General features: G+C 38.2%; 2 protein-coding genes across 4 annotated transcripts; both read right to left on the bottom strand.

Annotated features, from left to right (window-relative positions):
- Positions 1–899: 899 nt before the first annotated feature.
- On the bottom strand, positions 900–8635 carry TBR1 (T-box brain transcription factor 1). 2 transcript variants are annotated; one of them, XM_051787666.1, is made up of 7 exons: positions 7817–8635; positions 7277–7431; positions 6811–6932; positions 6303–6461; positions 5394–5455; positions 3209–3326; positions 900–3103 (listed from the first exon to the last, which is right to left on the bottom strand). In XM_051787666.1, exons 1-7 carry the CDS (start codon positions 8506–8508, stop codon positions 2483–2485), a joined length of 1929 nt encoding a protein of 642 aa, XP_051643626.1. In that variant the 5' UTR covers positions 8509–8635; the 3' UTR covers positions 900–2482. The 2 variants fall into 2 exon arrangements, with proteins under 2 accessions (XP_051643626.1, XP_051643625.1); XM_051787665.1 differs by having other exon boundaries at positions 900–3326.
- A 4110-nt stretch (positions 8636–12745) lies between these two features.
- On the bottom strand, positions 12746–59323 carry PSMD14 (proteasome 26S subunit, non-ATPase 14). 2 transcript variants are annotated; one of them, XM_051787677.1, is made up of 13 exons: positions 59195–59323; positions 55965–56015; positions 54268–54354; positions 51335–51386; positions 36693–36764; positions 36241–36360; positions 35070–35140; positions 33965–34115; positions 22072–22179; positions 18853–18927; positions 16383–16508; positions 15341–15403; positions 12746–13166 (listed from the first exon to the last, which is right to left on the bottom strand). In XM_051787677.1, exons 4-13 carry the CDS (start codon positions 51380–51382, stop codon positions 13068–13070), a joined length of 933 nt encoding a protein of 310 aa, XP_051643637.1. In that variant the 5' UTR covers positions 51383–51386; positions 54268–54354; positions 55965–56015; positions 59195–59323; the 3' UTR covers positions 12746–13067. The 2 variants fall into 2 exon arrangements, with proteins under 2 accessions (XP_051643637.1, XP_051643638.1); XM_051787678.1 differs by lacking the exon at positions 59195–59323 and adding an exon at positions 58342–58365.
- Positions 59324–72089: the final 12766 nt, after the last annotated feature.

Below are 72089 nucleotides of genomic sequence, written 5' to 3'. Positions count from 1 at the left end.
TCCCGGGGCAGCACCGTGAGCCCGACGGCACTGCGGGGCAGGCGCCGCCGCCCCAGGTTGGTGGCCGCGGGGCCCCAAGGGGGCGATGTGGGCGGTGGAGGCGCTGGGGGCGCAGGGACTCCGCACCTCGGGGGGCGGAGGAGGGGAAATGCAATTGGGCTGCTCAGGTGCCCCCCGTCAATACTGCGACAGGACAAAATACCCCTGACAACTCCGCACCTGCGCTTACCCACCGCGGAGTCAAGAGTAAACCCGGCTTGTTATCTCCACCCCCCGAGGACTCGGCCCCCGCGGGTAGCGGGCTGGCGCCTCTCCTAAAGCCCACAGGTGGGTGACTCTCAAGGGGGCAGCGTCCCGGGGCGGCTAGCACGTGGTGCTGCAGGAGTGGGGGCTCAGCTCCCGCGCAGCGGGGCAGGCTGCTCCCCCGAAAGGGCGCCCGCCTTGGGGGCACCGCGGGGCTCCGCCAGCGCAGCTCTCGCCCCAGGGAGGTGAGGGCAGGCTGCGGGCGGGCAGTGCTGCGTCCCTCGCCTCTGCTCCGCCAGCAAAGGCACCCCACGCCCCGCACCAGGCACCTCTCCCGCCTGCAAAGTGCTGTAAGGGTTTTTAAGCGTCAAACACGGGGATAGTTACAAACCTCTCAAACCTGAGGGGGTTTAATCTCCCTCTTTCTCCGACTACAAACCTCCACGCTTGGCCACGTCGTGTAAGCACTCTCCGCTACGCTCTTCCCCCCCACCAAAAAAAATGACAAACGCGGGGCAAGCCGACCACCTTGGTCAGGGAGGGCAGCGGCAGGACTCCTGCCCCAGAGCCTCGCGGAGAGTTCCGCCAGCCTCTTCTCCTTAGCCGCACCCGATCTCCTGCTTGCAAAACGGCGAAGTGCTTTTTCCAACACGACGTTAATGTTTTGCCAGGTTTATTTTATTTGTTATACACAGACGATACAAACGGGCAAAAACCGAAACATTTCTCAATGGAGCATGTACTGGTATAAATTATTCAGTTCCACAGACGTAACAGAACAAATATAAAAATCACAACATTCGATTTACAGAAGAGTCAAAAATATACACACGTTTATGACCCTGAATTTCTATTAGGAAATTTCCCCATCGAGTGTAATCTAGACTGAATATTTAGCCTGATGCATATTTCAGTTTGTAATTGGTGTTTTTTCCATATAAAAATGTGTTAATTGTATAGATTTGCTACTCAAAATTCGAAGACTTATTCTGCTTCACCGGGGGGAGTCCTGGAGGGATATTATTTCTCCTTCAATAATGTAATAAGAGGTTTACAGGAAAGATCACTCTTACTTTCGATGTGCATTTGATTCCCCAGGAAGTCAGATCTCGGTCAGCTACTTTATGAAAAAGTCAATTCCAAAACTAAATGCAGTAAAATATACAACTCACAACTCATCTTCACTGGACTACACTATGGTTACCAACAATTCAGTCGTCTATATCTTTTTTCTTCTTTTTTCTTTTTTTTTTCCTTTTTTTCTTTTTTTTTCTTTTTTTCCTTTTTTTTTTTTTTTTTAGATTATTCATTACAAAGATTTACAGCAATATAAAGAAAGAGGGGGAAACTGCAAAGAAATTTGAAAATAGTTTGTCAGCATATTTGGCACCTGCGGGGACCAGTAATGGATTTGGCACTTGGGGGCGGGGGGGGGGGGAATACCACAGAAAATAATATTGCTGATCTCGAGCTATTCCTTTTAGAGAAAAATAAGAGGCAGTTAATTTTGCTTTTGGAAGGCGTCATGCTACTTTAATCGACTTTCCTACGAGATGTATTTCTGTTCTTTTGAAGGGGAAACTGAGCTATTCCTTAGCTGTGTTAGCCCAGGGCACCGCGTAATTATTTCATGCGAGGAATTGGAGAGAAAGTGAGAAACCCATTACTCGCTGCTACAGCTATGGACCACTTATATTTCCAGAGGCATTTAGGAAGAGTGTGTACCTGGGGAGGGGCACGAGGAAGAGGGAGCAAAGTGCGGGCAAGGGGGTAAAGAAATTTAAACAGGATTTAAGTTTTGTGACTTAACAATGAAAACAAAACAAAAAATCCAAACAAATAATAAGTAAACAGAACCAAAGAAAAGTAGTCTGTTACAATAAATTAAATACTATGTACAGGCATTTCACAGGCTCTTTTCCCCACTATTACTGTTTCCCCTGGAATCCATCCGTGGTAAAAGGAAGGAAGCGCTGTACGGTTTGAGAGTCTAAGCATCCTACTGATCAGTGGGTTTCGGATCGGCAGTGCCCCCCACGCCCCCGGGGCGCCGCCGGGCCGGGCCGGGCCGGGCGGGGAGCGGGGCGGGGGGGGCGGCGGCGGCCGCGGCTCAGCCTGCCTGCCTGCCTCCCTGCCGGGCCGGGCCGGGCCGGGGCACGGATGGGGCATCAGGGGCGGGGGTCAGTGCGCTAACGCGGAGGAGTTATTGTGCAAAAGGACGGCGGGCCGGCGGCCGCGCCTAGCTGTGCGAGTAGAAGCCGTAGTAGCCGATGTCCTTGGCGCAGGTCTTTTCGCAGTCCCGCTGGGTAAGCACCTCGCTCTTCAGGGGCGAGGAGCTCTCGGACACCGGGGTGTCCGAAGGGGAGATCCGCCTCCTTTTGGCCTGCTCGTAAATCCCAGAATCAGAGGAGTCGATGGATTTAATGGACGACGGCGTCTCGATCCAGCTGGAGTCGGACAAATCTTTGGGCTTGGAGTCCTCGGCGCCCGGCAAAGGGGACCGCTCGGGGGCCAGGCTCTCCGCCTCCTCCCCCAGGTAGGGATTGCCGGCGGCCATGCGCGCCGCCGCCGCGCTGTTGGGCCAGCAGGAGAGCACGGAGCCCGACTTGCTGCAGTACTGCGGGGGGCTGCGGGCCCCCCAGCCCGAGGGGTCGGCATAGTAGCCCAGCGGCCGCCCGGCGCAGCCGGCCGCCTGCAACGGCAGCGCCTTGACTCCTGCGGCCGCGTAGGACAGCAGCGTGGCCGCGTTGCCGGCGAAGTCGGTGGCCGTGTCGTAGGCGGAGGCGGCGAAGTCGAGGCGGTTGTTGGCGGGGGCGACGAACCAGCGCTGCGGCGAGGGGGCCCCCGGGTCCTCGGCTTGCTGTGGGGAGAGCAGCCCGTTGGTGTGGGGCACGCTGCGGTCGGCGCCGGGCCCCGGGCCGGCTCCTGCCCCGGGGTGGAAGCGGGACTTGGCGTAGTTACTCACGAACTGGTCCTGGAGGAAGGAGCCGGCCATGGCGTAGCGGGCCCCGGGCACGATCTGCGAGCGGGGCGAGTCGTTGGGGGAAGGCGTCAGCCGGTCCATGTCGCAGCCCGTGTAGATCCTGCCCAAGAGAAGGGGAGAGAGCTGGGTGTCCGCCGCAGCCCGGCGCCCTCCTCGGCGCGGCACCCGGCCGGCCGCAGCCCTCGGGGGACGGACGGGAAGGGACGGCGCCGTCCCAGCGCGCTCCTGCCCGACCCGGGAGCCTGCGCTCCTCTCCGGGCTTTGCCTCTGGCACCAGTAGCGCCAATGGCCTTTAACGGGGAAGAGGAAAGAAAGACGGGGGGAAGCACGAAGAGCAAATCATTCGTAACCTGTTGGCCATTTCTTGACGGGGCCGAGATCCCTCTCTCGGGTCCGAACCCGTATCCCAACGGCGTGAAATCCCGCGCGGTGACACATTGACCGGTCCCGCCACATGCGCAACAGGCAGCCCGGTCATTTGCCGCGAACAGCATGAGTGGCAGACTACGGAATTCTATCGGCTGTTTAACACTTATTATTGGGAGTCGCAGACGAACCATCAACATTTTACCCAGTTTAAATTAAGCTAATCTTTAAACACCTACTGTAGGAAATGTAAAGCCAGACACTTCCAGTGTTCCCTGCATGGCCTATATATAATTCTCCCATGCTGGGCTGCAATTTGCGATTATAAAAACTTTAATGGATGAATAACTACTATCTGTATTTACTTCAGGCTAAAACTGTGCTTTAATTAACCCTCCACGCCTCCTGGAATTTCTTATCCAAAATAAACTTGGCCCTTAAACAAATTCAACGTGCTAGACAACATTGAAGCTTCCCCCTCCCCCCGTCTCCTTTCAAGTGACGCCCTATAAAGTTTTTTTCCTATTAAAAAGAGAAAAGCACTTGTGGCTGGGGGCGAAGGCCGCGCAGCCTTTCCAAAGGCTGCACATACTCCTCGCAGAGGTCCCGGAGAGCGGGCAGGCCCGGCTGCCGCCTCCGTGGCACCAGGGACAGGCCGGCTCCCCTCCACAGCCGCCGCGACCCCCGCCCGTGGAAGACAGCGGCCGCACCACAAGCTGTCCCCTGAGGAGAGTTACAGCTCGGCCTCGGGCCCCTCTCTCACTAGTTCAGCCCTCGGCGTTGTTTCCACGCTTGTCCTGAAATCCTGCTGCTGGTGGGTGCTAGACTACGGTCCAGCAGAGAGAGGTTGAAGAAGGCGCTGAAGACACGCGCTGAGGCGCTCCAAGGGAGGCCGCTTCCCGCCGCAGTTTAGAAAGGAAAAAGGCTTCCCTTCTCAAAGCCGGGGTCCTGTCCCGCAGACCTGGAGCTTGCAGCGGGGCAGGTCAGTTCCAAAACCGCCCGCCCCCTCGGGCGTGTGAGCCGCCCTGTGCCCTCCACCTCCCGCTTACCCCGAGGCAGGGGAAGCCTTCCGACAGGCCTGCTAGGCCGGGATATCCCCATTCGAGACCCGAGGGCCGAGAAAGGCGGCGGCGGGGGTCGGGGGTTGACGCCCTCCCGGAGCCTCACTCGGAGAGGCACCAGCCGCATCTGCCGCAGAGGGCATGGCTGGTGGGTCAAACCGTGGGAACGCCTCAGGGGCGGACGGGCAGAAGCAGTACAGGGACAAAAAACGATTAAAACTTCTGAGGCTTTAGCTCCACCCAGAAGGGAGATGAGGGCGAAAAAAAAAATCCAACCCCGGAGAAGAACAAAACGACATGAAGACATTTCCCTCTGGACACCGGCTCTGCGGCCCCCGGGATGATGCAGACCCGGCGGGTTGCCGGGGACTGAGCCCGTGATGCTCGGGTGCTTTTTTCGGAGCCCTTGTGCGCAAGTGAAACGGAAACTTGGAAAGAGGCGCCAAGATACGTGCCAGGAAAAACCAACAACAAAACCGCCGCAAGTGCCAAAGCGAGATGCGGACTCAGGTGCGGGCAGCGCGGCCCCAGGCGTGGAGGCGGCCGCAGGGCTGAGTGGGGCCCCGCCGCAGGGACAGCCCCTGCGCGGGAGCGGGCGGGTGCCTTGCTCCCGGAGGGCTCTGGAAAAGCCTGACATTACACATCTCGGTGTGAAATTAAACCAGCCTGCATCCTAAAGCTTCCCCCTTTGACATGTGTGAGCAGCCGGTAGAAGGGTAATAAAAATCAGGTTTACTTACGTGTCATAATTGTCTCGGAATCCTTTTGCGAAAGGGTTGTGATCTATTTTCAGCTGTGTGATCTAGAGAAAGAGAGGAACAGAACTGACGTTGTGAAAGCCTGAAAAATATACCCCGCTGCAGCCAACACGTTTTTAAAGGACTAAGGTTTACTCTAATCAATCAAATTGCTTTTAAACCGTGAAAAATAAAGATCTGGCGTGCTTATAGACATCACAGTCTAATTTTAAGATTTGCCTTATTGTAAAAAGTACGATAAAATTTAGTATTTAACCCCACGTTTTAAGACGTGTCAGAATTCCTACTGCAGGCGTATGAAGATATTGAAATCCAGAAATGAGGCAAAACGTACGACAGAACGGTATCTAAGAGTTTGCATTTGCACGGAGAAAAATAATTAAGGCGCGAATGTGGACTGAACATATGCCATTTGAAAAGGGGGCACCAGTCTGTAGCAAAGACAGACCACTCCGAAACACATCCAAGGCATTAACGAGCTTTTAATTTGAGGAAGTTTCTCTGTCACCCCCGGCGCAATCAATGAGGATGTTAATTGATCCTTGCAGACTTAAAGCTTAAGCTAACAGCTTAACAGCTAACTGAGCTGTTTCCGACTGGGAGATAAACGCGAAGCAGCGCCCAGCCCCGGGCGGAGGGGCAGGATCGCGCCCGGCCTGGAGGGGAGGGCGATGCCGCTGCGGGAGGGGGCTCCCGGGTTGAAGACGGCGCGAGCGGCTATGGCCGTGCTTGGAACTGGTCAGGGCGGAATGGCACAAAGGGAGAGACAGGGAGGCTCATCTCGCGGCGCCGGAGACCCGGGGAGAGCGCGCAGCCTCCGGGCCGGCCCTGGCGGGGTGTCCTGCGGGGAGCGCGGCGACCGCGAGCGGAATAAACCAGGGAGCTCTTTACATCGGTGTTTTGGTAGGCGGTGACTGCTATGAACTGGGTCTCAGGGAAGGTGAAGGTCTGCACTCTGCCCGGCTGGTTGGTATCCTCTGTCCCATCTTCGTTCACCTCCACCACATGCAAGCGGGGCTGGTACTTGTGGAGGGACTGCAAAACCACCATCTGTCAGGCATGGCAAAAGGAGGGATGGGGCCGCGGGAAAAAAAAAAAAAAAAAGGGAAGAAGAAATTAGAGAGAGAACGACGAGGAGACCGATGTCCGCTGGCCGCCGCCTCCCTGGGACGGCTGCGGGCTCCTCCGGCCGCACCGGGCAGCGGTGCCACCTTGGGCAACGCGCTCGGGGGCGTCGAGGCCCATGGCAAAAAGACGGGAGGACTTTCTCACCACCCCCCCTCTTTTATTTTCACCTAACGACACAATCTAAAAAAATACACGTCCTTTCCGAAACGGCAGGATTTTGCCTGAAGCAATAAAAATAATTCTAGCAGAGCGCCTGCGTTCCCCCACTGACCTGTCCGTTGTTGTTTGATGCTCCTTTATTGTTTGTAAGTTTTAGTTTCCCAAAGGAGATTTCCTGGCGCATCCAGTGGGCTCCCGTGTTGGGGGAGTCGGGGTGCATGTAAACCCGGTTTCCTAAGCAAAACAGCCAAAAACACAACCACATCACAGTTCTCGCGTATACCTCGGGTTCTGCCCCTGAGCACACGAGGGCGAAGGACCCCGTTAGGTTACCAATATTTTACTGCCAAAACTGCCTTCATTTTAACCGAAAAGGATTAAAACAGCTCTTTCCGAACACATTTTACTTTCTCCTCCACCCTCCGTATTAAAAAAAAAAAAAAAAAAAAAAAAAAGAAAGAAAAAGGCGTCGTTGGTTCATTCGCGTTTAAGAATTCGCCAGAGCCAGTTCACGAAGGCATTAATTAATCATTCTCACCTACTATGTGTCGGAAAAAGTGTTAATTGGAGAAACTTGCCTTGTACATTGGTGTCCGCCTTGCCGCAAGGAACCCATTTGCCTCCCTGAAATCTCCAGTGGTTGGGATCCGCCAAAATTACATCCACAAAAATATTGTAGTGAGCCGTGGGGTCGAGACCAGAAATATTAAAGCTTAGGAAAGGGAACATGCGCCTATAAGAAAAAAAAAAAAAGGAAAAGAAAAACGAAAGGGAAGAAGGAAAGCAAACCAGCGACAGGCACACGCGAAGAAACCAGCCGTTGTGCTTTATCCTCACGACTGCCGGTATTGACCGGAAAATAAAAATCAAAAGAAATCCCCTCCCCGGAGAGTCGAGCTTTCCGCGGGGAAGGGATGAGGGCAGCGGGCGCGGGAACTTGGAGGGAGGCAAGGAAGGGTGCCCCGGTGGGGACCGGCACTGACGCTCCCGACGACCAGGGCAGGGACCCCGGTGACGGGCGGACGGCTCCGCCGGGGCGGCGGAGGCTCCGGGCGGCTCCCGCTGCGGAGCCCGCGGCTCAGCCCCGACACCCAGCGAGGGTCCGCGCGGTGGCTTACCTTCCCTGCTTCGTGATGATCATCTCCGTCTGGTGCCGGTGAAATTTCAGCCAGAGTGGCCTGTTGCACAGGTAGACCTGAGCCTTGCCAGGAACCAGCCCCGGCTGGGTGGAGGAGAACTGGTAGAAAGGTGCCCCTTGGTAGGAATGGCCATACTGCTGGGGGTACGGGTAGCCCGCCGTGGGGTAGCCTTGCGGAGAAGAGTTGGACAGGAGGCTGTTATAAGCTCCGTTGGTGATCACAGGATGGTGAGCCATGTAGCGGCTGGGGCTGGCGATGGAGAAGGCTGGGTGAGCAGGTCCATGCTGGCTGGGATAAGGGAACATGGTACTAGGAGCAGAGGCAGCAGACTGGGGCTGGCTGGACTGAGAGAGCAGATAGCGATCTGCAGCAGATCCATCGAAACTGTGACGAAGCTCAGAGACCCCGTCCAAGACGGGAGAGAGTTTATTTCTCTGGACGTCCCCTGGTGTGTCCTTGGAGTCAGGAAAATTGTCTGTATCTGACTGATTCGTCATCCCCCTGGTAATTTTTTTCAAAGGTGAACTTCTCTCCAGGTTGTCAGTGGTCGAGATAATGGGATGATCATGCAAGGCAAGCTCAGATCCGCCTGCATGTGGGTAACTGCTGCTCACATTGAGAAATTTCTTGGAGAGCATGATAGAGGGAGAAAGACAATGCTCCAGCTGCATAGCTCTAGCACCACAGTAATAACCCTTCAGTCCCTGGATCTGAAAGGGCTCCTTAGCATCAGAAGCTAGACATCCTGGGACCCTCACTAGGCAGAAAGCACTTCATCCACCAAATGCTTCCCAAACGTTTGATTTACTTTTTTTTTTTTTTTTTTTTTTTTTTTTTTCCTTCCTCCCTTCCCAGGGAGAAGAGATTGGCCAATTGACACTATGCAGCAATCAGGAAAGACTCACTTTTGATCTTGCTGCTTGTGGAGAGGATGAAACGGCTTCTGCCATTGGTTAACCGCTGACAGTAATTTAATTAGATAGACATTAATTAGGATAATCACCTGGCTCCTGGTCGCGATGATCATGGCAAATTGAAGGAGATGATTTTATTGTGAGATAGAAGGAAGGGAAAGGGGGAAGGGAAGAGTGTGTTTGCTGTGAGAGCTCATTATTATGTGACCTTTCCAGCTTTTTTTTTTTTTTGACTACGGCTGGAAAATAAATCCAAACCCTACGATTCCCCAAATTTTGCGCGCGTGTCCTCTACCTTTGTGCGTCAGGATGGAGAGCGGGTCCTGGGGGCTTCGGGGACCGGTTACGGAGGGGAGCGCCGGGCTGGGCAGACGCTGCCCTCAGCTCACTCCCGCGGTTTGTCCCCAGCGGGGCGCAGCCCCTCTCCCCCACCTCTTCTGAGCGACCCTCGGCACAACGCCCCCACCCTTCCCACCCGTGCCTGCTTTGCGGGGGAAAATACACCCTCCATCCCCGCTGACGGCGGCCGCGTATCATCTCTTTTAACTTCTGAAATAATCATAAGCCCCGCAGCCGAAGTGCCCTAATGTATTTGCTGCGATGTTTACGGGTTCTTTAGTAAATAAATATTTTATCTGGGAGCCGTAATGCCGGAGATTATCAGCAAAACAGCGTGGAAGGCGCCCACCTCCCATCCTGCTCCGGATTTCTTTCCACCCGGTGCCCGCTTTCCCCTCCGTGCTCGGTCCCGCGGACAGCCCTCGATTTTTGGTAGCACCCTTGCCATGAGCCGCGGCCCCGGCCCGGCTCGGTCGGCAGGTTCGGGCGTAGCGGAGAAGCCCAAACCACGGGGGTGCTGTGGAAGGGGCCGCCGGCACCCTCTGCCCAGGGGTGTCTCGGCAGAGCCGCGGTCGCGGCCGAGCCCGGGGGAGCGCGGCGGCCGCGGCCCCGGTGACACCCGGGCGGGGTGGGCGAGGCCCGCGCACCCTCGGGGGGCTGCGGAGACCCCCAATTAGCGAAGGGACCGGCCCGTGGGTCCCGCGGTGTTCCCGGTAGAGCCTCGGGCTACTGAAAGCGGGACCATCCAAGGCGTGAAGATTGCGCCTGAGCTCAGGGGACCCGCTCGCCACCCCTCCTCTGCCAAGCACCAGTCTCAATTTCCCTTCCTAGAGAAGCTTGAGAGTTTTTAAAAGCACAAGTTTTGTTTTTTCTTGTTTTGTTGATTTTTTTTTTTTTTGGGGGGGGGTGTTGGATTTTGGGTTTTATTTTTACCCAGGGAGGAGCTCTCCTTTCCTCTTCCATTTTTCTCAGTATTGTCCCCTTAGCGGTTTGGACTTCAGGTATTTTACAGACCACATCTCTTCCCAAGTGACATCAGCAGCCGGCTTCAAATTCAACTGACAACTAATGCGGTCTGAACCATCACATAATAAGACCAAACAATCGTACAATTGCCTGAAGCCAGGCTGAAACTTTTGCAAACTCAAATCCAGAGAAGACTAGAACCAGGATGACTTGTCAGAATGTGTATTTCAATGCTCTCATCTCATGGTCATTTACTTTGCTTAACCGTGAGCTACTTCAGTTATTTAGTGTTTCATAAATGCCAACATACACACTCTCTCTGCAAGGAAATGATTCTAATAAGATAAATTATGAAGCAAAACGCAAGCAGTTCACTGTTCCAGTCACAGTCGGGTGGTACAGTGCATGCAACTTTCCATACACTACCTTCTCCTTTCAGTGCTAAGAAAATAGTTTTATTATTATCAGTTCTAACTAATGTTTCTGACACTTGTTTCACCATCATGCTCACCCTTCCCTTTCCCTGCTTGAACCAACAGAAAGGTAATGGACTTATACAGGCAGGAGATGGATCAAAACGCAGATAAACCCTCGGAAACGCTGCCCTGAATTACAGAGCTACACCCATATAGATGCAGAGCTGCAATGAATTCAGTGGTATGCTGCCAATCACATGGAAGTGCTAATATATGCCAAAAATCTTCAGAGCACAACTCCTAAACTGGTATAATAGGGGGATATGCAATGGCAGGTGGTGTTACAGAATCGTCATAGAATGTAGAGAGGTTTGCTAATACAATATGCCTGTCCTTCGCGTTGACAGGTGACAAGGGGTCAAGCTGCTAATGAAGGTCTGGTCCATTGCGGCTGGAGGCTCAGAAGGAGGCTGCTTGAAAACCTCTTTCTTCCTCCAAGATGGTATATGGGCTGCTGCTTTTCAGGTTACCGCATACACACACCCTTCCAAATCCTTTGTGTAGCTCTAAAGCACTGGACAAATATAAGGAAAGATGCCCCAAAAAACTACCTTTTTATTATTCATGAAACATCTTGGTAAATGGAAAATTGTGCCTCCAAGTCAAACTGAGGAGCGAACAGAAAGCAGGGTACCACAGCACAAGCTTATACTACAGATCTGCATCTCCAACAGACTCCCTTCAGCTACCCTCTGCAAGATGTACATTTGTCAAAATTAATTTAGAATATGCAAGACTCACTGGTTTGTCTCCCTGCTTACACCAGCCTCTCACGCATGTATACACTGCAGCACTGCGCTAGCTTCTCTTCTGCTCTGCAGTGCCATGTTACCCACGACCTGCCAAACTCTGTCTCCCTCGTGGTGTTACACGTGCGCGTGGGAGTAGAGAGCGGCAAGGATGCAGAGCCCCACTGGCAGAGGAGCCCCAGGGCAGGTCCCTCAATCAGCTCCTGCCCCATCTCACCCCGGGGTGCCCATATCCCACCACAGCAAGGCCCAAATACAGCCTTCCTCAAGGACACGCAGGTTTTCAGTGTAAATCGCCAGAAAGTACTTCAGTTTAACTACACTCAGGCAAATGTGGTTTGGTATGTCTCCATTTTCCCAGCCTGATATTCCACTGCCTACTGTGGGGGCAGAGGGAAGGCCATAAGGAGGGCAGCTGCAAAAATCTGCATGTTTCCCTCTGAAGTAAGTGCATGCTAAATATACTTTGAGAGAGAGTTATTCTAAAATAGTAAATTAAAAGGCCTAAATAAGAAATTCCAAACAAAAGAAAAATCTTTGAATGGTAAAGAGTAAGTAAATAGAAAAATATTGGGCATAAACCAGAAAATAAGACAATTTTAGGGTTATTCCTTAAGTATGCAAACAAGAAGTCAAATTTTTAAAAAATCATCTTCAACAAGAGATGTATCTAGTTTTAAAATATTTGCTTGCCACTATTATTGTCATTTATTGAAAAAACCCAAACAACAGTAAACAGAAAAATAAAACTTCTGCCCAGACACAAGAATCAAATCAGTCTAAGTACCATCCACTAGTTGAAAAAAAACCCCACCCCAACAAAAAATTCCAACCAGCCGCCTGCCCAAAACCCAGAGCCACTCCCCAAACCCAGTTATTTGGCTTTGTCTGCTTCAAACCAAGCAGCCAACCCACCTGCCCTCCTGTGTTTCCCTCCCCAGTCAGTAGAAATGTCATATTCTAGTTGGGACTCTTTCCATATATTTATATATATGGACATCTCGTGTATGTTCTCTTTCACGGGAGTTCATGTAACCTAAAACAGCCTCTATCACTTTAATGTTTATTCTCAGAATACTGCTATTTATGACACCACTTGTGAGAGTTGTGTGATTCAGTTATCAGCAACTGAATTAATTTTTTTAAGGTCAGTTGTCTTCTGTAGATATTAGGGTTTGAATAATATTCAAAGGGAGCTGACGGGAATTTTCAGCATTTTGGGTTTTGTACATCCTCAGAATTAAGCACTACTACAATTTTTGTGGTTTATTTTCTTTTTTTTTACATCTCCATGAGAGTATCTGGTAATCAATGGGAGCCAAATTCCATTAGAGAATTTTTGCTGTCCTAGTAATTAATATCTCAGCAGTTTTACAGTGGGTAGAAACAAGTCTTTAATAATACTTTTTCTACTCTCTTATTTCCTGCTGTCCTTTTTCAAAAATGATTGCCCAGAACTTAAAACAGGTTTGTAAATGTATTTTTATTAAGTTGCAACAATCAAAATATATATGTATTACTGATTTTCCCCCCAAATATTAAATGAAAATGTAATACATTTTTGCCCACGTGGTGTTCTTGAATACTTTGTAATCTGTGAGGACCCTGACATAAAGAAATTGAAGCAAATGCACAATTAGAGACTGAAAGGTGTTATAGTGATGCGCTTACATTGCAAAAGTCAGATGTCTCTGTTTAATCAAATAGAGCCTCAACAGTCTCTGTCTTGTGAGTATTAGAAACAATAAACAAATATACACAGAAAGCATCACAAACAGTAAATTGGTTATTTAAATACAACTGTATCCAACATAGCAGCTAAACACTGGACAATGTTTGAGGTCATCAGCACGTCCACATGCTCTTCTAAATGACGTTTGGGGTCCTGAAATACAAAGGATGCCATGAGAGGAATGACTGAAACACATCTCTGAAGAATTTCATGTATTTCAGGACTACTTAAGATGTCCATGAGTTAATGAACACAGGCCAGTAATGCTCCTACATTTTCCATTCTAGCAAGATCTACCAAATGACTGATTTCCATGAAGAAGATTTTATTTGTCCATACTAACACAGTTAAGTTGAGGATAGGTTTAGGAAGTAAATTTCTATCCAGCAACTGAAGAGTAACCATGACAGCTGTGAGTTTTAAGGACAACACACAATATGTGAAATTTACTATACATCTCACTAAGGCCAATATTTTAATCTTAGTTCTGGTACATTGCAATTTGTTTTCAGATCTTTGCACAAATGTGTGTTCTAATCCTGTAAAGCCTCAAGCATCATCTAACACAGTCTTTGAATAGTTGTGTTGACTGCAAGAAAATTAGCATATCTATACCCACAAAACATGTACAATGCTCTGTTCAAATGTTCTGAGAAACTGAATGTTAAGCCTGAGCAGTTTTCTGAAAATACACATCCCCACACACCATTACTCAATTGATGTGGGCATTTGTGGGCATCTGCATAGAACAATGAGATTATTCTGGCTGAAAATCATACTCATGCACTTCTTCAATTTCACAATTGATATTGAGTAATTGATCTCCAAATACTGCAAAAATATCAGGCACATTTAAAAAAATCTCTAAAATTCATTATAGTATTATTGTAGCATTCTTTTGTGTAAAGAAATTAAAATATGGAAGACAATCATGCATGGGAATTAGAAGTTTTTTTAAAAAGGAATTACTGTCAAAATGTAATGAACCCATCTAAGTTTACATAGAAGTGTGCTAGAAAATCTGTGTGAGCTTTCCTTCTTAAGTAACTCATTTTCAAAGATCACACCAATATTCTTTCTGTTCCTAATAAATCAAGCACCTAATAACATTATATCCCTCTTGTGAGAGGCTCTTTGTTTACAAGGCTTTTTTATGTAAGTTCCATCAAAAACTCACTTGAAAATACTTCACTGAACAATTTTTTAATTTAAAGAAAATTTCAAAATTTTAACAGGAAAAAATTTCTTTGCTTTTTGAAGAACTGTATCAAGACAGATTTTTTTCATGTGTGCGTAACAGCTAGTGAAGCTCAAGTTCTGTTTGAGATGACTTCATAACCCTTAAAATACAACCCTTCTTACATATTTTATATGTATATATTTATGTATGTGTAGGTGTGCATAAACTCCATTGTTCTGAATGCTACAGAAATACACGAGTGACTGAACAATAGTGCAGATGTGTTATGACATTGCTGCTAGAAGCTGACACATAAGAGCAATCCAGAATCCTTTAAATTCTTCTACTGCTACTAGCAATACAATAAATACTGGTTCTTTAAGGACACACTAGATACTTTAAAAGCTATTTCTTGTTTCCATTGTCCTTCTTGAATTTGAACACAAGCTCTTACAAATTTGCTTTGCTCCCCTCTTGGTCACAAAAGCATATTTCTTCAATCTTTATGTTGAAATCAAATATAGAAATAGTTTTCTGTTGAGTCTTTATCTATAAAGACATTATATCCTGACATTGTAAAGGGATGGAATGAATCGAGTGGGTGTTTTCAGTTTCAGCTATGGTCCTGAAGTGTTTTCCTCAAGCACCAACACAAAGGAACACAGCTTACTTGCCTGTGTGTGGATCAGAGCACAGCACTGATAGTGTGTTCGTGAACTGAGGACTGGGGTGAGCTGGCTCTTTAGCCACGATAATGTATAAATAACACTCCCACCTTTGTTTCCATGATTACTACTTTTTAAAAGCCTCCACAGTTTTGGCTTCCCTGACACAGACTTGGATGTCTTTATGCCTCTTAGAAGAAGTTAAAACAAAAGAAGAAGAAAAAAGAAAACCCAAATCTCAACACTGCTCCTCAGCAGGTAATACAAACACATGTAGAACATGGCTTGTAGATATTCTGCCGGTTACCTATAGTCAAAAGCCCAGTTCCTTACCCAACCTTCAACAAAAATAAATTTATTACTTAAAGTGTTGAGAATATCATGCACGTAGAATTAAAATCACCTACGCACATGTAAAAAAATTAGTATTTAGAATGAACGAAGCATATCATTCCACCTCACTCTAATTCATCACACCTCACCTGCTTGCCAACATTTTTTATTGCCAGCTGTTCAGGTGTCATCTTATCTTCTTCCTCAACAGCCTGTGAAAGAAACACAGAAAAGGTCAGTGTTTCAGATTTCATTTACTTTCTCCCCAAGCCACAGATTCTCAAAATACAATTCTCTTTCTCAAAAAAAAAAAAAAAAAAATCAAACAGCAACACATTTCAGAAAGTCAAAAGGAAAAGTACTTCAGCTTTTCAGCAGACGTGGTTTTAATTACCAAGTGTTAGTGCAAAAGATCAAGGCAAATATTCATGAATGGTTTTATTGTCAGATATTCACAAAACTGTTACTGAGCAAAAATCTGAAATGAGTAGTATCAAAAGTTAAAGATAGTTGAACATAGTTAAACCAGTAAAGCAGAACCAAAAGTGAACATAATAATGAATTTTGGTTTTAAGGACTTCTAAGAAGTTAAAAACCCCAGCACTCATCAAGAATGACTAACAACGCTTACTGGTCCTAGAGTGCTCGTTGAGATCAAGTATTTCGAAGAAATATTTCTAAGTGCCAGTATTAAAACAGTAAAAGTAGCTGTGATTCCTCTTCCTTACAACACCAATAACAAATTTCTTATCTAACAAGAACATTGAATTGGGCTCTGGAATGTGTTCTAAATATTTATCTATCTACTGGACTGATACAGATAGATAACCTTTACTGTGCTATAGTGATCAAACAGTCCTTGACTGAAGGATTGAAAAATATGATTAACTGGTTATTTTGATCCACAGGAATCTTATATTCTCTTCAGTAAGTAAAAATACAAAATTGATGTGATTACTCATATTTCAAAGCAAACTATGTACTTAAACACTTTGACAGCTTAGGGCAAAAAGTCGGGTGGCAAAGCTAATATAGGCAACTTCAGACAGAAATGATATGTAGTTGATTACTAAGAACCACAGTCATTCTGAATAAAATTTGTGATGATCAACTCCTTATGAAATGAAGTAAATAATTTTTTCACTTCATAAACACAGCTGCAGTTATACTATCATTATAGGATATGAATACCTTGTTGTAATTCTTAGCTAATTCTAACATCTCCTTCACTACTGTTTCATTGAGTTTGCAATGGTCACTGTAGTCCTGAAGTGTCAAACCTTCCATCCAACTCTTCTTATGCAAATTTAGCAACATCTGCAAAAGAAAACCGCTTTAGAGCATTCATCAGAAAATACTTTCACAATACGATGAAGATCTCTTTGACAGAAACCCAATTTATAATAATAAGAATATAATTTAAAAAAAGATCTTACAATGTCAATGTTTAAATAGAGGAAGTACAATCATCAACTATTCTGCTAGAGTAGATGATAGATTTTGCATACATTTTTCAAGATCAAACTTCTTGAACTCTAAATATGAAAATGAGGCATGGAGACCTGGGCCACATTTACTTTGATAGGAATATGAAGGTTTGCTTTCTGGGATTTTGTATTTTTGCTGAAGGTTGAGAATGCACAACAGCATTGTAGAAGAGCTAACAGAAAGGTGAATACTTTAGCTGCCAAATAAGGAATAGTTAAAGCTTCTGCCTTCTGACAAAACTGAAAAATATTTTAATGTTTGGATTAAATTCATAATCAATAATTCATTCACTACTTATCTGATCTGTATGCATGCAACTGACTAAGTTATGATGAAGTGAACTTTCTAAGCAAGCAAAGCATGACTTCTTGTGTCTTTGTCCTCCTACAAAATAAACAGCCCTAATAACATGATAAAGTGTTGTAGAGTTTTGACAGTAGTAAACACAGGCACTATTAGAAATATTTGAAATGCCTTACTTGACACAGATGTCGTTCTTGAAAGAGTGAAGGAATAGCTACAAAGGCAATTTCTGTATTTTCATGAATAAAGAAAGCATATTTTATCGATCTCCTGAATGCTTGAGGACTGTAGCGAGAACCCTTTCAGCAAGAAGTTTCAGTTTACCTTCCATTTGCAAACATTTACTAGACATCTTTGAGAACTGGTAAAATCTGTAACTGCTATCAGCTGAATATAAGTACCTGTTTCATCCTATGTACAGCTTTCAAAGAAACCTGGCTTTGAAACACATGAACTGAGTTGAAAGTTTGTGTCATAATTTGTATTAGCAAGATCTTAGCTACTGACAGAAGGAGTCGTAGGCAAACTGCATATGGACAGTTTAGCTAGGCTATCTTGATTTTAAAATTATGGTTTGGTGTGATGAGCTCCTAATCTAATACATGAAGCATGTACTCTTCTTACCACAGATGGAGACAACAGATCACCACCACCACGAGGGGGGTTTGAGATATGTACGAAGCTGCCTTATGAAAGATGTGAGAGAGAGTTGTTGCCTCACAGATTAAAGTCTTCCTAACTCGCTCAAGATTATTCTCCCACTTGCAAAGGTAACAACTTACTTATGTAAAGCCAATGAAGAAAAATACACACTTGGAACTTCAGAGAAGATTGGATTTGCCATATTGTTGCATTTGAATGGAAACAATAACCCCTGGAAGCTTCACAGATATTTCCTGAGAGAGCTGGTTTTGTTGAACCATTATTCTTTTCAGTAACAGTGAGGTCTTGAAAGTCTGATACTGCCCTAAAAACAGTTGTGCATCTCACAAATTCTCTCTAACTCCCTGATTTGCACACATATTCTTCCATTATTAATTTTTTTCTTATTATTACTCGTAACTCTCTAAAAGTCCAAATTAAGTGCAAAAACTATTCTGACCATCTTACATAAACTTCAGCTATGAGATAAATTTATAACCCTAATGAGGCTATAAGCATACACAGGTATAATTGAGGACAGAATCTGGCTTTTCAAGAATTAACTTCTGTATATGATAAATAAACCTTTCTTTTCCTTACTTTCCCCCCATCCCCAGCCCCTGGTTTCTCTTCCTGGTTCTGATGGTCAGGCTAGATTTTGCTTGAGGTAGTTTGATGCAAAAGTAAAAGACATTTGTTGCAAGTCACTTAATAATATTTCTTCTGTAAATGCAAGACATGACTACTTCCTCATATTCAGCAAAGTCTTGGGGAGCTCCATTCATATCAACTTGAAAGACCTTCTGTCGAAGTGACTATAGCAAATAAAACCCCAACATCCCTTGGTTATACAATTCCATTTTGGAAAACATGGGCTCCTAGCTTCAGGAATTCCAGCTGAAAGGCAGCTAGTAGGTCTTTCAGCTTCATCACTGAAAATATGAAACTTTGCACAAACCGGTTAAGTGCAGAGAACAGCGTAAGGACTCTCCATAATACATGGACAAAAGTGTTATCAACCTATTTATATGGTTACTAGAATGTGGTTTTGGAAAGTTTCATCATCATGACTACATATCCAAGTGCTTTCTGCAAGAGAAGCCATCTACTCCAAGAGAGTTAAAACAACTACTGAAAAGTAAGAGCAGTTGAAATCAGAATATTGCCAAAAATCTTAAACAATTTGAATAATGTTCTCTGTCCTCTGAATAAAACCCGAAACAATTACCTTCTGTTCTAGTTCATTCTTCCTGTAGTTGATGGTGATGGAATAGTAATGTCTGTTTAGTCCATGAATTAGTGCCTGTAAAATTCAGGAGAAAAATTTAATCTCCACTGAAATGAAGAAATATTAGAAGGGAAAAGCTCATTGAAATACAACCACCTTCAAACATGACTCAAATAAAAAAACAAACAAACAAACAAATACACAGAGATAACAAGCAGGTATCAAGTAAATATACCTGGACCTATTTCTCTTTTACTGTTCATTTACTGACAGTTATGCTTTCTATTTCTAAACCACAGATTTTCTTCACACAGCAACAACTATAATAAGAAAAAATGGTAACTGCCTGCAAACATTTGACCGATACATATGCACAAACATATTTCTCTCAAATCCTTCCTCTCTCAATAAATTTGATTATCACTTCTATTAAAATATTGGGCTCTGTTACAAACAAAAGACTATTAGCTATCTATTTATTTAAAACCACTGTCAATATTCCCAGTTCATTCTCAAAGGTACAACACAAAGAGAGAATACCTGAAGTAGTGAGTAAAGACCTCAGTTATCAGTTAGACTATGTTCATCAAATCAACCTTGGATATTACAACCAATTTTTAACTTTAAATTAAAAAAAGACCACTTTTTTATTATAACTATGCCCTTTGTCAATTTGTTAAAATTGTACATCACAGCCTGAGCTACTGAGATTAGGTTAAGTGATAGCTGTATGCATCTATCTTCTATTTTGTTTATGTGCATTTTTTTTTTATTTATGACCTAAGGGTGATTTGGATTAATATCTGGGGGGGTTAAAAATTCTATGATAAATCCTCATCACAATTAAAATTGTCTAATTGTCAAATAAAATTTTATAAATGAAGTATACATTTACAAATGAGATATGATAAATCATACATACAATATGCTGAATTAGTGGTGAGTATTTCTTATGTTTCAGGCATTCCACCTATTTATATTTAAATATGTTTTAGAGCTATACAAAATGAATGTGCATTTGCATCTTGCACAACTTAACATTTCAGCGTTCCAATATTACCTGTATGAAAGCTGAAAATGTTCTCACATGCATTTTAAACACATTTCTTTTGCAGACACATATACAAAGATAGAAAACTACTTGAATAGCTATGTTTATGAGAACAGCAGTTAGAGATAACCATTACTTGTCCACTTATTCTAATTAAAATTGTAACATACAGGTCTTACCATCAATCAAGTAATTTATAGTTGAAACTATTAGCAGTAAGTAGTTTCCACTACCATCTTCTTATCTCACTCAAAATGATTGCATGTGAAATTTTGGTGTTTGTGTTTAAACTCAGGTGCATTAGAGATACTTAGGAAGTTTTCTCAAGCTCTTAAAATTTGACAAATATCTTTGCCTTCTCCCACTATCCTTTCCTTTCTTCTCCCTTTTCAAAACCCATTCTTGAAAAGAGTGGACAAATGTAAAAAATAAACAACTGTAAAAAGAGCTGTTGATAAGGGAACACAAGAAAAACACACACACACACACACACAAAGGAAGGAACAAAGTCAAGGCATGAACTATTCTATTATTCTTATTGCTGAGATTTTAAGGAAATTCCTGCTTCTGGCCTAGCTGAAATATTTAGTTTGCTTCTGTCCTCAACTGGGTCAGAATTCTATTCATGGTCCTAAAATAAAAGCAACACAACACTGTGAGAGCCCTTGCAGTTTTAAGAACAGAGTCATTTAAAACTATGATTTTTAGTTTAACAGTGACACTTGCAACAGTTCACTGCCACCTTGCAAAAAATGAACACAAACAAAAAATACCCACTTCAACAACAGAACCCCCAAACTCCCACAGCCAAAATATGCCATGCTGTAGTGACAGTGATCTTAAAATAATGAAGCTGAACAATACTACAGGGGTTTCCAAGGGAAAGCATTACACATGGTCTAGGAAAGCCCAGTTAGAAAAGCCCTGAAACATGCAAGCATGGGCTTGCCTACATCCAATCAAGAGTACTAGCTCCTTATTTCTTATTCATGACTATTTGCAGTTTTAACCAATTAAAAAATAAAAAGTAAAAGAGCCTCCTGAAGTAGACACTTTAATTTAAAGACTTTTTTCTGCTAGCATTTTTTATAAATAAAGGGTTTCAACACATTAATAACAAAAAACCTGCTCTTTTGAAAGACAGGGGTATGGCAGTCTAGTACCTCATAAAGGATGGCCCCCTTACAGCAGAAGTTCAGCCTTTATTTCAGTTCTGCTGTGACTAGTGTATGGTCTTTTTCTTGGACTTTTATTCAGCAAATATTACTTCTATTGTTCAAGTAATGGAACAAAAAAGCAGGGATTGGGCTTCACGGTTCCAAGTACACATGCCTTTTAGAATACACAGTAAGGGAGGCAAGTTTTTAAAGGAAAAAAACACTGAGGCAGAAGAACGACAGGGATACAAGCATTAACTGCTCCAGAGAACACTTGTTTCAGGATAGGAGCTACTTCTCAAAATAAAGTCTTGCTTTGATGAAGACCAAAACTTTTGTCTTACTAGTGAAAGTCAAGTTTAGAAATCAAACTTTGAATATTTACGTTTCACAAATGTGTATTCAAAAGAAACATTACAGCAGAAGCCAATCACGCACTCGTTTTATCCACAGAATATCCTCCTCCACCATTTTTCCAATAAATTACTGCATTACATAAAAATCAGAAATTAATTATTTAAGACACAATACAAGGTTTAGTCTAGATTACATAATAAGCAAGAATCTCTAAAAACATACAGTAAAAAGACAAGACGAAGAGGGAACTTCTTCCACAATTTACTTGAGAGTAACTTACCTTTAAGTTACTTATCTTAAAGCTGAGATGTTAATAAGCAGCAGTTTTTAAATTGCAGGGCTGAAAACTAACTATCTTTCATCACATATTATGTCATCAATTGTTGCTTCTAAAAGTTTGCATTTCCATAAATCTATACTTGAATATTTGCTGTACACATTTAATACATTCATTCCCACTTAGGTAGCTAATTTAGGGCTGAATTTTAACCCCCTCACATATATATCTCCACTGATGAATCCCATCAATTATAAAAGCATGGAAAAATGCTATAGAGAACAATAAATAATTTGTAACCTACAGTTTTTAGCTACCTTTCCCCAAAATTAATTAATAAATCTTGAAATTTACAGGACTATCAGCATTGGGTTTACCTGGATAGATGGCTTGTTTAAGTGACCCAGATTTGAAGTTGTTTGTCTTGGTTCATGTCCTAAGACCATCATATTAGCATTGATCAATCTGAAGGCATCAATAACAACCTGTAAAAACAAGATGTCAAGTCAATTCTTTTTATAAAATGCAACTAATAGAGCCAAGCAACAGTGGACAAGGCACAATCAACTCTCATCTGTTTTTGGCCTTTATCCAGAAAATCATTTAATTATAATATTAATAAAAAAGAGCCTCCTGCTGGCTATGTGATCAGCACACTACACTACCTTGTATTGTAAGGTGACACCAATTATTACCTTTTCCATGGAACTGCAAGTTTTATATACATTATATCATCATATAACATTGAATTTTGTGTACACCTTACTCTAAGCTTCAAAGTTATGCATATGTTTGTCACCTAAATCTTATCCAATCAAAATGAATGACAGAGAGAGACTAAAACTGAAAGTGAGCACAAGCTAAGGGACCAAGTCTAAAGCCCAGTCCTGTCACATCAATTATACTACCACAATACTTGAAATGACAACAAAATTATAGCCAGCAAGGAACTTGCCCCATGTATTCCCTTCTAGTCAGATGCTTTTTGCTTCTTGTGACTACGAAAGGGTCTATAAACTGTCTGATGGATTAAAAAGTCCTTGTCAGTGTCATGCTCACGAGTGAAAAACAGAGTAAAAGAAAATCAAGGTCATTTATGATTTAAAGGTACACAGTAGGTAGCATTCAGTGCTATTTCATTACAAATAAAGTAAGCCCATCACTGATTCTTACTCTGTCCTGTGCTGGATTTGTCTGCAAAAATTTTTCGAAACAGAATTTCCCGGTCCCATACAATAATCACCACACCCCTATCCAACACCTATATGAGGTGAAACAGACCTAAGGACGTACAAACAATACACACAAACCCACTCTTACTGGATCCTCACCATTACAGGTTTATAACTGCAAGATAAGAATTCTTGTTTAGGTTCCAGACTTTTACCATACCAGTGCACGTACAGCCTTGTACCTCCACAAAACAGTACCAGACAGACTTTGCAGGCATCTTGTCTGCATATGTGTGAAGAGTTACTCTAGTTCAATAAACTAAATAATTTAAATCTCCTTTTAACAGCTTTTCTATAATTTTATTCTCTTCATCTTTATACTGTGAGTTGGGCAACAACAGATTCATTTATATGGCTGGTTTGGTATTTTGAGGAATTAGATTTGAACCAAATATTTTATGTTGTGCAAACAAGAAATCAACCACTGTCACTAAAAGTCTTCAGAGAAAGTGACATCGAGTCTCCTACCTTGTTCCAGCATTTTCCTCTCCATTTACACAAATAATAATAACTACATATGCAGGTTTTAAGATTACAAGAAAAATATTGAGGTCATTAGGAAATAAAGTGAACCAGCAAGTATTTATAATAAAATAAATTATCAAGTGTAAACTGAAAAAGCCCACCAACTTATCACCTGTTGTATTTACTTCTGAGACCCAGTTGAGACAGTGGTGTTGAGTGACTGGGTGCCACTATGGGCTGTTGCCTGGACTCTCAGCTGCTGGCCAGATCCATCTGCATGTGTCATGTCTTAAAACTGCATGCAGAAAACCTTCCAAAAATGATCTTATTAAAAATGTCGTGACCCAATTAAAGTGAGTTGACAGTGATATTTTTTTTCTGGACAAAAAACCTCACAATTCAGATTTAATATGCAGCAGAAGCATGCTATCTGACACCAATGCTAAAAAAAAAGAATTACATTTAAAAGTATTTAATTCTCAAAAATATCTGAAACAGTTTCTATATATCTATACACTCTTTCTTGTAACGTACAAAGTAACTCTGGGGTTTTTTTCCTTTTTTAGCACTATCAGATTTTTCTCTATCTCAAAACACTTGTGGATAAGCTTTTGTATATATCTCTGTATTCCATTTTAACCAGATGCTCTAATTTATGAACACCTGGAAATGCCCGACCATAACAAACAGGCAGTATAAATTAAAAAGTCAAGCAAAGTAAAAAAGAAATCCACACAGGTTCTCCCAAGACTAGTTATATAAGGGGAAAAAAACCCCAAGAGAGTAAAAATTTACCCTAAGGAGCAAGAACATGAACTTGGCAGTATACTAGAATGACAAGGAGCTGCTTTATAACTAATGGCCACACTTTTAGATCTCAGTTTAATGAAGAGCTTCACTAGACAATGTTGAGCTTATCCAAAAAGAATGGCATCATCCAGCATGGATTTCTTTTGGGACTTTAGTCATGTAAAACAGAAGGAGAAACCAAAATAAAAAAAATTATTTAATTTTGTTTCATTAAGAAAATTCAACATTTCAGTTAGTGTTCTCAAGATTAGTCAAATTTCACATTAAAATACGAGAATGAGTTGCTAAAATATTTCCAAGCGATACTGAATTTTACTCTAGCATCTTAATCCTGACCTGAAGTAACTTCCGATACGTTTCAGGTACTATCTGTTTGGGAAAATACTGTACTTTCTATCCGTCCTCCTGAAGGAATGACATAAAAGTATTTCCAAAGTAGAACAAACAGAAATCTAACAGAATGTGGTATGAAAAATTAAACCCACAAATCGCAAATGTTATGATTTTAAAAGGGATAAAACTGCAATTCCTACAATCTCAGAGGGGTACAAAAAGTATGTGAGCAAATGATATTTTTCATCTCAGTTGCACTGTAATGACCAATGGGAACTAAATACTTTAACTACACTAAGATTAAAGGAATTTGCTGCTATCACTATAGCAACCATCTTAAAGAAACTAACATGCTCAGCAACCTGAAGGCTAAATATAGACCTAATACGCAATAAAAACATAAATACAACAATAAATCCTACATATTCATTTCTATGAAATGCAATTGCTTTTTTCACAGTGAGCATAAATCAGTCCCACCTTTAGCGGATTACATAAAAAAAAATAGACTCATTAATGTCCAGTGTACTAATGAGCAATGGGTGAAGTAGGTGTTAATTATGCCACAGTAAGATCCAAGAAAAAAGCCCCAGTGAGCACTTGGAGGTGTGTACAAGCTGAAGTCTCATCTCTACGTTTGTGTATTTCAAAGTACAGCATGATGCAATGACAGAAACACGGTCACCCCATATTCTACAATGGAAACTTTGACACAGTATTTGGAACAAAGAAATTCTAAGGATTAATTAAAAGCAGTATAACCCCCGACTCAGTTTCTTAGATTTTTGTTAGTAAGAAGTCATTATTTCCCAACCAAAAATTTTAAGCTTTCATTGCACTTGAATTACCTAATGCAGCATGTATCTTTTAGTAAAAACTCCAGTTTCCAAGCTTCAAGCTAAATTCCCTTTCTGAAAAGACATTAAAAAGTTGAACAAAAGTCTATGCCACGGGGATGTTTTCCAGAAATATGAAGGTAGATTCTTTTTTTTTTAATGCACTTCCATTGTGCAACTCTTTCACCACTCTGACCATTTAATTTTTCCTTGTGTAAGTGTCTTCAGACTTTTCAGAGGTCATTTCAACAGCAGACAGCTTATAACAAAACCATTAGCAGTTTGGCTAGCTTAAGGAAACCTCTTACTTTCCTTTTTTGTTTATTATCACTGCATGAATCTGCAGCATATGAGAGTTTATAATTTCTCAGGCTTGTTAAATTCATGTTAAAGGTCTGTTTTCTTGTTGAATAAATTTTGTTCATATAATGCTGCCTATTTCATATACTGAGTCTTTAATAGCACCTTTGGTCTATGCGCAACTCACAGATCAAAACAGAGGACTAAAATAGGGGTTGATGATGCTATTTACATGTGTGATTCCTGCTGTCTTCTTGTTAGTAGCTTTAATATAATAGAAGACCTTGTCTGTTTTGTAATTAACACATCTTTACTGGAGAGATATTTGGAAGTGATTGCTGTGAATATACTGGTTAGTAAAATAAACACAATCACACACCACTTTCTGTTATCAGACAAATTTGTGAATTGTACACATTATACTCCAGATCAACAAACTGTGATATAACAGCCAAGTAGAAGACACATTTATATAACCCTTTATTTTTCTGAAAATATGTATTCAATCTGACCTTGCAAATATAATTAGCTTGTGGGATGTGTGGATTTCAGTACCATGGATGCTTTACTAATTGCAGCTCTTGGAAATAGATACTAAATATTTGGAAGCTGCCAATACAAAATAAAAACTGCATCTTTTTGTACATCTGTCTTAGCTTCAAAATGCATAATAATCTAAAAAACAATAACTAAACAGTATTTTTTTAGCATTCGCCTGGGATCAACAGTCCATATAATGTATTTTTAGAAACAAAATTTACAATTATCTTGTAAATTTCAGCACAGCTATAATTAATATGATTCGAAGTTACTCACAGTCTAAGACAAGCACTGGACTCCTCAACTGCTAACTAGATAAAAATCTGGCCTCTTATAGTCTGCACAGTTATTAAAAATAATGGTTTGATTAAAATTTAAGATGTTTAGTGCCAGACTTCTTTTAGCTTCTTCTGAAAGTGTGAATGTGATATATATATATATTACCACTTTTTCTAAAACAGTCTTCATAATTTCATGGGGTATTTGAAAGAAAAATAAGATAAATTCAAGAGTATTTTACACACTTGATTCTTAAATCCCTCCAATATCAAATCTCTGAACAATACTGAATGAAATAGTCCTGTTTTTCAAGACCCACTATATTTTAATGGTAAACTTCAGTTAGGAATAAGTCAGCCTTTATTGTTTAAATTTAAAAAAATTCTAACATCAATATTTTTCCAGTGAGGAATCTATGGCATATGGTGACTATCTTTAAAAATGCATTGTGTCCTTGAATTCAGATAGTGATGTATTGTTTATGCCATATGTTTATGAACAAACATACCAGCGCTTAAAGACAACTGCAAAGGATATAATGTGGTTATGCCAGGTGTGGAAGAAGTAATGTCCCATCTAAAATCTCTTTTATCACCTGCAACTGACCTGTTATCAACTGCTTAGTTTGTTTCTAGATTCTTTAAAAATGAAATGGAACATGTGACCTGAGAAGTGCAGCTCGGGTTTATGACCATTTCGTTATTTATGCTGCCATGCACTGTTAGACAACTACAAGTGAAGAACATCTTCTGTCCCCTGCAAGCCCACAACATAAAAAATTCAAAGAAATCTTACTTTTTATGCCATTTCCAATGAAAAGCACTAAGAACTGAAACTGACTCATGCCAAATGCATATCACTGAATTGCTGTGATTGTGAGTTTGAAGTTTGCAACATGGAAATTATTTATAAAATGTCAATTTTAGCTCTGGAAAACATATTCCTGGGAGTATGTGCATTTTCCTTCTCTATCCTTAGAGAATTGTTTACTTGTGGTCAAATCTGCAGTACAACTTCAATATCCATACTGGAAGGGGAAGAGAACTCAGTATAATACATTTATCTTGACAAGTGAGGGCATGCATCCATAACTCCCAAGTAGCAGAGCCACAAGTTTTAAAGCTATAAGCCTTAATGAAGATAAATGGACTATTCCACATCCACCACCGCAAAAGGAAATTAAACATTTAATACTTTTCAACAAAGTCTTCTTGGAACTTTCTGTTTTAAGGAAGGGCATGAACTGAAGTAACCTATGTAAATGCTTTAGTAGGTGAACATACATTAGTTAATTACATCATAGCAAGTCCAAAGGACATTGCACAAAAATTTTTAGAACATTAGCATTGATATTAACAATCCTGGCATTCTATTAAAAAATTAGAAAGTAAAACATGCAAAATATGTTATTCTGAATAGGTACAACTATTAAAAAATGCTGGTTTTCAAACTAAACAGTAATAAAACAGTGGTACACTGGCAGTAATAAAACTTTAGTTTATACTGAGGTGTAGAAAAACACCCTGAACTCAAAACACCAAGTGTAGATGTACTGTAGTGTAGATGTAATTCATCTCTTACAAATGTAATTCTCCAGGAAAACAAACATCAATCTTTACTGAATCAACAGTGATCAAACCCAGGACAAACATACAGTTTTCTTACTTTCCAAATCAGACTCCTATTGAAATTTGGTTCCTGTCTAGATCAAACTAAAATGTTTCTGTCCAGTCAATGGTAAGAAATAGCACAGTATTGTGACAGTATCTAAATGTACTATACACTGTGCAAAATGTTCAGTGTACTCTCAATATTTCAATCAAAATTACATATTTATGTTATCTATTTTAGAATTTTTCACTTTACAATAGAAAAGTATTAGCAAATCCAGGTCTAATACTGAAAGTTGTTCCAAGTATAAAAGATTCTGACATAAACTTGTAGGTATCATGTTTTAAAATACATTTTTTTGTAAAATGATATCTGCATAATAATCCACAATAAACAGACGTCTCCAAAGCAGTAGTGACAATACAGACAATTTACTGTTTTGTTTGGTTGTTTTAATGAATAATTTCAAGCAGAACCCTAAAGACTGTTGAATTCACTTGTGTCTAGTGAAGATTTATTACAGTAAAGATCAAGAAAAATGCAAGAAGTGGGAAGGGGGAGTTGGGTATATTTAAAGTCCTCACAAACTTAATTCTTAATGAGCTATTTTGAATTTCAGGCATTGCACTAGTGTCTGCACACATCTCATTTTAAGGATTGCTTTTTTCCTGCCTTCTTAAAAAACAAAGTCTCTTTCAATCCTGTGGTCAATTCAAACAACAAAGGGAAAACAACAAGTTCAAAAGAAAAATAATAGCACTCTGATAAAAGAATGGAGGTCTGAAAACACGCAATCTTTCAGAAAACTTGTGTAAGACTTATGTTCAGCTGAAGAAAATCTTGAAGCTAGATGGTAATTTCAACAGTCAGAAAAGTAATTGTTAAATCACTATTGGTTTTACTGTTTTAGACAAGTAGCAAGTAACTACCAAGTTATGAAACCATTCACATACATATTTGTCTTGATAAACTGGGAGGATCTGCAGCACAAAACTGTCTCAGAAAAAGAGTTCAGTCGCCTATCTCCAAGGAAGTCACCAATCTGAGACACTGTAAGGTACAGACAATTTAATCTAAACTGGAAAGTAAAAGTAGCAGAAGAGATTAAAACTACTTGCAAATCACTATTCTTATGATCAGCACTCAACAAAATGATCATCTATTACTTTGAAGAGTTAAAAACTGAAATCAGGTATTAACAAAACCGTAATGTTCATGTACATGACTAACTACACACAGGTTATCACATAGATTTACAAGTACCAATGGACAAAAAAGGGGAAGAGGTCGCCAAAACAAGTCATTCAGTTCTCCTCAGGTCTTCATTTGTTTGTAAGGATAAAACCAGCATTTATCTTTCTCTCTCTTCAGATAATAGCTATTTTAGGACAAATAATGCCTTTTTTTTTTTTTAACACAAGGTATAACTGTCACTCTTTGGGGCTTCTAGGAGCATGGTAATTTTTTTCCCATACTTTAAAAATTAGTAAAAGAACAGATTACAAAGTTCAGCACATCTGTTACCCCTTTTAGGATAAAATTCTAGAGATCTCATAAACTGAACAAAAGAAAGCAATTTTCAACTTCCAATGAAAAGAAACTGCATGCACAAAATGGTTTTAGATTACAGAACCCCAGAGCAAGGTTCTTCAATGATGTATGTGGCAGGAGACAGCAGTAATAAACCGAAAAGGGGAGCTGCTGACTGTATGCACACAAGGGGAAAAAAACAACTGCAAGAATAATAAAGTATTGGAACAGGTATTGCTATGAGGTTGTTGAATCTCAAGACTCAAGTGGATAAAATCCTAAGTGAGCCGGTCTGAACTGAACGTTGACACTGTGTGCAGCACAAGGTTGGACTAGATGATCTACAGAGATCATTCTCAACTGGAATTATTTTGATTTACTGGGCTACCCAAATGTACCTGTTTTTTCTCCTTTTACTTTGGGACCGAGATTAAGATAAGGATAAAGTACCGTAGCAAAACTCTTTCATCAAAGTGGCAGCATCTGGTTTAAGCACTAGATTAAGATGCATAGAATATTCGGTTTTATCTGTCAGAAGGTGACTGAAGTAGAATTTACAAAAAGTTATTGCAAAGATAAATATTTTCCTCAGCAAACAATTAAAAAAAAGAATTTTGCCATAAACCAACAGACCTTCCTACAAATATTTCTGATAGTGTCTTGTTAGGAAAAATTATGCTTTAACAGTAATGAAAGTTTGCTGTATGAATAAGAGATTTTGCTACATATCCTACTAAACACCACAAGTGCCAACAAGCTTCTCAGATATACAAAATGGACTTCTGACAATTTTGGATATTTGACTGATCCTTATGCCAGCAATTATTAATCAAGGGAAACCAATGAACTGCCTCAAAAAACCATTTTAAATGGTGACTTTCTTATAATAAAGATCCAAAGTTTAAAACAGTTCAAAACAGAAAATGTTTTTTAAAAAATTTAATAGGACAAATGCAACACGGTAAGTTAATGCTTTTGGTTTACTTTAGTTATATTTTCCTTAAGAGGTGAAGAACAGCTGCTATGTTAAGGTCCAAAAAACACATTTATTTTTAACATTTGGCAAAGGTATATGGTTTTCCATACAGACATTTCAAAATGTATGTTGGAAATAAATATGAAATGTCAATATTTAGCATTATTCCAGATCTTTAATGAAATTATTACTTCTGTGGAATACTCTAAATATGTATTACAACTTCCATTGCACAGACTAGAAAACTGGAGGGGATAAAAGAAAGGTTTACTAGTAAGTATAAGATGAAGCAACAACTAGCCAGGCTGCCCCACTGGCCATATTCCAGCATGTTTACTTTGATTTCATTCATAGAAATCAATTTTTAAAAAAAAGTCAAAATAAAGCTTTTTCTCTCTGGGTTCTGATAACATTGACCTTCAGTTAAAACCACTGATCTGTTGTGAATTTATTTTACAGACAACTAGAACATTATTAGCCTAAATATTGCAATATATGGCACACAGTCATGAAAAAACGTACTTTGTGTGCAAGAGTATGTAGAATAGTAAGATCAGTATTTAAAATTACTTGTCCTTCACATGTCCCACTATATTAATGTAGAAATATCCGAGTCCTAAACTGGTCATTAAAGCAGTTCGCATTTAATCTACAGATCTCTATAAGAGATTTTATTTTTATACAAGGATTTTTTGTGAGTTTTTATTTTTGCTCATTGGTTTTAAGACATAAAATGACTTTTATTTTTTTTTAACTGATGAGAATTACAGGTATTCTTATCTTAAAACTGCAATCATACATCCCTGTCCTACGAGGTATCTGGAACACATGTATGCAGATGAGGCAGTTAACAAAGAACAACATTTCATTTTTTACCAGTAACAGGGCAAACTGCTTTTTAATGTTTTAGCTAGTCAAGGTGAACCTGAGGTTCCTCATCCGAATTCACTGCAACTTCCTGACACATGACAATAACCCAGTTATTCTTCACTAGTGCAACCATGACAGCTTCAGTGACCATAAGCCACACCAATTTACATGGGCATGGACCTGCCCCGAGGCAGGTCTAAAAGTAGCTAATGTGTTATTTTGGACTTTGCTTTCAAATAGATCTAATCTCAGTCAAAAAAACCATATTAAAATTCTCTATGCTGCACGTTCACTCTAATTTTTTGCCAGATAGACATGCTAGTATAAGGTATAATGAACCTGGACTCATGCAGCTAAAGCCACCAGTATGGTGGCTACTATACCAGCAAAATTACCTCTGCAAGTGGTTCTTCTTTTGCTGGTACTAACAAACATAGATAATTCCCTGGCATAGGCTTAGCTTGAGCTGTCTAACATACGAAGAGGCACTGGATGCCATAATAACCTAGACATGCACACGAAACACTCAAACCTGGCCTAAGAAAACCCCTTTAACTTTAATGTAGCTGTTCTTCTCTCGGTTCATCTAAAATCTGAAAATAGTTTAATGTAAGTGATCTTGCCAACCAGGATCATAAAAGTCATACATATTCCACAGTCTTCCAAATCAAGAAGTTATTTAAAAAAGGTAATCATAATTTGGGTTATTCTTTTTATTTCTAAGCTTTAAAGGATGCACTTGCCAGGAATATGACAGATGTTAATTTTTTGTAATGCAAAACCTGAGAATGTAATTTAATCTGACTGTAGCAACTAAAAAACGTGCATGAAAAACAAACATTACAAGACTTCCAGTAATCTCAAGTACTGGCAGCAATGCCCTAACAGCAGCTGTAACTGAGAAAAGTTTAGATGGACAAAAATTTATTCACATTCAAAATAAATATGTTAAAGATTACTTTCTTGAAGTGATCAAAGATCTCAAAAATAGATATCTAAGTCAAGCGACAGTGGCAACAAAATTATTTAAAAAAGAAGCACTTAGTGAGCAAGTATGTGACTTACTGGGAGGCTTTTCTTCTTAATGGATTTAATAGCTAATGAGGTCTAAATTAATCACTAGTACTAGTCCTGACTATTATATTTTGACAAAATAAAAGGAATCTTATTTCAATATTTCTATTGGAGTGGGAAAATAAGAAAAAGCAAAGGGAAAAAGTTGTAGGAAAAATAAGTCAGGAATAATTAAACATTCTACTGCATCTTTTTTTTTCCCCAGAGTACCTGTATTTTCTTCTACTCTTTATGCAATTTAAAAAGGAACAAAATTGATTCAGATGTCTAATAGCTTCCAAACGAAAAGAAGCTATTAACTTTTCAACTGCCTGTTACATAAACATATTTGCTATAAAAATCAGAATTAAAAAAACCCCAACTGAAAATGCAACTGTAGCTTCAGAACATTCTATTATGAAATTAAGGGAACCCATAGTGTTTAGTAGCTTTAATAGGATCTGCCTCACACGAAATATGATACTATGGCTTTATAGAAGATGAACACTTTTAAAATATTTATAAATTTACATGAAAATCATCCATATATATCATGATGCATTTCAATAATTATTCTACAATACAATGGGAGTGCATGCTCAAACAAAACACCTCAGCAGTATTTTAAAGCAGTAAACCACCTAGCCAATTTCTGTACGTTCTGTAGTTTTTCTAATCCACTCTCCCTGTGGTTGAGCAAAATCGAATTGCCTCTCACATTTGCAGACAGCTCTGTGAAGGTGATAATAGAGCTGCTCCCTGCTGTCATGAGGCAGGAAATAGGAAAATGGCATATGGGGCTAGAAAGAAATAAAAAGAGAACTAAACAAGAACAAAAGAGATTTCAACAAAGGACAACTATAACCCAATATGCTTTGCAAGTTAATCTCTTTTCATAATAATTTAACATACTTAATAATTTATCTGCACACTCAAATGCTTGATATCAACTACTCTGTGAAGTTTTATTGCCCAAAACATTTGGAATAGAAATTATACTAAAAACCATCATATACAATGCCTGTAAATCAATGCCTTCCTAGTACTCATGTTAAGGGGCTGAACCTTTTCCAATCTGTTAGTAACTGATCTTAGATTTTGTAGCTAAAATGTAACATATAAAACAATGTATACTTGGATTATTAGTTGCAAACCTGTTGAGTGACACCTGAATAGCAAAATATTAAGAGAGGATTATGATTGGTTATGTGTACTAACAATATCAAAGACTTCCAGCCTGTTTAAGGACTACTGATGTAAGATGAGGAATAAATTAGAAATGATATTTTCATTTACAATGAGGTGGGGTTTTTTAAATTTTTATTTTTTTAATACAGTATAGGCCTCCAAAAATCAAGAACTTACACATATTTACAGTGCTTCTATATTAAATCTTACTGAAGTGCCTTAAAAATAAAAAGCAAGCCTACTATACCTTTCCTTTTACACTCTGAATGGGATCCACCACCACAGCAACAGCTCTTTCTGATAAGGCCTCAAAGCTCTGCTGGGTATTGATATCTACACCAGACAACCAACAGCCAAAGCCAGGATGACTATGATACCAACCAACTACCATCTCAGGTCTGAAACAAAGAGGACATTGAGATTCTTAAAAATATAAACATGTATCACAAGAAGAAATAGGAATATATCAGGGCATAAATTACAATGAGCTGTGAACAAAACACCATTGGTAATATTTAAATTACTCACCATAGTATGGTGAAAACATGGACATGAATAAATGAGACAAAAGAGGGTTATCATTAAGGGATACAAATTAGCAGTGGTAGATCATGCTTTCAGTTTTTCACCCTGTTACCACACCTTCCCTGAACCAGTTTTTACCCTTTCAGCACTTGAGTAAATATCTACTCTTTAACTCCTTGGCATCGAAGGTTGAATTTTCATGGCAGAAAGTCCATTTCAGACATGGACAACGGGAACCAACGGTGGGAAAGGATTAAATATCAATTAAACCAGCAGTAGAACTAGGAACTCAGTCAAAAAGCAATTTGCACTGTTCTGTTCAGCTGCTGAGCCTTTTGCTAACATTAATTTTGAAGTTTTTCCCACAGTAAAAGAATTTGACCAAGCAGACGACAACTGTTGAGAGGTAGGAGTAAAATAAAAATTTGTTTAAATACTAGGATCTTTTACAAAATTATTTTCCCTTTCTTTTCACTAAAATTGCTCATGAAAAAGCTACATCTTCCTAATTTTTTAAAATATTACTTAAAGGGTTAAATAAAAAAATCAATTTTTTAAGCAGGTACTGTGTAGTAATCACCTACACTAAACTGAGCAGCATTCTAATCTTTCTGTGCAATAATCAAAGCTGTAGATTTAACAGGAGTGACAGTCTCCTGACAATTGAAATGCAAGAAAAGAATTACATGCTACTCACCTAATTTCTGGGCCAATTATTTATTTTTAAACATTATTAATAGCCCCTAGTTTTGCAGAAAGCCAGCTGTTTCTTCTAAAAACCATGCAGGGAGTATTTGTTACCAACAGCCCTCTTTATACTGACTTACCTTCCTGTCTGTTTCAGCATATCCAACATTTTTGCTTGAAATACAGGATCCACTGCTTCCACACTGACACCCTGATTCAAAAGACAGACAAAAATCATAGTAGTTGTACATAAAGCAATATTATCTTTTGACTTGTTACTTTCCACACAAAAAAATATTTATAACTATCTTTTTAAAAAGGCAACCTGAATATTCCAGTACTACATGACAGAACTCCCTTAAATGCAAAATACAATTTTTAGAAATGTATTTCAATGTGATTCTTAAAATACTGAAAGAAGATTTTGAATTGCTATGTAAGTAATCTCTACAATGAGTAAACATGATTAAATAGGCACAGGAATTTATCTTTTCCCCCTCTGTTTGCTCTGCCAACAGTGGCCTGTTGTTTCTCACAAGTTCAGCTCTACAGGTTTTATTCAAGATTAATATTACATATTGGCTTTATGCAGATTTTTATATTATGGACAGGTATAGAATTAATTCAGGACAAAAGAATTCGAAAATTTAATTGATGTGCAGCTCTGAGTTACAAAGGGATGCCATTGCTTCTTTTAAGAACATTTCATTCTAGTTACACAAAATAAAGCATCATAAACCCCAGTTATGCCCCTGGACTCACCTCTTTAATCTCTTTATAAAACGGATATTCTTACTCAAAATTAAAATACATAATTTTTTCACATCACAAAAATATCATTTAAGAGACATGCCACTAAGATCTGTCAAAGAGAGCAAGTTTGAAGCATATCTAGTTTGAAGTGTATCTATAGCACCATCACAATTAAGCACATGATATGCTTCTAATCAAACATTTTAAATTTTGAATCCTTCCCCTGGCTCACAGTATATGAGTTCTGAAAGTTATCAATTTATAAATCTTATAAGTCATGTACTACCAATATATTTATACTACATAAGAACATAACATCTGCATATATTGATATACCCACTTAAGTACTAGACTTTGCCAAAAAAAAGTTTCTACTAATTTTTTTTCGTTTACTGAAACCCTTAAATCCATTTGACTTGTTTGAACTATAACTCACAGATTATACCTTCAGATTGCATCAGAGGTAAAGCACAAGAAGCTTTCCAAAAATAAATTTACCATAAGGAAAAAAACAAACAAACAAACAAAACTATCAAGGTATAGATGCAAAGAACTCACCGTTCCAGACTGTGGCATTGCAAAAACATCAATCACTCTCACAGTATAATCATCAACAAATTCTCCAAGCATCAGACCCATGACTTCCATAGGGACACCAGCACGACCATGCTTCAACATCTGGAATCAAGACCAAATGACACCATATGTTTAACAGGAGACTCAAGTTTGATTTGAGGTAGTTCTTTCAGCCTTTGTTGATCTATAGTTAATTTGCAACTTGTAGCACACTTGGAAACTGTAATGAACTATAAAATAGTAAAAGCAAAGCCAATAAAGCAGAACTAATTGAAGTAAGTTTCTGAGTGTTCCAATCAGCATTAATTTATTTTTAAAATTAGTCTGACCAGCACCTAGGGAACACACGTCCATAAACTTTGGACAGCTGCCAGGTGCTCTATCTCCAGCACTATACTCAGACACAGTATGCACAGTATGCACAGAACACTTACTTTCAGCAGTGCAAGGGAAGAGATATAAACCTGTTCTGCTGTATCAACTGCAGGAGCATCTGTTGGTGGTCCCTATGAAAAGAATAAATAATTATTTTCTCCACCATTGTTATTCTGCAATTTCGAAACATTTTCTTTTGTTTTCCATATTACAAAACTTACAGAAAAATGCATGTATAATTGTGACTTTGTGGGTTAGATATAGTTGTTACAAACAAAAAAAAAAAGTACACCCAAACCCCAAACACTTCTTTACAGCACCTTTCTTCACTAACATATTTTGTAAAAGGTCACCTCCCTCACCCCAAAGTACACAGTCTAAAGAGCAATCTTATCACAATCAGTCAAATATAAAACTGGCAAGTATTGCACTGGGTACAAACCTGTTACAAGCCATTCAGGCTGAGTCAGATAAGTTTCCATTAGTCAGCCTTGCTGCAATGCAAACCTTCGTCAGCTGTAAAATATGGCCACTTCTCCAATTAACTATGTGTTTCTTACAGTGGTGTGAATGTAAATGCTGCTGGGCTAGCATGATTAACTGGCAGCAACACAAACAGCAATTTCCCTTTGCTTCATCAGCTTTCAGCTAAAGAGGACTTGCAGATAAAGGCTATGGGAGTACTTTGCAGATACACCGGTACAGTGAGAGAAAAAATGGACCTCTGATCCCTAGGTGGAAAAGCTGTGAACAAAATACTTTGCTCTTTGCCTTATGAGTAGTTATTCAAAAATTAGCACAACTGTCCCAGGTGTGAATGATTGGTTGAAACAGGTTCTGTGTACTGCTGAAAATGAAAAACACAGGAGGTAGCAGTTTAAATGTCCCTTTCTCAAGGAGCAAAAGAAATGATGCTGCTGCTCTTATATACAGAATTCCATAACAGTATACCTCATTACAGTCAATTAAGAGCAAGTTCACTAATTTATTATGAAATTGTGTACAACAAATTTCTGCTGAAAAGACACTGGTTACTTCTGCATGAAGTGATGTAAACTTAGAAAGGCAACAAAACAACACTAGGGAGTATGGTAAATAAAAAAGATACTCCAGATTAAGCTAAAAGAGGAAAACTGGTGCTTTTACACAAACATTTTACAGATTTAGAACTTTGATTCCAGAGTTATAAGCAAAATTGGGGGAAAAAAGGAGAAGTTTCAAATAAATTCTAGATATTTCCCTGTAAGAGGAAATTCAGTACAATGTGTATCCACATGACAACAAATAGAAGAAAGCAATCAACGCATGCCATTACCTCCTGAAGATAAAACCAGGTACTTAAGTAATCAAAATATTGCATTTGTACAGTAATTGTCTTTTCTGCATACTTCCATTTTTTCATACACAGACAAATGACATCTAGTCTTCAGAATACAGACAATAAGAAAATTCAGTTTGGGGTTTTTTTCCCTCCCTAACGTCAATGAATACTTTCTCTATTAATTCCAGATCCAACTTTTATATTTTGAATCCAGTCTTTGTATTTTGAAACTTACATACATGCATGGATCCGTGGCAACCGTAACTGCTTCATAATAGCTTCAAACCTTTATTTCCAACTTGGATATTGCTGATCATCACCTCTTGATATGTGCTCTTCCTCACTTCTTACTACTCATTGCTAATTCCTCTGTCACTCTGGCCTTTTCAGCAATCTTCCAGCAGTTTTAACTTTTCACCTTCTATAGTATTCTCACCAAAGGTCTATTTTGCATCAACCCCACCCCTTCATCAAAAGCCTGGTATAGCCCTAGGTCAACAGTGAGATGCTCCAGTGGAGAAGTGCTCCTCTAGCACTCATGCTGAAAAACTCTATGAGCAGTTCCTCAGAACATTTCACAGAACCAGATGCACAGAGCATCTGAATCACTTATACCAAACTTTCTACAATTAAATTGTTTGACTGGTAAAGCTTCAAATGCCCAATCATTTTCTGATGCTGTTCCTATGTTTTTTCCTCCATAAGAATGTCAGATTACTTTTTTAACCATCTCTCTCCTGCTTTAAGTCTATTCTAATGATTCACTTTGAAACGTTCACTTAGAATTTGGAAAGCATGAAGACTCAAGTTTCCACAATCACTGCCAAGAATAAAGCCCAGATAAACTGAGTTTTAATTTTAAAAGTAACTTTCCAGTTCGTTAACAACTTTTTTCATACATAAAGCTCTCCCAATTTTCTACCAGTTCTAGACCAGAGACGGTCTGAAGTGAGAGTAAAAATACAAACTCAGTAACCTTCTGCTTTAGGAAGAACAATAATACCCATGTTGTGATCACCATACACATTCCACATTTGTTCCAGATTTTATTTAACATTTCACTGTAAGCAACTATCCCATTGCACCATTCAGTATTTTTTAAAATAGAGAACAGCATAATAGAAAAAATCCCACAAACTAGCATAAGTAATTTTATGATTTCTGGAAGGCAAATGTTGCTGTTTGATTGAGACCAGCTTCTCAAAAATCAGGAGCTTAAACTGAAGTTTACTCTACAGACTATGGTTCTCAAATAGGTTCTCCTTGATGGAATCTCTAGTGTGTGTTAAGATCACACTGACACCCGTCTTGCAGCTGAGGCATTAATCACGTCTCTGTCCCCTGTACAGATGCCCGTGTCACAACCTGTAAGAGCTTATTCTTCATAACTTTTCTGATTTTAAAATCAGTCAGGAGATTCACCACTTATGGGGAGGAAACAAAGACAAACATTAATACATTTTGTTTCTGTAACATGGCAAATAAATCACCTTTAGTTTAAGTGAAGGTAGGAACTAAAGCAGGGTATAACCCTACTGTATTAATTCCTAATATTTCCTTATGATTTCTATATTCCTTGGAGCTTCCAAAGGCTCATTTATCTTGGTGATGGTCCAGAAGAGGGACTTCATCAATTTCTGTATTCAAAATTTATGTTAGAAGTCCTCTTGCCAGTTGCCAGCACTGATAGTCAACTATTTTCAGCATAGGAAATGTTGCTAATTCATAAAAGAATGCTTCATTGGTGTAAATCAACTTGCTTAGCTTCTGCTAGCTTGTTTTGGGTTTTTTTAAGCCATAGTATTCACTGAGAATGATTTTGCACACTAAATGTGTTTAAATATATATATATATAAACAACCACGTTAGGAGGTATCAACTGCAAACTTCACTGCTCCACTTTAAGCATGTGCCATGAGACAGTAAAAATATTAAAGATCAGCTTTCACTCTTATCATGCAGTTCAACCACTTTACCTGAACTCATAAAAATTAGCTAATGGTGGTATACAGTGCAGGTTTATTAATTCTCAGTCATCTTATAAAAATACAGCACATACTCAGTATGTCCTTGGTCACTGATGTTTCTTTTGTGTGACCTCACTATCTCCTTTCCGTCTGCTCTGTTCTCCTTATAGATTTTAATTACTAGCTAAATTATGGGAAAAGGAAACTCATCATTGCACCACACCAATTATGTGTATTAATTTTCATGTTAATATTCCTTCCTTTGTTTTGAATACAGATTAGAATGAACTGCTCAAAGGAATACTGAAATGATCCATACGTCAAGTTTCGCATTATTTTTCTACCAAAGATAAACTGCCACATAAAATACTATAATTACACATTTGTACTTCTACAGAAAATGATAAAGGCAAAGTTCATCAAATTCTTAACATAAAACCTTTAGAGGTTCAATAACTAAAACCAACAGAATAGATCTTGGGTCTTCCAGGTAGTTTACTTTACTTTAGATGATACCATTTGAAAAAACAGATATTTGGAAACTGGAACCAATTTACTGCCATCTCGGATCACCTTCCTTTCCACAAATGGCTGATAATCTAACATAGCCCTGGAGTGACAGCCCAAGCTTCTGCATGTTAGTTACACAGTATGTGGGAGTTAGCTATGAGTTATATGCTTTGAGACTTCTTTGGTCTGTTTCTGCTAGTCTTTCACAGAAGTTTATTCATTTCTTTCATCAAGAAAAGAGGAAGAAAGACTTTATTAGTTAATCTCTACATGGAGGCAAGTATTTTACACTGACCCTCCACAGCATGTGCTACTACCACTGTTCATAAACTTCACTGCCTGCCAACTTTAACAAAGAAGCACCATCCTTATGAAGCAGAGTACCAAATTAAATTAACTGGTGTCAGGAACCCAAACAAGAAAGCAGCTTTCTGTATAAGCTGGATACAGTAATTATTAAAATTAAAAAACTGCTCTTAGACAATACTGTTATATGCTACTTACTGAAAATGGACGTTTATTCTGAATCAACTATACATGCTGTCAGCCAGTGAAATGAGCTGCCTGATGGCCAGCCATCTCATAAAACCCAACCAAACTCTGGGTTTGTTTTTGTTTAGAATGGCAGAATCCCAAGTTCAATAATAATTGATAAAATTAAGTTAGCACTATTCAAATACGTTTTTACTTTTTTTTTCAGTACAACTTGTAATGGAAAAAGAATCACATGCAAGTTATGAACAGAAAATTAAACTGTAATATAAATTATGCATGATACTGTTTTTGCTTCAAACAGTTAAAGAAATGATCCAATATAAAAAGCAGCCCTTTACTTGGGCAGCCCTTGTTGACTAAGTGTTAAAGGCATTTGCCATTCTAACAGGATAAAAACTAACGCCTTGAAGTGTTATCTACTCAGGCCTTTTAGCAAATTTGTTAACACTTTTAGGTATATTACTTCACCTTTCTCTTAGTGTGAACCGATATCAATTATTTAGCCAATTTTATTATTAAATGTGAACTAAAGTGTCACTTTAGAGCACTGCTCTTTATTTGTACTATTTTACATTTATTCAAATAGGTATAGAAGGTGGACTTGATTAATTACACAAGCAACTGAGAAATAGTCCAGAAATGGATACACTTTCCATTGTTTAAATGGATCTTAAACACTGCTCTGGTGTCATGCTAACAGCACAAAAGATGATTTTGAAATACATCACTGCTGTTTCAAAGAAACTCAGTTTTGCAGGGGCAACTGTAATAAAAAGCCAAAGGCAGCGAACTAAAGTACTGTAGAGCACATCTTAGCTTTAATGCACCAAAAACCATATGACTGTGTAAAATATAAGAACTGCCACAATCTTTACTACTTTTTTCCCAATTTATTTTTGCAATTGGAACAATTTAAACATGAACATAGGACACAAAAGCAAACTATGACTACTATAATGTTTTCTTTCTTTCCCAGTAAGGTAAGAAAGAACCTTTTAATACTTTAATTTTGTGAGTATTAAACAACTAGTGTGAAAAACAAGCTGCATGTAAACTATTTCTACTGCCTCTGCTTCAATGACTAGCTGAGGCAACCTGTTATAGGAGGTGTTAATTGGCAATAGGAGTACAAGTCAGAATCATGTTCCCCATAGTCCTAACCCAGCAAGGCTAGGTCATTAAAGTGGAAATGAATTCTTTCATGCCGACTTAACCCTTTCAATACGTATTTTCAGCTGTTATATCCAAATACAATTGAGAAAGATTAACTAAAAAAAAAAAAACAACAAGAAAAAAAAACCCTTGCATTACTTTTGAATTTAAATAAGCATTCACCCCACACTTTTTCTTCATTTCCCTTCTCTACCTCCTCCAGAACAAGTGTTTCAGGTAAAGATGACATTTTATTATGTAGGTAAGGAGGATAAAGGCAACTGAGGCATTAATGCAAGGACAATCATTGTAAAATAGTAATTTATCACATTAAAGGATGCATGGAAGGATCAGAACACAAAGAAATCTTAAAACTACAATTTTATGGAGGTAAATTCAACTGTGTGTGTATAGTTTGGTATGAGGGAAAAAAACCCATTCCAGAATACTACCTGCAGAGAGGACACAAGCATGAGCATGAGTGCAGAGGTATTAGTGATAATAAGACCTTAGGAGTTCACCAGAGTACCACTGCTCTTCTCTACTTGCCCTTTGTCACTAAGTGGTACAACCTGGTTATATATTGATATAAATTTTAATAGAAGATGTCTTAGATCAGCATAGTGCTTTTTACACATTGCTAAGCCTAAAAATCTAAACAGAATTTGGATTGTGGAATAATTTTTTCCTGTACTGAGACAATACACTTATAGAAATTACCAACTCATGTTCCATCAGTAGAAGCAGCAAAGGGAGTAAACCATACTCCTGGATCTCTGGTTCTAGCAACTTTGCCATGACAAGCACTAGAAGCCACATATTGCATTTTCTGCAGTACAGGAAGTTAACATGATCAGTCATGACAGACAAAAATTACTGAGGTCATAAAAAAATTAAAAATCAGAGAGTTCATAAAAAAAGGAAAAATACATTACTTTGCACTGTGAATCACACACTAATTAGTAGTAATTTGAAATTTTATTGCTATTTTCAAGCTAGTACACACGCAATTTTGAAGTTATATCCACATCAACAGGATTAGACTTTGAAACTAGCATTATGCCTAAACAGTTTGTATGTTTAGGTCCATTTTTATACCAATTATAATCAAGCATACATAACAGACCACAAAATACCATAAGCCTCAACAAACAGCCTAGATTTCTCAAAGGATCACATTGTCTTCTTACACCATATGTCAGATGAAATAAAAATTGTAGTAACATGTTTAGTCTCATAGACTCCAAAATGGAGTAAGGATACTAGGGAAGTACTGTGGCATCAACTGCTACTTTAAATTGAAAACCTCTGAAAAAAACCCCACCTTAACAGGCCAGATAAAAACTGCATCAGTATGTTTTACAAATTTCTGTCTCCTAAAAAAAGTTTATCCAGGTTCACATTTACAACAGAACTCCATAAACAGCAATATAGATGGACTTGAAATATGTAACATTTCCAATCTCCCTGTATCTTCAAAAACCAAAATTACAGAACACAGAACTTTGTATAGCTTTGAGCAGTTGGTTTAACGGGTTGGGATCATAAGTTTGCCAACACCTCTTTGGTGCAGAGCCAAGACATTACTGCTTAGCTTTTCTGCTTGTTTGCAGTTTTAGCTTCTGTGGGGTTTTGAGGTTTTCTTTGGGGGGGGTGTGTGTGTGGGTGGTGGTTTTTGGGCTGTTTTTTGGTTGTGGGGTTTTTTTGTTGTTGTTGTTGGGAGTTTTTTTGTGGTGTTTTTGTTTGTTTTTATTATTTGATTGCTTTTAATTAAGCAGAACTTCAAACATAAATAGTTTCCAGTTTACTGGGACACTAGAAGAACCTGGCCAGAATTTCAGTTAACAGAAGGAAGTAATGAAAGTTTAGTTTATGTTTCTATCCTATCCATCTATTAGTAGTCTCTACTGCACTACTAATAGTTTAATGGAAGAGGTATAGTAATTCACCAGTGTGAGCATATGCAGGATTTCCCACGTGCTCATAGAATGTAACGTGTTTCGCTCATCTAATTGCCCAAAATTGTCAAAATTTTAAAAGGTCTTCTACAAAAAAGCCAGTACTTCTGTTTTACAGCACTACCTTTTGAAAATATTGTCAAAGACAGAGGCTTAGAACTTACTAAGAAAAAAATATTTACCAGATTTGGCATCAAATGATGCTAATTGAAGTTATTTTGAGGTCTGTTAAGTTTAATTTCACTACAATGTACTTTACAGACATTCTATTTAGTCTAATTTTTATTAGAAATAAATATTTATTACCCAATATTAACATGCATTCACGATATAAAATTATTTACATATATCACCTTGATGCAATTTGCAGTAGTCAGACTTTCTGCAATTTTCCCAACACAACTGGTGCAAGAAATGGCCACTTAAGTGTGATCTTTCCAGGTTCAGTGTTTCCTCTGTCTTTACCCCATATAAGCTACAAATTCATTGAGACACATATCACAGCAAGGGAAGGTATGCTGCATCACTGCAGTTAATATCCCTTATTATCAAGTACAAGCACAATTTGGACTAGATGACCTTTAAAGGTCCCTTCCAACCCAAACCATTCTGTGATTGTACGACAACGTTATGATTAGCAAAAAGCCATAAGATCAGGGACACAAAAAATCCTCAGTAACACTGTACCATCCTTTTGAAAAGAACTATTATTTTTCACAACCTCAGTCTACTGGAAATAAAAAGAAAATCCAGAGCTCAGTTTCACTCCAGAACAAAACCAGGACTAACCTGTTATCTATTCCTATCAGCATTACAGAAGGTAGTGGGATTTAGAACCGAGCCTCAATGCACATGACGAGTCAGCATTTGTAGATTTTTGTCTACCTCCAGAAGTGTCTAACACAGATTTTTAATTACCTTATTCTAGACACAGTTCTGTCAAGAAGGCAAGTACCCATCAGCAGGTGTTACCTGAGATCACCCTGAAGTACACTTTGAGCAGCAAAGCAGTTTACTCAATATGTAGAAAAATGCACTGGGTTCTATACGCCTACAGGTTCTCTGTTGTGAAGAGCTGGTCCTGTGGATATGAGCAGGTGAGCTGGAGATTCAGTAGCAATATGTAGGAAGGTTGGTTGCAGCACTTGAAAAACAACCAACCAACCCTGCCCAAAACCACACCACTATTAACACAAGAACACTTCAAACTTCCAGGGAAAGCCTAAAGATGACTCTTCTACATGGCAGGAAGCAAACAGAAGCCCTTGTTCAAAGGTGCTGGATAGTAGTATTGAAACTTAGCATGGGATTTCAGAAAGAAGATACAACTTCTAAGAGAAAGAAATTAAATCAATCACTGTAAGGCAGCTAACAGAAAGGAATATTACAAATGAATAGGTGTAATGCAAAAGGCACAAGGATGTCTCTTCTTGTTTAGTCTTTTTTTCCTCATGTTCTTTCTCATTATGGCTACACTCATTTCCTTGTCCAAGCTCCTTTGCCTCTTCTGGGGAAAGTCAGTTGAACTACACTGGCAATTAAATCGAGGAGAGAGAGAAGCTAATTGCCTAATTATTAGAAATATGGAAGTTGAAGATCTGAGGGCAAGAGGAGGCAGCTAAAAATGGTATCTAGAGTAAAACAGTAGATCAGAGGAAACTGATAATGCTCAGATGCAACCCACTAGCTTTTTTAGTTTTATGTTTGTTTGTGATTAAAATGTGAGGTGTGAACGTAGTGCAGCCATCTTACTGGAAGACAGCCTTTATAACACAAAATACACACAGAGCTTAAGTACAATGATATGACTGCTCCTAAACCAGTTCTATCATATTTCTATCTCCCTCTCCCATGAGCCCTTTAGGATATAGATCACGTTACAATGAATCAACTCTGCTCAAAGGTAGGCAAAATATACTCTGCCTTTAGCAGTCCCCAACAACTTTCAAATAAGCCTAACTCGACCCATGGAGTTATTGCCTCCAGTGTAAGCAGACCCTGTAAACAGGTCACCCCTGTACCCTAAATTTCCTATGAAGCTTTCACTGCACAGCCCTTCACTAAAACACTAATCAATGCAGTAAAATACTCATCCCAGACTATGAAAGAAAAACAGTATATTTACTATATCTAAGGTGGTTATTATCTCCTTAAAACAAAATCATATATTTTGGATATATAAACTGATGCTAAGACTTTCTACAGAAGATAAGGTAGGCAATTGATTAAGTCTTCTTAACTTCTTATGGAAGTTGATGTTGGATGTTTTTAATGGATGAAAAATGTTAGTCACTGAGAACATTTTTTTATTCTTTAAATGGGTTGATAGCTCCCAGGGAAAAAAAAGTAGAACTGGAATAAACTGCCTAAATTGTACGCCATCTCACCTACTGGGAGTTACATTGGAATTCCAGAAATAGTAACATCCTTCATACTTGAGAACTTCGCTGGAAAATGTCTCAGAAGCAATGGCACAGAAATGATGCACAATTTTAAGAGCTCTAATTCAGATTTATTACCCTGGCAGAGTAGTGTCAAAAGGCGTACCTGAAGCATCAAATACATGTGAGAAGCAGACAATAGTGCATCACTACAATTCAAACCACACAAAGTATATACACCCAAGAGACACAGAAAGGAGAAAGTAGTAGAGGTGCAAGAGATACGGAGATACAAGAACACTCTACAGCTTTTCAAGGAAAAAAGCACTTCATTAAAGACAACACATTTGCATCTTTCAAATTAACATGCAACCTGTTTCAAGAATCAGTAAACCAAAACAGTCTTCAATAAGATGTATGCTTTTTTTCCTGGTTGAGTTTTTGGTGTGGATTTTTTTTGGAGAGGAGGGATGGAGGTGTCTGGGTTTGTTTTGGGTTTGAGTTTTTTTATTGTTGGTGGGTTTTTTGTTTACATACGGAAGATGTAAGATGCAAGAACAAGTCATGTACTTCAAGAGACATATCAGCTTAACGAAGTAATCCAAGGAAACTTGCATGTAATTCTTAATTGGGAATGATCTACACTGAGCCTGACCCTTCCTCTGCCTGCCAGAGCACCAACTCCTATGCAGAAGTCCTGCAGAAGAGTGCACTATGTTCTTCTTTAATAACCATCCTGCCTAGATCAGCAGATCAAACAGAACTTTAGATTAGCAGCAGGTCTCTCAAGTTCCTGTGGTGCCACAGATTTACTAAACAGGATAAGCATGTTCTAAAAAACTCATGATCATACAAGGGGAAAAAGGTTCCACAGCATCAAACAGTGCAATGCTTGAAACCTCATAATCAAAGTGACAGTTTTCAAGTGCCATTTACAATGCCCTAATCTGGAAACATCCCAGCTAACCCATCTGATCAACTATTTCACAGATGGAAGCACTTGATGGCTAATTGGCAAGTCCATGATTCAAATAAAATAGCTATCTGCACTTCTATTTTCTATATTCCAACTCAAGGTGTAAACACTCCTTACAAGATACAGGTCAGTTCTCTGTCTCCCCCTCCCTTCCCATTTGGACTTTTTCCCTTCCCCTCTGTCATCAAATATGTTAATTCAAAAATACAGAACGAGTTTTATTTTTCATTTATTGTACTAGAACAGTTGTCTCCATGAGCAGAACAGTGTAAATAAATATTTTCAAAAATCCATCAAGTAATGAAAAATTACTTCAACAGCATTTTTAAGAAGTGTCATTGTTTCACTGCTTCCTATCACATCTGGATTCAACATGTGCTAGCACGGACAAGAACTTGTATTGCTTGGACTATTGTTCTGAAAGTGTTGGGGAGAGAAAGCTCGGCTAAAAATGCACTTAATTTGCTCACACCCTTTAACAATACTCAGTAGGATTGCCTAATAGAGGCATATGTGGAACTGATTTCAGTAGCAAACAATAGTTCAGCATACAAAATGAAGAGGAGTGTTGCTCCAAATTCCTGCCTGCTACATAAGTAGAATGCTTTTACGTACCCCACAAAGCCTGTTAATTTGTCTGCAGCAAATGTACAATGCAAAGTAAAGTACTAAATCACTAGTGAAATTCTGTGGTAGGCAGTACTCCAGGGGGAAGAACAGGGAGAGATGGAAATGAATCAGGAAAAGAAGATAACTAGAAAAACCCTCAACATGATAAAGGGAAGGAGAAGAAAGAGAGACGACCATACAAGCAAAGAAAAACAAGGGCATTGCCAAAATCTTAATTTCCATTAACTATAGGGAGGGAAGTGAAAGTAATAAGCATTTTCTTTGGGACAGCACAACACTTTCAATCTTTTACAGTTCCCCTACATCTTTTTGAAAAAGCTTCCATGATTGGTTCATCTTATGCATTTACCACAAGAGCAGAAATTCAAGACAATAAGAGGTTATTTCCCAGGTGTACAACACCAGTCATGTAAGACAAACAATTTCTGCATGAGAAAGTGTTCCAAAGAAGGTCATATTTTTGGCATCAAGTTCAAAACTAAATACAGGTACCTTCCCATAAAAAGAACACATAGTTAATGACCAAGTGCACTGTCAGAAAATAGTACGAATGGCTTATGTAATGCCAAAAGCTATAAGGTTCTCTTCCCCCTTCCTCTCTTGTCCACCTGCTGCCCCACAGACAGTCCTTTGTCCATCTATGACTAAAAGAGAAGACACGGCTCAAGATTTCTAAGCCACAAATCACTGGAGGGAAAGCTTATTGTTGAAATATCACTTGAAGATTACTTCCTTAAAGATTTGTTTATCAACCATATGATGACAGGCTTAGGGTAGATGCAACTTAGAACTGACCACCTCTGGATAAGTGAAGACCAATCAGCCACTCAGTAGCATCCTGAAGGAGCAAGTAGTAAGAAAAGAGAAACACAAGTGCAGTGAAAGTAGTTCTAGAGTAGAATACAGTACACAAAAAAATTTGAATAGAATATTGCAAAAACACTAATTCAAAGAGCGTTTGGGACAGTATATTTGAGTTTGGAAACGAAGAAAAAAACCAAAAAACCCTGAACAATATAATAATCAGAAGAGGTACTTTTACCAAGGTGAAAGAGTTGAGAAAGTACTGCTGAAGAAGCTAAAGCAAGTCAATGAGAAAGAATGCCTTGGCAGAGATGAAAAAAGAACTGTGCTGACCAAGCATCTGCTGTTACTTTAACATCAGTTACAGAGAAATCAAACGGACTGACAGCATACCTTATGTGATGCAGTCCTCTTGCTAAGCAGACCCCTAGCTACAAGCAAAAAATAATGCCCAAATTATGTGATAAAACTACTTTGAAAATGCCTCTTCTTCTACCAGACTATACACACAGAGGATTCTTATGCCAGCAAGAATGACTCACTCAGATGTTTTTACTATGTTCAACCTTTAAAGCAAGAGCTCAGAACAACTGTGACACAGCAATAAGAAAAACAAAAAGCTTTGTACACTCGTTTAAAACACTTTAGTGAAAACAAATAGTAATAACTGTTTACTTTCTAGCACTACAAAGTTTATTCAAGAAGTATCCGCCTTCTCTCTTCTAATTCAAAGACACCTGGTTCTCTCTGGACTCTCTCTCAATCTCAATTACTAATCAATTGATACTCAGAACAGAAGTGACCTTTGAAGGTCCATTGAAACACAGTACTTTAAGGAGATAAAAATATTTTTTTTAAAAAGCTTTCCTACTGATTCAATAAACCAAAAGACTATAAAAGTAGTCAAGACATCCAGTGCAAGTAGCAACTTGTATAAAGAGCAATTCAGTTTTCTGCCTTTTTTTTTTTAATCCAACACATACTCATCAACTCATTTAAGAGCAGCTTTGCAGGCCAAAGCTACCGGAGGAGTTCAAAGCTTCTTCTGGATGTTATATTCTATTGTCTGCCACAATTTTCTAGCAAACTTTAAGTTAAAGATGAAAAATTCAGAAAACAGCAGAGAGTTAACTGTAAATTTGAAAAACAGCTTTGATATGCGTCAAGTTCAGAGAGGACTAAGAAGTGAAAGCTTGAGAGATTAGACTGCACAGATGTTAAAAAAATGAAGAGTCATGAAGCAGGCTGGCAGCTCAGAGGAACAAGAGAAATAACTGTTTAAGAAAATTAAACTAAAAATAACTGAGGGCGGCTTGAAGATTCACTAAGAGAGCGTGAATAGAATTTTAGCTATAAAAAGGAAAAAAAATTATGCACCAAAAGTTACAGTTTATTTGGCAAAACACCTAGAGTTTGTAAATCAGCTTAGAATATTTCACCAAATGCTTCAGTATTAAACCCTCTTTGTAGTTATACTGGACACAAAGGCTCTACACACAAAGAAGCTCTGGGTTTAGCAATTTCAGTCATCCCAGAAGCAACCTGGCACACACATCCTGAAGTCCAAGACACACAGAACTGATTTCTCCAGAAGAACAAGAGTCTGAATTCTTGATTTAAAACAGAGCCCTGGAGGCAGATGAGAAAGGCAGAGAAAGGCCAGCTACTGCAGCCAGCCAAGACCTCAAAGAAAATAACACTGGAGCCCGTTCCTTAGGGAAATAACTCTTCCTACAAACCTCAAACAAAGAAGTTCCTAATTATTTTTTTCCCCTGTATCCACAGTGATCAGCACAATGGAATAAGATCAGCTTGGTTTTATTTTTGAAGACTGCTGGCCATGCCACTTGACCAAGGCAAAAAGCACTAGGACTTGCTGCAGTGGCAGGAGAAGCCATACAATGTGAATAGGTCTCTCACTGAAACAGGACAGCTGGCAGGGAAGCCTTTTTGCTGTGAGTAATGTTACAGCAGTGAGGACAAAAGTCAACAAGAGAAGACACAATAAAACACACATATAGGTGGCTACAAGTACCTACAAGTGATAAATTCAGCTCAAATTACCTCTGGAAATTTACGTATACTTCAGTATCTTATAATGCCCCAGCACAAAGTGACCCAAGGACTGAAATATATCATTTATGAAGGAGCAGTGGATACGTTCTGCCATTTAGAACACTCTTCATGTTCTGAAATTCCGTATTATTGCAAATTGATTTTTTAAAAATTTTTATGTGTTTCCAACGCTTTTCAATTGAAACTTTAAAATGTTCAGACACCAAATGAAAGGTTTATAAATGTTATGTAAACTCAGTGCCAAAACAAGAATTCATACTGACAAAAAAAAAATATGTCAGGCTATAACAATGATTTGCATACACATAAACAGTTCCTAGAGTCAAAGATCATTACTATGAACTGGTTTTTTTTTTGATGCTTCTTTTAAATATAAGAAAAGAAATATTCCAGATTGATTAATATTAAAGATTGACAAGCTGTATACTCACCTGTCCGAGCCCAGGCATACCTCCTCCCAGCCGCAGAAGTCTATCCATATTTCTAGAAAAACAGAAACAAAGGAAAAATGTTCCCAAGCTCTGAAATGTTTACTAAATTGCTATCTATATAATTCACCTTCAGTCACTGACTATGTCAAAAATATTGGTGGTAATTACAACACAACATCAGACTTCCTGTTAATTAACACCACATATTAATTCAAGAAGCTGTCTTCCATGCTAATTAACAGACTTTGTTTTATTGCTTTGGTTTTGGGTTATCCCCAGTTCTGAGGACAAGCACTCTTGTCAAACTTCTGAAAACTTTCCTATCATTCAATTAATTGGGGGATTTTTGTTGGTTATGATCAGCACCTACAGCCAAAAAGTTCCTAAAACTTTATTCCTAAAATTTCCTAAAACAAATTTACTTCAATTTGTTCAAAAATCATGAATAAAAATGTTAAAGTAAGGATTTTAGCATCCTCATTAGTAAGTTCTGTGCTAATTAACTTACAGCTTGTCAGTTATCATCAAACTACATGTGAAAGACACTAAGCAGATTATGGATCTCTGAATTAGCATCAAAAGCTTTTTTTAATGAACTCATTATACTAAAAGAAATACTGTAAAGTAAACATTTAATGTGTATATAGTTAGAAGACTAGTGACAGTACAGTCACTTAATACATTTCCAGTGTTGCATGTGCCATTGCTTTAGCACAAGATTATTCCAATCAATGCAACTTGTTACTTAAAAAAAAGAAAACGCAGTTTTTGTGTCTTGCAAGTTTCAAAGGAGTGATCTCCAGGAATAAGAACTGTTAAGGTCCCCCAGCTAAAAATATTACAGTGATGTTTCTTTCTCTGCAGTTTTTTCACTTTCTATTGTTGAAACGACAACAACTATTTCATTGTGGATACCTAAGTACAGGTTCTGTCCCAGTTTTCACAGAACTTTATCCTGCTTTCTTGTCTTTTTCAACTTCCTAGCTTTATACAACAAAACTCAGAGATGAAAAAAAAAACAAACCCCAAATATTACTTTTTAAACAGCTGTCTTCAGCAAATCAAGCCATTTCCAAGGCGTATAGAAATTAGAAAATGTTACTGGTTTATTTTATTCGTGAAATAGAAGATACAAAATAAAGCATCAGAAACTATGATCTTAATTGGACAAGATTTAATACAACACAACAAAGCCTGTTTAGGTGATAAGAGGAAGTATGATTTCTGAAATACACTCATCCTCCAAATGGATGTTACATTACAAATAAGAGGATTATATATATGATTTCAGACTATATTAGCAATACTAATTCAACAGCCCTCTTTTAAAAAGTAATTATGCAAAAGAACTTGAAAAATAAATTTGCTTTGTGTATTAAAAATAAAAGTCTTCATGTTAAAGGTGAATATAATCTCATTATTTCTTCTGAAATTTGCTAATATTTTTACTGGCTAAAGACTAATAGGCTTTATTTCAGTATAAGTTTAAAACAAATAATCTAAGCTTCTAAGCACACAAAGAAGCAGCATTTTAATTCCTACTTTAATAATTTCATAACAATATCAAAGATACATGGATCAATAATACTTGATCTATTTGCTAATTTCACTTTCCCAGTCCAATGCATTACCAAGCTATTAGTTTAATTTGATCCACTCCCTTAATTTTGTAGGTACATGTGAACCCAACAACTGCAGCCTCAACTAACAGTAAGTGCTTTCTTAAAGCTCCATTGGCACTGTATGAATTAAAAAGGAGTTTATTAAAGGGTCAATGGTTATCCTTCTCTTTTTCACAGTCATTGAAACCAAGCTTCTTTATTAGAGGCAAAAGCTGCACACAGTGCATATACTTTTCTATCCTGAACTACAATAAATTCCAAATCAAGTTGTAGGATTTCCTGGGAAAGGTTAAATTGCTGTTTAAAGCTATTATGTAAGCATATGTTAAATGGCTTCAATGAAACAGTCACAATGTTACCATAAATTAACGCCAACTACATTTCATTTTACCCTGTGTGGTAGATACTCCTCCATTGAAACACACAATGATTCATCTTCTGTGACACTAATGAGGGCTGAAGAGTAACTGAGAAGTAAATTTAAACTACTAAAATTATTATTTTAATCCATCATGGTTGTAAGAAACTCTTGGTCTCTACAACTGATAACCATAAAACTGGGCGTTCCTACAACTACACAACTTCCAAAAACTGATGAGGTGTATTACCTATGTACATTCAAGAAATGATATTGAATAATAAATCTTTTAATGCAAGTGAAAAGCAATAGTTAGTACTAACTAGTTATTATTTTATTTACACAGTTTATTCCAGTTTCTAACTCAATAGAATAGTACATCATTTATAGAAGCATATTTTGCCATATTAAAGTTGGATTAGACTAATGCGTTAAACAAGCTGATTATTTATCAGCAAAACCTTACCAAAAAATCTCATTGCTTTATACAATTGGAGAGATGCAACATTTCCCACCTAACTATCACTGACTAATCACTGAACTGAGATATTCAGATTTTTAAGACAGCGGCACAAACAGAAAGTCTCCAAAAAGCAGTTCTAGATGCACTGCAAATTGTTTCACTAGCTCCATGAGTTGACTCTGGTTAGAGTTGTGGCAACCACTACTTTACTTGCCTATTTGTAATTGAATATGTTTTAGTAGGTTATAGCATATTTGGACCTAAACATATTTGTTTACTCTGTATAAATATCTGAAGAATTTAGGTTAGCGAACCAAATCAAAACTACTGTTAATTTTTGTCAATCCACTGTATCTAAATATTATTTCAGCCAGAAGATCCATTTATGAAACAATGTTTTTGTAAACCTTAAAACAGTTTAAGCAAAATTTTTAGACCTTAATTAAGATAACTTTAGCCTTTACAAATAAAGCAAATATGCATTTCTAACCTGGTGCTTAGCAGGAGTGATCACAGATCAAATGTGGCAGCAGCTCCCACTTTTTGACTGTAAAGATGACACCAGTAAGTCTCTTTCCTACACAAGGAAGTAGAAAGAAGGGGAGAAAACCGGTAAAATTCAGAAACCGTAGCCCACGTAAAAAGAAATGTTACATGGATGACCCCCAAAAGGACAAAGCATCATTGAAGAATAGCCCAAAGAATGTTTGTGGGGTTTTCTTTTTCCTTTTACCATATAATCCCTTGAAGTGGTATATGCCACATCTTGCTCAAGTATCCATAACACTGAAAGTTCCAAGACTCTCAAAATGACATGTAAGAGTATTATAATAATCCATTTATGCAATTTAAAGCTAATCAATTGTTTAAAATGGTGTTAGAAAGTGAAACCATGGTCCTTTTTCACTATTTAGAAGACCTTGTCCAGCTAAGATGACCTAAGCACCAAGGTTAAGAGCAGTCTGCAGGTACAGATAGTTTTGTTTATTTCTGCAGGAGCAGTTTGTGTGACTGGAAAAGTCACACCTAAAGAGTTCTTTAGGTTTGCCTGAATTCAGGTTGAGAAAGGCTGCTTCACACTCAATTTAGGAATTAAAATTCATGTTATCCTCCTCTCAGAGAACACTGCCCACTAATTGCATCCACTCAATCATTTGTAGAGCAGTGTTTTAAAACAGATCTGTGAAATGATCTGTGGCCATGATTTGATAGACATTTTTTTCAATGTCAGTGTTAACATAAGGAGCAGTGGGGAAGCTGCTGCTGCTTACCAACTTGATGCTGCTTTCTCAGTACTGCCAGGACAGCCATTTGTGCAGCCTTGCAGTAAAACTGATAGGCTAACAAAAATGTTGGTTTTAACCCTGTTCACTTCTCTGAGACGATTCACACTGCATCCCAGAAACAGTTGTCTTGGTGTAACAGAAAAAGAGGTCTTGGAAGAGCTGATTGCTTCTAACACTAATCCAGACACCAGAAGACATTTATGTCAAATCATTCTTTAAGCTAAAGCTGCCCAAAGACTATGTGGGTTTGGGGGTTGGTTTTGAGGTTTTTGTTTGGGTGGGGTTTTCTGTTTTGCTTTGTTTATTAGTAATTGAGGTAATTTAACAGAGACCCTTTTGAACCTTATCTCAAAGTAGTACAAGAGCAAAGAAAGATGTGTTCACCTTCCTGGAAAGTTAGAGGAGAAAGAACAAATCAGAGTTTCTCAGTGCTGACAGGTTGGGGTGGAATTCCACTAACAATTCAAATGAAAAGTTACTATACTTCTACAGCTTTGCAGAAGGAAATGATCCTTTGCAGAAGGAGAGATCACATGAGCCAGGACTACAACAGCCAGCAGAACAGGCTACAGCAGAACTGCATCCAGTTCTTCAATTGGGCTTCAGCTATAACCCAATTCACTTTTAAGAGGCTGGCCACCCAGACGACTTGCTTTCCCTTCCCCACTTACTACAAGGGTATTAAAGAAACAGATCTCTGTGAGCTTGGTATGTTCCCCCGAGAAGCACACAACATGGTCACCTATACCTGAGAAATTTTCCTCTCCCTCCTACAAAGTGCAAAAAGCTAGTTTTGATTATGCAACTTACCTATTGGTTTTTTCCCTACATTTGCACACACATACACACACATATAAATAAAAGACAGAAAAGTAAACAAACAGTTTACAGTAAATCTCACCTCCTTTCCTTCCAAAGTCAGCAAAGGTATTTTGATAATGTTTCCTTCAATCTGCAAGGAAGAGTTAACAGTCTCTGTTTAAAGTAAGGCTTTAAGGAAGTGAGTAAACGTATCAAATAGTTCCATATCAGGAAAATGCAAAAGGGCAGTTATAATTATAACAAACTTGCATTTTGGTGCAACCATGATTTGGATGATGTACACTCATCACTGAGATTATTATGTTAACTAGTGGCTTTAAAAAATTAATTAAGTAGCTTCTCTGCTTATGAATGTCTATGATTGAAACACTTTCACTAAAAAATCTTGATCATAGGATAGTATTTAAAAAATCCATGCTTCCATTGTTGTAGTTTTAAACTGTCCTGGCCTCAAAAGGGAAAAGTCTGTGGATATTAATGCAGTGAAAGTATACACAGAGTATCTCAAAACTGACCTGAAAACAGAAATTTTAAAACCCATGCCTAATATTTGCTCATAATACTACTGCTAGGTAACTGTAAAAACTGGAAAGAGCTGCCCATTTGGAGAACTCTGGTTCATCAGTCAGTTGTTCGTTGGTACTTTCAAGTTACTTAAATGGTGACTCTTAATAATGAAAACATTTTTCCTTAGGTAACATAGGGATGAAGTTATATCAAAGAATTATGCACAAATGTATATACACATGTAGGTATAAACCAACAGCTACTGTGTTTATACTTGGCATGTTTCAGCATGTATTTTGAAATCAACTTGAAACATGATCTTAAATTACGGTATCTCTTTGCATGAGATACATGAGTTTCACACTACAGTGCACTATTTTTATCTAGCATTAACACTCCATGATGTGATCCCTCAATGAAAGACAGTTCTCCTGGGTTGGCAAGTTTTGAGTTAGTAAAAAAACAACTATCAAAATCAGCTTCGACATACACAGAAAAGAAAACACTGGCTACTAAACTGCCATATTAGTGGAGAGAGTATCAGGCTTGACTCAGGTGACAGCAATTTACTTCACAATTTGTACACTGAGGGACTTGATGCAAATCATTTCATCTTCGAAAACTCAGTTTCTCCACCTGAGACTACATAATAATCTTTGTACAAGCACTTCCAGGTCTCCCGTTGAGAAGTTATACATAGCAGATGATCAACAGTTTTATTAACAGCAACTATAAAAGTGGTTTAAGGTTTTTGCTGCAACTGTAACCATTTCAGCTTCACTAGGGATGATAAACAGCTACAAGGGCAAATCAGTTGAGAAATTACATATTGCAGAAAAACATCATTTTGCCAAGAAAAGAACAGGTAAAGTCATCAAACCAGAACAGATACTTCACATATGAAAAGGCAGAGAGGGGGCGGGGCTAGTCTATCTTCCTATACATTCTGTATGAAAAGAGAAAAAAACAATATTGATGTTACCACCAACTGTCAGTCACCTGTTCATTAAAGCTAAAGATTAATTTCATGAATGAATGTAGTCTCAGTAGTGCAAGTCCAGAATTACACAACTATTTTGCTTCTATAATGTGTTCAGTTCTTTAAATCCAGATCCTATTTCAAGATCACATAGACCTGAATCTCAATAGACACGAACTGGACTAGAAGGTCTGCAGGTTCTGGACTCTGCTTTCTGACTTCTAGAAGTACAGCAAACGTAATTCTACTACGTTCATTGCTGAGCTGGAGTTACTGAAGTAACACAGACTGAAACAAACTACTCTAAAGCTACTAAAGCATATTCACACCAAACTTACAGGTAAGCAAAGATTCATTAACAAGTTGCATCACCACAGAAACCCACAAAATTAATCTTAATTTTATGCTACATATAAAGTAACAACTTCTCTGAAATCTGCAGAAAGGCAAGTAAACACACAACTATTGTGGAACCATCCCATCACCAACTCCAACAAATACTCATCATACCAGTTCTCTATTATTCAAGGTATTCCCAATACCTGTCCTTTCCTACATCATTCTCTTCCATCATCCTAGATATTACAAGACAGTTGTAGATACTATTAGTATATACCCCCATAATGCTTGTCAGGAGTGAATCACTTCCAAGAAAGCTTACAAACTAATTTATATGTTGGTGTTATTTAATGCTAATTTTAAAGCGTTCCCTAGTTTATAATTTTCTAAACCATAGATATCAAATTAATATCACTGACATGGCATGTTTTAACAGGTGATTTTCCATTAAGCTACAGGCTAAACTCAGTTGCTCAAAGTCACAAAAAGTGATTCAGAAGCAATTCATATGCAAACCAGTTCCTGAATTTCTTCAAACACAGATATTTTTCTGTGTTTCATTAAGGTCACAAACAGAGGCAGATAGTACACCTCAGACTCACAGGCTGAAAGCTTTAAGATGAATACAAACCTGTCAGAATTTTCGGTTTGCCTAGTGCCATTTCAGCTACATACAGCTTTCAAATACATTTACATAAAACTTCTCTCTAAAAAGTAAATCTCAAGCCCTGTGGTCTTCTGTTTTTCCACAGCACACCTAAAACAAGTGCAACTGCAAGAGATGACACCAGCATATACGCAGATTTGCCCAACTGTTTACAAGTATCCACCTATATTACATAAAGTTGTTCCAAATCCGATACTTAAGTCGGCTGCATCCTAGAAACAGCGCTGTTAAATTTTGTTTATCGCTCCTTTTCTACTTAATTCTGCTTCTTTCTCCTTCGCGTATCCCAGCCAGCGCTTTGCCCCAACTTCCCCTCCCTCTCCGGCTCCAGCTGCAACACTGCCGGGGATCGCAGCACTGCTTCTTTCCGGGAGCAGCAGCGCTGCCGCCCGTGAGGCGTCTGTGTCGGGGCCCAGAGCGCACAGCAACCCCGCTCTCGGCGCTGCCGAACCACGACAGGCCGGGGCGGAGGCGGCCCGGCCGCGGGGCCCGTGCGGCGCCGAGGCCCGGCCGAGACCAGCAGCGGGGCCCCCCTGCGCCGCTCCCCGGCCCCTCCCGCCGCCTTCCCCCGCCGTTCGCAGCCGCCCTGGGGCCGCCGCTGCCCCGAAGCGCCCGGACCTCTCCGGGGCGCAGCCCGCACCAACACGAGCGGGCCCCGCCGACCCCCCGAGCCGGTGCCACCCGCCAGACCCGCCCCGTCTCGCTCCCTCAGCACAGCCCGCGTCCCCGCCCGGCGCCCGGGCCGCCCCCCCTCGGGCCGCGGGCTCCCCGAACACCGCAGAGCGGGGGCGGCCGCCCCGGCGGGCCGGGCCCTCACCTGGGCCGGAGCCGCCCGGGCCGCGGTGAATCAGCCGGATCTCATTCAAACCGAGCCCTTCCCGGTTCACAGGGCACCCGGCGGCGGCTTCCGGCCCCGCGGCCCGCGGGGAGGAGCTTCCGAGAGCGGAGACCTCGGAGAGGCGCGGGCGGAACCGAAGCGGCCAAAACTGCTGTGCTGGGAATGCTGTGGGGTCACTTCGTCCACAGCTCAGGGTCACGCTGCAGCCGAATGTCACTAGTGCTCAAACAACGAGACAGTAGGGTGGCAGAAGAACCAACGAATGTGTCATCGAGTAAATAAAAGGATGGGAACAGTGCGTGTACTGTCTCAAAAACAGTGTTACAGAAAATAGGAGGATTTAGAGAAGGGCAATGAGAGTGGCCATATGCATAAAACTAGCAGAAGCAGAAATGGGAAAGAGTGAGAGGTTTTGCCACACTAAGACAATTGGGAGATAGTCTGGCAAAAGCATGCTGATGAATGATGCAAATTTCTCTGATGCAAACAGAGAAGCAAAATGGAATTTCTGTTATCCTCATGTTAAGGGAGGAACAAAAACTCTTTTGTAAATTAAAAGAGGAAAATACAAGGCCAAGGAAATACTTTTCCAGACAGTATGTGATCAAGTTGTGAATCTCAATGCCTCTTATGAACTTAAGGCTAAAATAATATTTTTTTTTTAAAGTTGATTGATATCTAGTTACTGAAATATTGCAAATATTTTAGGAAGTATTGGAACAACTTAACCTATAAAAGCAATTTATTAGGACTCTATAATGGAGTCTCTGCCATGAATGACCATGAAGAGCCTTGTGGTTTGTTTGACAGCTCCTTTAAAAACTGAGAATGTAATATTAGAAGATGATCAGCATTTTCTGCTCACAGACTAACTACATGGAAGCAGGTGAAAAGACACTATGTTATAAATTATACAGAAATAACATCAGATACAGATACGGTCACCACTCCCATGACACTTTAGCAGAAGTGGAAGTTTTAGGGTTTTATATCAGGAAGTATAAAATTAATCAAAAGAAAGGGAATTACCATGATACGTACTATTCTGTTTTTTTAAGAGAGGCAACCTTTTTGAAAAGCAATATTCTTATAATGGTATCTTTCATCCCTTTTCCCTAGCTTTACTAGGCTGAGGGAATCACAAGAGTTAAAGTTTCCAAAAGATTCTTAAAAAGCTATAGAGTTAAACTGTAGTTTACATTTTGGGTCAGTCATTTCTTTTTCATGTTACTAATGCAAAACCTATTAGTGGAGTTTATTGCTGCACCCACAGCCAAATTACTCAGAAACAAAGAGTAAAAAAAAAAAAATCTATGTGTGTCTGTGTGTATGTCTATCTATGTATGTCTACCTCAAACAAGAAAACTTGCATCCTGCTTCAAACAGACTGTTACGTTCTTTCCTGTTTTAACCTGACAAAACTGAGCTCCTGTCTTGAGGCCGTATTTTGAGACTTGTGCATGTCTTAATGTTCTCAGAAGTCATTATAATAATTATGTGGTCAAAGATTTTTGTTTTAGATTAAATTATTGAGGTAAAGAATTAATTTAGTGAACCGAAATGCTTTATATATTTTGCTGGTTTGTACCATGATTTTAAGAGCAATCCTATTATTCCTCCATGTTCACTGGAATTCTAACTCCTTAATGAGAAATACTCATATTTCAGTTCTCACTCTGCAGTCATGTGTCTTTAAGGAACTCTGTACTTCTGAAAAAAGAAACACAAATATTTATGAAAAATGAACATTCCTCTGGGTTAATATGTATAAGAAAGAAAAACAACATAGTTACATCTTAGTATTATGCCTATACCCACTGACTTAAATGAGCAATGTCATTTCAACCCATTTGAAAATTTAGCCCTTCTCCTTTGAAATACAAAGTGTAACAGACTTTCATTGTTATTCCTAATTACATTTCAAATCATAGTATTGACTTTTTTAATATATACATTTATCGAAATTTTATAAATAAGTATAGTTACAGAAGAAGGCAAAAAAGGAGAAAATAGGAGAAATATTTACATTAGAAAGTATAGTGAATTAATTGGATATATAAAGGCAGTATCATGCTTGGTACTTATGACAGATGGTATTTTATATTTTTATATAAAAAAGATATATTCTTAATTGTATATGTCAAAGGAAAGAGACCATATGTTGTTAAACACTTCCAAATTGTCATTTAATCTGAAGGGCACTCACTCGCTCACATGCTACTGAATCCCTTATTGTTTTGGTCTAACCAGCGTTAATCGATAGAAGATTTTATTTATTGTTTTGCAGTAATGTAGTGCTAAATGAATATGTTCGAGGTTTGTTCCCTTTTTTATTACTTGGATGGCTGTCATAAGTGATGAAAACTTCCTTTGGCTGGACACTTACATTCCTTCTGTTTTCCCCATGCTAACCTATCCTTGCTTGTCGTGAAGTGATCAACAGGGATCAGACTTGATAAGAGATCACACCATTTTTTCCTAACTCCTGGTATATAATTTCCCCTCTAAGTCTGTTTGTGATTGGATTAAAGCAGCAATATTGCTGAAGCTCCATAATTAAATAATTTAATTTTACAAAGCTGAGTGACAAAATTTAAGAGTTGTGTGTAGAACGAGAAGAATGCCTTGAGAGATTTGCCACAATTTTCTTGCAAATCATATATATCGACAAATATAGTCCTGGTTTGTGCTAGGACAGGATGAAATCTCCGGGTCTGAGATATAATATATATTAAAAAAAAAAAAAAAAGAAAGAAAAAAACCCAAACCCCCAACAAACCCAACAGAAGATACAGTTTTAGAATGCCTGGTATTAGAACACAGGATGCACTGTGGATTGGACAAAATATTAGAGTTGTAGATAGTTTTATTTCTATGTTTAAACATGTAGAACAGAGTATAGGGAATGAATATACATCGGGGAATACAAGATCTGATGTCATTCTTGTGAGAGGATAATAGAGTCAGAAGCACACTTTTTTTGGTTTTTTTTTTTTTACTTAGAACTATGTTTGGCTTAGAACTATTACTGAAAAAGTAATGGAGGAATAGTAGTTTCTTGAGCTGCAGCCTTTCACCACAGAAATGGACTGGAGCTCTGTCTTGGCAAACCTGTATATAGGGAAGTGGTTTCTTCTGTTATACTTGGCAAGCACTCACACAGTTAGAAGTGCTGATGGTAACCTCTGTGACATCCCCAACAGCTTGTACAATGCTTGATCAACTCCTTGCTGCATATAGAGTAGTAACAGGTCTTGTCACAAACAATGAATAAAATTTTACAGGATTAGTTAAAGATAGTATATGAGTGAGATTACTTTTTTTAGTCTTCTCAACAGTTCTACAAATCAGCTGCAGAAGGCTGTTAGAGGCTTGAAAGAGGCTTCATTAATCATGAAACATATGATTATTGAAAACCTGCAAACAAAACTATTTGCATCTCTTCCAGAGCACAGACCTGCCCATTAAAGTATGACAAGTAAAAACTCATCTTAATTTGAGTGAGAAGAATGGTAACAATATATTTGGATATAATCCATCCCATTTTAGAAGGGAGAGGATATTAAGGAAGCAAACATTCCCTACAATGAGCCATAAAGACAGCCCCACCCCACCTCCAGTTGGTGCCAAAAGATCTTGTTTATACTGGAAGTTTCAGTATTCATCAGCCAATACAAGTTTCACATACAGTCCTAAAGGAAACTGGACTTTTGTCTTTTTATTTCTATTTAAAGTAATGTCTGAGTTGTGAGAACTAGCTACAAACCATCTGGAGAAGATAAGGCCAAGAAAAAAAATCAGTCTCGCTGGAAATGCTTGTGTTGGGGGTGTCTATGGAAAATTTTTATGAGGAAACAGAAGTGGGTTTGTGTCCCTGGCAATTGCAAAGGTGCTACTCTGTGAGAGACAGTTTATTTAAATAACTGTGTAGAAGACTGTAAATTGAAGACTGTAAATTAAGAGGAAGGTGGTATGCAAAGTGGATGTACTGTGGGTTTTTTCTGGATTACTGTGGGATGGAACACCTAATTACTACACTTAATTTCTTTTTTTCTTTATTCAGTGAGAGATTTTCCCCTTATTTGCGACACAATAAAAATAATTTTAGACTTCCTTTAGTACTTAAGATATTTCTGATATTGGACTGAAACATTGCTTTTAAAAGCACTGTCTAACCAGTATAATGCTTTTCACCAATTTTGGGTAGTGAGGGCCAAGAAATAAAGACAATTTACTCCTGTGGCTTTGTCTGTGTTAGGGAGTAGTACAGACTAGTAGGAACAAATGTGTAGGGCTAAACATATTTATTTCAGCATTTTTTACTTTAGATAGCTGTAATTGAGTCTCATAGAGTGAATGCCCATTTGCAACCAAAATGTATTGAGCATGTTTCTGGTTTGCCATTTTTCATATGACAGAATCCACTTCCAGCACTCACAAATGGCAAATCAAAACACCAAAATGCTTTGATGGTTTCCCTTTAAGGCACACTCTGGATCCTAACTTAAACAATCATGTAGATGCGTGATATGTATCATAATTTTTTTTTTGTGACAGGAATTAACCAACAGTACGTAAAGACAAGATGGCAGAAAGCTGGAGAAGAGCGAAATAAAACTGAAGAAGGTGAAGTTGTCCATACTGCTACACATGGCATGCCCAAAGCACTGGGTAGATACAATATGTTCTATGGAGGGCCTGAGGGACCTGTAAACTGCTAGATAAAAACCCATTCAGTGAATATTTTGATCCTCACAAGAGTGTCACTTGGGAAAGACACATTTTTTACAAGAAACCAGCTGCCAGATGAGACCATTGACCATTGTTAAGATCTTTAAAATAAAGCCAAGTAATGTGAATTGGAGCAGTTAACAGATGGATGAATTACTTGTGATATAAGTGATAACCAAGTCAAAGCAAGGTGAGAAAAGGACTTGACATTGCAAAGAACAGCGGATATTTGCAGGGCTAGTAAAGACTGCTTCCCAAATAAAAGTGTTAGCTAGTGGTGAAAGAACTGGAGTGTATCTAATTAAAAATGCATACCAAAGCATAAAGAGAGAATACTAGGGTAAACAAATGGCAGAGACCAGACTTGTTTTCAATAGATGTAAAATCAATCACAACATGGTGAAAAGGTCCTACACAAGAGGATCGGTGTCCTGTATACAATGAAAGCAGCCATTTTGCAGAAAATAGATTGCTTTCAATTCAACTTGTAAAGATATGCCTAAGAAAAGCTATCCATGACTATATGCTGCTGGAGGACATAGTGATGATGACAGCAGCGACTACAGTGACTTATTTAAAGGATGGTAGGGATGATACCATTCTATAAAATCAGATTTTCTGCTCAGCCAGAACATTTTCCTTTGAAATTACCTCACAAACAGGGATGCAATTTTTAGATTCTGGAAATTCTCTGATGACACAGAAGTAATGAAAAATTCCTAAATAGCTTCATTCTATGGAGCTCTATATAAATGAAATAAATCTGTAGAGATTATATTACTCTAATAATCACAGAGATATAGCAGTGAATAAAGTATTTGCACTCTTGGTGCCTCTAGAAAACAACGTTCTGTTCATCATTTGTGATTTATCCTGTTACTCAGAACGTGAAAGAACCTGTACTTTCTAATTAAATAGAAACTGGAGCTGAATACAAAATAATGTATCCAACTCATACATTAAATTTGTGATTTCCGCATAGTCTTCAGACTTATGCAAGCTATTGATCAGATCATGTTGACTTAACTCTTTAGGATGGTCTCAGTTCTTGAGGCCCATCAAGATACACTCCATGGCAATTTTTCCTCTTCATTACCCTGACAGTTTCTTCCATGTCATCCTTTGTAGAAGTCTCTGCTATACTTATAAACAATAAAGCATGATGTCCTTGTTGTGTTTGGAAATTTTCTGAGGTAACACAAATTATAAATAGCTACTGAAGATGAACCTGGACATTTCTCCTCTTTGGTTGGTTTAGAAAAATAGCTATTTTGTCGATTAAACATGTACATCATGCTTCAGTCAGCTCAATTTGTAATGTGGGACACTGGTAGAAGGAAAAGGAAACTAAAATATAGCATAATAGTTTCTTGACTGTACACAGTCTTTACAGTTTTGATCATGCCTTGTTCTGTGTTGATCACAGAAAAAATACTAGAAGTACATAGAAAAGGTTAGTTTCATTCTTATAGTACCTGAATTGTCAGAAATATAATTTTTCAGGATGTTATTACCCTGAATAGGCAAGCTTCTTACAAACATTGAGAGAAATGTAATTTGGGTAGGCAGGGTACTTGCAATTGGCAATAAACAATTCAGGTAAAGCAAGATCCTTATTTTAGCTATATTGGCTATGTGCCATAAATAAATACAGTAACAATTTATCTCAGTAGCTATCTTGATTCAGTTGATTAAAGGCTATAAACTGACTTTAATTATATGTTGTAACAGTTGGTGTTTGGAGACCTAAATATTTGGATCCATGTGGCAGCAGTTTGAGTCTCCATTGTAGAATGGATCTGAAGAAGCTCTTAGTACTGCCCAGATTTCTAATTTCAACCTTTTTTTTTTTTTTTCTAAATTCATATGCCTCCAGATTTTTTTCTTCATTTACAGAGCTGTGATTCTTTTAGCTTGACTATTAAACACTTTTTTCTTTTCCTATCTTATTCCATGTCCAGAGTTCAGTACAAGCACCAATTGAACCTAAGCCTTTTCTCTGCTAAGGTAAGATGTAGAAATTGGGATACATTTCAGGTATTTTTTGCTAAGATAATGAAACACTAAGGTGTTTTATCCTTGCAGAGAAGGTAGATGCAAATATTACACTTACACATGCTATTATTTTATAAAATGATTTCTGCTTTTTTTTTTTTTTGGAGTTCCTGGGAACTAATGAGGCAACCCTCAGTAGCAGGTACTTAAGGCATCATTGGTCTGTTCTTTGAATAGTTTATGATAACTTTCAATTAAATTAATTTTAATTAAATTTAAACTTTATTATTTTATTTTATATTTAGTTACTCTGCTTAGAAGAGTAAGTATTACTCCCTTGTCTGTTCTTGTTGTTTAAGTGTTATTCTCCACAGCATCATGTAAGTTATTATATTTTGTTTTGCTGATGAAAATTAGTCTAAATCCAGGTAAGAATAATATTCAAGGCAAAAATAAATATCAAAGCTTGTTGTAATTAACTAAAAATAGAAACCAGATAATGGAAAATGGATATTCATTAGGTTTTATAAATTGTTGTGTTGCTGGTATTTAACTTGCTGGGTGGTTAAAATGTGATAAAATAGATGTTCTTTAATTCTGGTTTGGAGCCTTTTGAAGAAAATGGATTTGAATTATTATAGTAGAGAAACATCTTAAATTGTCTTGAGACCACAGATTTTTCTAACTACCTGATTAAACCAATGTAACTGTTTTAATACCCTAGATAACTTAATGCACAGATCTAAATGACCAGTTATTGAAGTCCAAGAAAATACTTCAGAGTCTGCTACCTACTTTTGATCATATTCGAACTTGATACTAGCTCAAACCTTAAAGTTTACTTTGGCTTTTGTTTTATTTCCAACTATTTGTGACAGTATATGTCAGCAGTTTTCAATCTCTTTTGAGCTGTGAAGTCATAAAAAATTTCAGTGGACTAGGAATTGCATTAGAAACATAGTTTAAGGACAAAAAATTAGTCCACAGGTCACAAAGTTAACATCAATGCTTTAAAAATGCATATATAAGTTTAATATATCTGAAATATAATATGATGATTCATATGACATAGAGGCAATGGGAAATTTTGGGTGGAATAAATGCAGTTGTTGATCTCAAGAGTCTTTTTCTTACACCAATTATACTCCCTAGAAACTACTTCACCAGAGGCACTAGAGCCTTATAATAGTATTTTTGTGTATTTTAATAGCTTGAAGTTTTTGACTAGTGTTTATTTACTTAAACAGTATTCCCCTTCTCAGTATTTGTCCAACAAGCTAATACATTTTTTTTCCTCCTTTCAGCTTAGTTTTATGCTCAGTATTGAGAACATTTCCCTTCTTCACAAAACTTGGATATGAAAGTTAATTAAAATACATATTTCCAATTTACCTGAAAAATATGTTTAAGCAAGAGCGATAATATCCTTTAGCTAACAATTGCCTTCTATATTCAACATCCTTCACTTGTTATTTTCAGGAACTGTGGATAGCCTCTAAAAAATCAATCCTTTGTTGCATATTTCTTTATGAGCACAGATGCTTACAACGTCTATTGAGTGACTGTAAATAACATCATTTTTAATTAGAAATGTGCTGATTTAAAACTGCCTGCTCATCTTAGCTCCATCTTTTAGGTAACTGGAGCTGCTAATTACTTTCAAAAACCCAGGTCAAATGGTCAGTATCTGAATTCATTAACCACTCAGTAAAATCTCTCTCTCCCTCTAAAAAAGAGGAAAACTTTACAAATATTTTTAAAGGTCAAATTTTGTGCTGCACTCTACCCATTGACTTTGTTCTTGACGATGGAGCTGAGATTTTGTAGTGGTAATAATGCACAAAAAGTTAATATTCTTTAAATGAGTGATTGGTAAACTAGCTCTGTTCTTTTGTGTTGGAAGACAGCAAAATGTATTAATAACTGTGTACATAAACCGTAACCTTAAGGATCTCCATCCCTCTGAAACACATTCAAAACCAGTTCATTCAGATTTTCTCCATACAGTCTTTTATGTTTTTATTTTCCAAGTATGTAAGAGAAAAATAAATATCGGTAATAATCATCTCATGTAGACTACCAATTAATGTGTTCAAATAAGATAAAAATTGGATATAAAGCCCAAGACTTTTAAACCACATCTTCTTTTTGTCTGTGTGGGAAATAACTTTTAAGGAATTTTTTTCTGGTTTTAATTTTTGAGAAAACAGTTTGAAACTATTGTAACTTTTTATCTTGCTGACATTACAGAAGTTGTCCATTTTAGGTCTGTATTTTTATGTGATTGATATTGTTAGACACAGAAATACTTTAGTAACAATTTTGTAAATGCAAACCACTCTATCTTGAAGCATAAGAATAGGCTGCTCAGTGTGTGAAAAGCAACCATGCTTCTAATTCTTTGACAATACTTTTGATATTGCAGTTAGTTTTCAAACAGCCATTTAAGTTGGCGAGCTATTTACATTATTAACATGGTGTAGGACTTTTAATTTTGTGATACTTCTTTCAGCTCTTCTTCATTTCTTGAGCATTTGTTAAACTTTCTTCACTGCTTACCATTAAAGTTCTAGCTACTTTTGATACTTCTGTTGTACTTTTAACTTGGTTTCAGATATACTAGGCTGTTATGGATTATATTCATATAAACAATATAAACAATATAAACAATAGTGTGAGGTTTTTCCTTACTCTGCTTGTGTGATGCTATAATTACGTGCTGTTGTAATGTAATTGTTTTGTTCCTAATTGCTTCCAGCATTATGCTTTACTATACAGATAGAAAAAATTCTTAATATCAAGTCTTTCTTATGACAGTAAAAGCAGCAATCCCTTATATTTTTTATATTTTTAAGGAGGAAGAATACACTCTACCTAGATTTGAACATACAGATGTATTGCTTCTTGAGGTCTTTGTCATTTTAGTAGTTGAAGAAACAGGGTGCTTTTCTTTTCAGAAGCTGAGTGCTAAACATACTCCTTCATAAAGCTTACTAAAGAGCAATGGTTTTGTTTTATTTTACATTGACTGATGCCAGTAGGAGGGGAAGGTATGTATTATTATGTAGTATTGCACACAAACTTATTTCATGTTTGCTTGGAGTATATATTTATATTTCTTTAGAAAAAAATGATTCAGATAGCTCTTCAAACACAAGGAAACACTGTGAATAATGCTGTCTTTCCCTTCTGAGTTACAAACATGCTCAATGTGACTCAAGCCATGGTTGCATAAACCATTCTACAATGCCCAAGGAACAAGAATCATAGAATCATTTAAGTTGGAGAAGACCCCTAAGATCAAGTCCAGCTGTTAACCTAACACCTTCACCACTAAACCATGTCCTTAAGTGCTACATCAACATGCTTTTTGAACAGTGATTCCACCACTACCTCAGGCATCCTATTTCAATGCTTGACCACACTTTCAGTGAAGACATTTCTCCTAATATTTTCCTAATATTGAATCCAAACCTCCCCTGGCATATCATGAGACCAGTGTTTGCTCTTATTGGCCTGTATAGACAATCCAGACTGGCATGATCAGCTCATTTGGCAGTCCTCTTATTTTAGACCAGAACTGCCACTGCATTTCAGCACAGCACATAGTAAAGGTCTTGGCCACAAATGGGCATCAGAATTCTGCAATACTTTGTGTTAATAGCCAAATGCTAAATTCTGCTTTAGTTCATTCTTCATCTGGTTGATTATATCAGGGATGTTATAATTCATATGAACTAACAGCAAGAAGGTCTTTTTTGATACATTTTCCTTTTTGTGCATTAGACTATTGCAGATAGTGGCTATTGAAGAGGTGTGCATCAGAATAAGCAAAATCATCCATCTATAATGCAGTATGTAAAAAAACCCAAAGCAATGGACTTTATTTTTGGTTCAGATAAAAAAAAGTTAGATTGCAAATTCATTAGTATTTATTACCATTTATATTAAATATCTATGCTAGCTGCATGTGTTTGTTCTGCAAACGTTGGTGGAAAATAAGGCCATGCATATTCCTACAACAAAGCTGTTCATTGTATAATTTAGTTTTTAGCTGAGTCTGAACTTACTGCAGGTGAAAATAAGATGATCCAGATCTGTCAGCACTGATATACATGTAGGTGGTTCCATTATTATAATTTGTGAAATGCTCACAAGCTGTCTTTGTGAGGATGCTTATATAGAGTAATGTATTAAAAAGAAGCAAGATGTTCTACCTTATGATGGCATTGCAGTTGTGCAGTTTGTGTAAAGTAATCAAATGTTTCTAAAAAAGACATGAAAAGTATTTGAAGAGGGAATTTGGTTAGTATTGTTGTATGGTTTTGTGTGTATGGTAATACTACGTACTTTAAGAAGAAATTTCCTGCTTTTTTTGTGACAGATATTTTTCAATCAAATGAACTGATAAGTATTTATAATCTAGATGCTCTTTTCATGAATTGTGAGTTACTATAACAATAACACCACTATTCTTATAGGGAACACTGGTACTAGTTGCAGAACTGCTCCTCTCTTGAATAAAGAGTTGTTGCATTAATACCAGTAGAATTTCTGGACTTTTTTCGCTATTTTGAGGAGACCACTCTGCTTGTTTCAAGCTTTTCTTAAATTGTACTTAAATTGTTTAAATTTTCAGTGATGAGTTTGTATAGTATGTGTAATAGATGTTAGAACCAGTCTACAACTGATGAAAATAAATTATTTGGGAAAAAAAAAAAAACCAACAAAAAACCAACAAAATTTTACTTCAAATATCTACACCTGATAAGCTTATTAAAAAAAAAAAGCATAATAATATAGTATAGCTGAATATAATCCAGTGCTTTATAAGCTGAATTTCAGTCTTCTCCTCCCCACCACATTCAGAACCGTAGCAAAACTGTTTATATTATGAGGTTTTATTGAGAATGGCTGAAATACTTAGAAAGAAACAGGTGAGTTTTTTGACTCATGGCCTTTTCATAAGATCATTCTGCTTAATTTACCTCCAAAGAAGCTAAAAGGAAGAAACCCCTGAAATTACACCAATTTAAATATGTACTCTTGTAACTGTAAAGATATATCATATCTCCTTGAGGTATGTGGTCCGCATATGAATCCGTGTTCAAGACTGAATAATGGAAAATGACTAGCTCCATAATCCAGTAAATTCTTTATGAAAAGAGAATGAGCTGTAGTCACCTAAAATGTGATATAGAACATTCCTAATGTGAAAAAAATTGCTTGATGGGTATCAAAACAAGCAAGGTATTCCTCATTATGTGAAATTAAGGGCAAAAGTATATTTTATCTATCCCTGAAAACAAAATTCCTGCCCTCAAGCGTAGTCAACTATGTAAGAAATAAGGATTGAAAAATAACCTCCAACCGTGCAGCCCTTTTTATCTGTCTGAAGTGTGAGTATTGGAACCATCAAATTTTTGTATAAGTAGCAGCTCTGCTTTTCTCCTCTTTAGTTCTGGCCAGTGTGCCATTTTTGAGATATTCAAACAAAGAAACCACAAACCGCTAGTCACACCACAATACCAGCTTGTGTTTACATTTTCAGCTCTCCAGATCATGATCCTATTGAGTGCACATAGAGCGAGTGCGTGTACACGCGCCCATCCACCATCAGGAGAAATGAAACTGTAAACACAAGCTGGTATTTTGGTGAGGGCACACTAATATGGCGGTTGGTGGGGTCAGAAGGTGGAGGGTGAATTATGGATCCAGAATTTCCTTGTATTTTTAAGTCAGGCTGCTTGCACAGTAGCTGCTTTTCAAAATGAAATGTTCCGTTGTTTTATAAACCTAGGGCCTAGTTTCATTAATTTTAAACTACGCATTCAGACTTAAAAGATGATGGATGAAAGCACTAATGCTTGACAGACTTAAAGTGGACAATGAATTATAGACTATATTATAGGGAGTTCTGCTTGCATGAGTGGAGGGTGGGCAAGAATGATCTCACAGTTATTACCATTTATGGAATTCTTCGCTGAACTATCTAGTAAATCATCTTACTTAATATTAAGCTAAACACTGAAGACATTGTTAAAAATAATATGGTGAGACAAAAGTGACTACCTTTAAATTTGCAGAATCTAAGATACACATTCGAATATAAACTCTTAAAATATAGAGCACTTGATGAGTAGAGTAT

The sequence above is a fragment of the Manacus candei genome, unplaced genomic scaffold (assembly GCF_025592945.1).
Source record: "Manacus candei isolate 608988 ecotype Guabito, Panama unplaced genomic scaffold, ASM2559294v1 h1tg000023l, whole genome shotgun sequence".
NCBI classification, from domain to species: Eukaryota; Metazoa; Chordata; class Aves; order Passeriformes; family Pipridae; genus Manacus; species Manacus candei.
The sequence above is the reverse complement of the archived record's forward strand: the minus strand, read 5'-3'. Positions and strand labels throughout refer to the sequence as shown.

Bases quoted from the DNA above. Each gene is read 5' to 3' on its own strand.
- TBR1 (XM_051787665.1), bottom strand. From the start codon at position 8,508: ATGCAGCTGGAGCATTGTCTTTCTCCCTCTATCATGCTCTCCAAGAAA. The intron at 6,933-7,276 runs GCAAGTTTCTCC...TGTTTTGCTTAG, and splicing joins GGCGGACACCAATGTACAAG to GAAACCGGGTTTACATGCAC. The intron at 6,462-6,810 runs GTCAGTGGGGGA...CATGCCTGACAG, and splicing joins CATCAAACAACAACGGACAG to ATGGTGGTTTTGCAGTCCCT.
- PSMD14 (XM_051787677.1), bottom strand. From the start codon at position 51,382: ATGGATAGACTTCTGCGGCTGGGAGGAGGTATGCCTGGGCTCGGACAG. The intron at 36,765-51,334 runs GTGAGTATACAG...TTCTTTTCATAG, and splicing joins GTATGCCTGGGCTCGGACAG to GGACCACCAACAGATGCTCC. The intron at 36,361-36,692 runs GTAAGTGTTCTG...TCTTGATTCCAG, and splicing joins CTTCCCTTGCACTGCTGAAA to ATGTTGAAGCATGGTCGTGC.